A 61,606-nucleotide genomic window follows, 5' to 3' on the forward strand; every position below is an offset into this window, starting at 1 on the left:
AATTGAGTTTATGGATTCTAAGGCTATCTAATGGAGTATAAAACGGAAATCAGCATGAAAATAGAAAGTCCCGGAAATGTTTTGCATTTCCTCTATATCAGCTAATTAGCATTAACTATGATTGATATTTCAGAGGCTGCAATTAAGAGTAAACAATAATTTTATATCCTCTTTGGCTTTCATAGTTCCCACATTGTTGTTATGTGATGGCCAATTCCGATCTCTCAAAGCTTTTGCCAAGAGTTCTCATCGTTTCTCGCCGTACCATTCGCAAGAACAAGTTTGTAGATTTTGTTGGTAACACTCTCTCTTTGTCCGTCACTCACTAATCTCTCATCCACACAATTGGAGTGTTTTATTTGCTGCTATTGTTGCAATAAGTGGTTATATCAATCGTGTGTATTCTTCTTGGTACTTGTAGGAAATGCCACACACTTGTATTTTTATGCTAGCTTTTGTTTGCACGGTGTTTAACTCTTTTGTAGTGATTATTTTTGTGTGATAAACATGTAGTCCATTATTGGGTCACTCTGACAGATCGTGTTGAGCGTGTGTCTGTTTATATCAATCACCGAAGCATCTAATCATAATAAAATATTATAACATTACATGTTCAACTATATAAAAGACTTTTAGCAAATCTATGTTTACAAATACACCCAACTCCTCTCAATAAGCACGTTTTGGAATCTGTAGACTAATTATAATTTTTTTGGGGGGTACATGTCGAATTTTTAGGTGTTATTCCACATGTCAATGATGAGCTTTGCTTAAATGAAAACTGCTTTCAGTTTCAGAACAACTGTGTGTGATATTATTATTCATGAATTGTGAGCATTCAACGAGGGTACTTGACCCAGCTTTAGCAAAACTAAATACCCGATGAATGGAAAGGAATGAATGAGAATAATTCATGCATCTGCTCAATATTTTTTTTACCTTGAACTCTCTCATTTTAATACCCTATCAATGACATTATAAGATCCTTCATTTAAATTGATTTTCTACAAAAAAATTTCTTCCGCCTAATTTCCTTTTATCTTTTTGCAATATATGAAGTCTATCATCACTGAAGTCTAATCAGGAATAAAATAAAATGAACAGGTGAGTATCATCTGGATCTCATTGTAAAATATGGAGCTGTTCCAGTCATTGTCCCAAGAGTTGGTGGGGTTCACACTCTCTTAGAAAGCTTTGAGCCCATTCATGGAGTTCTTCTATGTGAAGGTGAGGATATTGATCCCTCTCATTATGATTCAGAACTGTCTGGACTTTTACCTGAAGAGCTTGACCTCATCAAGAAGCTTCATCCAAGTGATACTGCCATTGATAAAGAGAAAGACTCCATTGAGCTAAAGCTTGCAAAGCTCTGCCTTGAAAGAAATATACCTTTTCTGGGCATATGCAGGGGGTCTCAAATCCTAAATGTTTCATGTGGGGGCACACTTTACCAAGATATAGAGAAAGAGTTGTTGGGGAAATGCACAGAGATTCAACGAGTGGCTCATATTAACTATGACAATTACGATGGACATCGTCATTTGATAAAGTTAGCGTCTAACACCCCCTTACATAATTGGTTTGAGGAATCTTTGGAAGATGAGAAAATGGAGATCATGGTGAATAGTTACCACCACCAGGGTGTTAAGAGACTGGCTCAGCGATTTGTTCCATTAGCATTTGCTTCAGATGGATTGATTGAAGGATTTTATGATCCAAATACTTATAATCCTGAAGATGGCAAGTTTATTGTGGGCCTTCAATTTCATCCAGAGAGAATGAGACACCAAGACAGTGATGAATTTGATTATCCTGGATGCAGCATGGCTTATCAGGTAATAATGCTATCTTGAAGTGCATTTTTTCCCTACTTATCTTGCAATGTATGTAAGTTGCTATAAGAAAGAAACAAAAATTTGAGCCTTTCTGTTCCTGGTTGTGAAATAGGAATTTGTGAAGGCTGTAATTGCTTATGAGAAAAAACTTAGCTGCTCAACAACGTATGTGCCAAGGTCCACAAAGCTTAGTGCCGAAATGGAGCTAAAGAGAAAAGCCATCCTGAAAAGCTTCTCAGTCGCAAGAAACATTTATAAATCTGATTCTCAAATGGTTGCGGACCAAAGCTCTGAACTTGAAGCAGGAGCAGACTTTTTACAGGTTACTCAAAAGCTTAATTTAACATGACAAATCACACTTTACCCATACATAGATTAGGTGATGTGATGTGGTTTTAAAATTTTTAATGCGGTACCACCATTTACATAAACAGAGAAGTTAACTACGGCAAGGTTAAAATTCCGCCTTCCTAAAATGGTTATTTTTTGTTAATTTATGAAATAGTAACAGAAAAATATATGAAGGGGAAGCAAAATTTCCAAAACCATTGGTGTTTATTTAAGCCAAACTACAAGTCGATGCAGGTAAAGTATGGTATTCTTATACAATCCTATCCACTGTCCTACATAACTGATTAAGGTACCTAGACAAACAAACCATAATTGTTAGCTAAATGAAAAGGTGCTCTTAGTTATAAGATGCTAATTTATGTCATTATTGAATGTTCACAAAACAGGCTATATGACTCTGCCTGTTTATTTTCTCAATAAATTCCTCAATCCAATCTGTTTTATGACCATGTATTGTCTCAATTAATAGTGCTAGTGCTTGCTTGCAGGCAAATATAGCATTGAGTTGGCAGCAGGAGAATAGACTAAAGCAAGTTGGTGCAACAGTTCGAAATGGATCAGTTTATACGCACAAGCTGAAAATGAATCAGGTGAGGGAAAAGGTTGCTAGGACTATGATGGCAACTATGTCGATAGAACAGTTATCTGAATTGATGTCCTTTTACGGATCAATGCGTCAGATATGTTATGATACACTGGAGAGTAAGATGCATGAGCTATACGAAGAAGAAAGTTGATTTTCTTGACAGTAAAATGAAGAATTATTAGTATGTAGACATCTTTATAATTTTATTTTATTTTTTGTTACTTTGGCCGCCTTGTTTTTTCTCCCTTTTCTCTAGTGGTTTCATTCAAATTTCAAAGAAAGAGCATTATCCTTGGTTTTGTTGGTTAAATGCTGATTTTTATTTCTCTCTATGCCTCTCCTTGATGAAGGGGCTATTCATTTCCGTCAGTATAATGAAACTAGAAATCAACATTAAGCACATGTTTCAGGACTTCTGTTCTATGAATTAATCACTGGCACGTCCCCACAAAAGTTACACTAGTTGTAAACGGATTTGGTTACCAACTTCTATTAGTAAATTATTAACTGGACCTTTTCAATTTTTTTGTATAGGACTCGTTAATATTTTCACACCTTGCTTATGAAAGGACGATTTCGTTGATGACAAACTTTCAATCTCGGTAAATGTAGTAGTGATATTTACTCTTACAAAGAACCCTTCAATATCAGTAATGATTAAAGACATTAGTACAACAAAGCTACTATAAAAACCATTAGTGAAAATTTTTACAGCAAGTCTAAAATATTGTATTATTTGAGAGAGAGAAAGAGAGCATTTAAAGGCCAAAACAGAGTTGTCTAATCTCTGGAAATAAAACAGATGTATTAGCTTTTTCTAATCTCAAACGAGCAAGGCGACGTTTCATGTAACCTATGTCACTAACATGGGCCAAATTGAATTATTAGCTTCAACAAGATAGGGGGACCAACAGTACTCAATCCAAATAACTCGCTAAACAACTATGTAAAAATTCACTAACCTACCACAAAATCTCCGTAGATATCTCCCACGGAGGTTTAGTTGATATCGTTCAAATTAATGTTTAGTTAAAAGAATATTTTTAAAAAAGCCATTATGGCAACACCAGTATCCCTCGCGAATCAAGTTATGGCAGAACCAGCAGTTAGGAGTCAACTTTTCTAATAACAAATTATCATTACCATAATAAATATGTAAAATGATTAAAAACCATATGATTTCATCCTAAGAACAATTACTAGCCCGTTCTGCATTAAAATGATTGCAAACAGCATTAATTTTGATTAGTTAGTTTTTAAATTAGATAAAAAAAAGATCATGCAGTGAGGACAATTTTTGTGAAGAATAAAAAATGATAACCTTATCATTAAGTAGAATTATTTGTAGATAAAATTCTACACGTAATTCAAAAGTGATTTATTTTACCACCAAAACAAAACTAATTCTTCTAAACTCAATTTAAAATATCATTTTGAATACAAATCAATTTTGTTATCACTTCTTCCAACATGAATTCTGCCATTATCTAAAAAGGCAAAGGAACCCTTCATTGGTATCGTGAAACTCAACAAAAAAGAGTTCTTACAGGTAAAATGCAGCTAATAAACGAAACTATAAGATTTCAAATACAGTGTTGGGGGCAAGTCAAGCATAGGAGTACACCTAACACCAAATCCAATAAAATTCCCCAATAAATTAAAGCTAAGTCCTATATAGTGATCACCAGGACAGAAAAAATGCATCCTGTTCTCTTAAACAAAACCAAACCAAAATAAAATATAGTTGGACATGAACATGAAACAACTGACATTGGACTCACTGATGTTAGCAAACAAAACAACCTTGTAACATATATCAGCCAGCACTTGTGAAGCTGCTCGTTAATCTCTACATCCACCATGAACACATTCTGAAGTAGCCTCAACACTGCCACTTGTCCAGAGCTTCGCTGCTTTATTACCATTAGTTTTCTGATTCTTTCACTTATTACAACAGGAAACAATGCAGGAAATTACAAAGGACGAAGCTTAGCATCTTTTTCCTTTTTTTTTTTTTCCTTCTGTCAAACAGGTTATTAACTCCGACTTCATCAAGTATAACATCTAAGAAATGGACCAAAGGAGGTACTGGCAAATGCCAAGGTCTCATTCTTAAATGGGTGAAGTAAACAGTTATAGTCACCTTATCATCATCAGCGACTGAAAAACAGGAAATCTGGGTGACTGACCTGATGCAGTCTTAACCAGTTGTCTGCATGTTGCAAAAGAGAGCTGGCTAATTGGCGCTCATATCCACCATTAGGAGTCCACAGAGATCCTTTGAACTTGTATGAAGCAAGACCAAAAACAGGTAAGGACAATTTATGGACACGGTCCACCTCTGTAGGATATGATGGCATGGGGGGCTGCAATCTTTGTGAACCTGAAAAAAAAAAAGTCTCAGTGAAGCAACTGATTCAAATTAGAAAACGGACTATGGTTATCAGATGTGGCATCTCACAATAATTTCTGTTGTAAACCAATAATTGGTAACGTATCCTTAAATAGAAACATGTTCCCATGATAAAATATGCAGGTCTTCTTAGTAGTAGAAGATAATGAAGAACCCTAACTTGTCCAAAATAACAATTTCACAATTTTAAACAAATGACAGAAGGATGACAACCATTTTTTTAAAAATATCTTTCTAAGCCAATAAATTTAAAACAATAAGATGCACTGTGGTACTCACTTATTCATATCAAGAAGTAAGAACAAAATAATGGAAGAAAGATCACAATTAACAGCTGCCAAGCCGTTAGCCATATATTCAGATGATTGTGAACCAAGGAATTATCTTTCTCAAACTTTGTTATAAAGCAAAATCCACTAGACACAAACGAGGCAAAAACCGATCCTACCTCCTACAGGCATACAAAGAGAATGGTATGTCAGGAAGCAAGCATCAAGATCTTTTAATGTTGGACCAGTCGGTATCCTGTAAATTGGATACCTACAAGCAAAACAGAGAACAGGTAAGCCTCTCAGGCATGTGTAAGCTGAATTTCAAAGCACAAATGTAAAGAAGAATACCAGGCCACAGACATCCAACTTGATGCTAGTATATCACAACTTCTAAGCGTCACCAGTTCAGGGAAACAAAAAGCAAGGTCTGTTATCTATCCACCGCACAAAAATAAAATGAAATCAAAAAGCTAGACAAAGAAGGAACAGAGATAACAAATGACCAAAATTCGGTTCCAGTACAAGAGGGGAACTGGGGAAGGCAAGAATATGGCAGGGTAGTGTCAGTTCGCACACCTTATCAGCCAAAGGCTCACGGCTGTAAGGAGGGTCCCGTTCAAGATATTCAAAAATCAAGTAGCCTTGAGAATTGGCAGATTCACCATCATCACTAGAAAATCCATCTTGTGGGAGGGAAGGATGGTCTCTCAAAGATAATCTACCCATCCAATGAGGTACCTCATCTGACAGATGGGGAAGATTCCTTTGTTCCCTTGAGTATTTCAATTCTCTTTCAGCTTCACAATCACTGCTACCATCACTACTTGAGTCCCTGAAATCACTGTCGCTATCCTCCCCTAGTTGCCTATACAAGAACCAAATATAATACTGTAATACAAGTAGCTAACCCTCAGAAAACAAGGCAGTATTGACCTTGTGCACCCGCAAAAATTAAGAACAGAGAAAACCAGATAGTACCTATCTCTTAGCATAAAGCATACAACAAAGTAACAATCAATGTTATGCAAGCAGTAAAGATCATTGTCTCAAGGAAATCAAAATGGTAGAAAACTAAAACGAACATTAATTTTATCCATCAGGCTGCAACAAACTTAAATCCATAATCCCCGAATAAAATTTGCATCCTATCTAACCCAAAACTGCCCTGTTGTTTGGCTTGTATTTTGACTTGCACTCTCTCAAAAAATCACAAAAATTAGGTTTCCAAACATGGTCCAGAGAAAGCAATATACCTTGACTTTACAGAAGGCTTCATGGTCTGGGCATAAATTTGAATACCCGAAAGATAGGGAACGTAGTATTGAACAACACTATCATTGCCATTTAGTACAAGCGGAACACCAGCACCATATGCACTCCACTCCCTGAACGATTCCCACAAATCACCAAGAACAAAGTAAGGCTGAAACTCCCCATTGCACGCCTTGAGCCCTCTCATAGATCTCTGCAAGATCCAATTTACAATCAAAATACTGAGCCCCCCCAAAAAAAACATATACAACCACACTACTCCCGCGCAAAAGAGGAGGGGGTGGGGGGGGGGGAGAGAGAACACATAAAAATGTCTTCAATTTTTTCCCTTCTTTTAGATGTGAAATTTGCTTCTTTTTCTATTTTAAATATCTTCTCCATTCCTTTGTCCTTTATAAATAAATGTTAAACGTTCCCATTGAATGCATCAGTTACAAACAAAAGATACAGACTTTAAAACGAATTTCAATTAATCCACCAACCCGATTGCACACGAATACACTAAATAAAAGAAACACGGTTTAACAATTCACCACCAACCCAGTTAAAATCATTGAAAACACTCACTCTAGTAACTCAAAAGCTAACCTTAGAGAGATACTGAGCAGGCACAGAGGGCGTGATCGCCTGCAAAAACCGCTCCAAATTGCTCAACTGTTTCAGCACCGGTTCACACGAAGGCACTGCAACTACCTTTTTTGTCTCTTCCGACCCGACCCGGTTCTCGGGTTCCCTGCTGACCGAATCCACCGATTTGTCTCTCACCGACGGCGACGACCGACTCGCAGTGACGTCGCTGTGGGCCCTACGCAACTTGTCACTCTCCATCGTGTGAAAGTTCCGGCGAGCCTTCACCGGAGTATAGAATCGATCCTCTCCACGAGCACGGCCGAAGTTCAAACCAGTACCCAACATTCCTATACCGAATAAGAGAGATGAAAAATTGGAGAAAAGCACGACCCAGAAAGCAAAAACGGGACTTTATTTATGGGTATTGGATAAAACTGGAGAATGGTCAACGGTATTTCGGATAAGCTTTGTGGGGATTGGAAAAGAACGAGGAGGATGTGTTACGATTCTAGGGTTTCGGGAAATGAAGAAGATGGGTTAGTTAGAGTAGAGTGTTGTTGTTTTTTGAATCGGAAAGAGAAGAAAAAAGGGATGGGTCTTAGAGTTAAATAAAAAGGGAAACGTGGAGGGAGTCAGAAAATGGATCTGGTCTGGTTTCACAGTGGAGGTAGCAGGTGGGGACGAAGGGCACAGTGGTAATTTCGATCGAGTACCGGAGAGAGGAAATGAGGCTTGAACTTTTAAGTGTGCAAAGTGCAACGAACGAATGCCAAAGGAACCAATTCATAACGGAAATTAATTAATGGCCGAATCTGCCTCTGAATATTGACGCCCAACCAGACGCTAAACCCTTCAGTTTTTTCCTTTTTGTTGTTAAGTTTTCATTCTTTCAAATTAAATTTTTACATAGAAAAGAGTCGTTAAATTTGAATTTAATCGTTTAAAGTTAAAAAAAGATTATTCTTTTTAAATATTTAAACTTTAGTTTAGATTAAATTAAAAACTTAAAAAATATTATATATATATATATATTTAATATATAACACATTTCAAAAAAATATAATCTTAAAACAAAAAAAAACACTTAAAATAATTTTTTAAAATACACAAACACCATTTTCATTTTTTAATAAATAATCAATATATTCAATATCCCTGATAAGACACGACAGTTGATTTATAATTATTTAACAAAACGAACATTTTTAATAAATAGACTTATCTTACTATTTTATAGAATTATTTTAGACATTACTTAAAATAACATTTGAGTTTAGAATTTATAACTTATTATATATTCTTTTTATTCCCATTACTTGAATAAGAAAAACCGTAACAAAATTGTTGATTTATTACACAATACTAAATGATAGATTTTTTTTGCTTAATATTTTAAAATGTTGTGATAAAATGTAGTTTAAAATATGCTAAATATTGATTTAATTATTAGACTGGTTTTACAAATTAAACTCCTAACAATCATTAATCCAGTGTAAGAAAGCTATATTTTTCATCTGGATCGTCAAGCTTTACACGATATTGCTTGGGCTTTAATTGCTTGTAACGTCTTTTGTTTCGGCTTTACAAATATTATTAATAATTACATTTCTGTCGGTTTTGTCATCTGAATCCTAATTATGTGTATACAAAATATGTCTTTAGAGGAGAATGTTGACTGAAAGATGTTAAATTGTATATTAAATGTTGACTGAAAGATGCTTTTAATGACAAATATTATTAATTTTTAAATTAAATTTCATTATTAATTAAATTAAATTTATGATAAATTATAAAAGTTATATAAATTTTATTCTTGATTTAATAATTTATGTTTCTAATTTTATACATTTTTAGCACCCCACCACATTTTGATATGTATATATATACGAAAGACCTATGTCAATGCGAGAAGAGTGAAATTTGCAATGGGAATGAGTTTATCTGATTTAGGGTTTATAAATTATTTTCCACACGGTTTATTAAAAATGCGCATTTTAATAGAATTACATAATTAAAATTAGTTCATGTATGCTTTTTATCTCTATTTAATAATTTAAAATATTTTTATTAAAAAATAATATATGAATATAACTAAATAATAAATAAGCAGTAAAAGGATTAACGAATGATGATGTGTTCTGATATCCGAAAAATGGATGACGTACCCCATGAAACTGATCACAGCAGAGGATCTACGATTGGTAGAAACCAAGGCATTCGGATTCGTTATCAACGAGATGACACGTGTGATAGTTTGAGAGTGCGGTACACGTGGACGAGTGTGATTTGAGGCAGTACAGTGAACAGTGGAAGCTGTCTCTTTCTTATCTTATCCTACACATTGAAAAGAAAAAACCTTTAATTTATAGAGTTTAAATAATAAATAACAATGCAATTTTATTTAAAAGTATTTTTATATTTAACATTTTTGATACAATAAATAGTCTTAAAAAAAGGTACTAATTTTATTACTTAAAATCAACTGTATGAAATAAAGTTAACGAAGCGGTTCTCAAAATAAATATCCATTTTATTTATTTATCGATCATCTGAAAATATCTGACGATGAAAATAGACAGAGAAGCTGATAAACATTAAACACACGAATCCCCACATTATAATTACTTCTGTATTTTGAATTTTTAAATTGGTGAGACGCTGAGAAACGCAGCATCATAGAGCGTGGGTAAACGCGCCGAAGGGAATTCATGAAGAGTTGCTGGAACACGTTGCTTTGGTTTGTTTGACTCGGCAACTTGATAGCGATAGATTTTTTTAAAACAAAAACAAATAAAAAGGAGAGACCTTGGCTTCAAGTCATTCAGATTTATAAAATATGAAGATGAGGATGAGTTGTTTGGACGTGTTAATCACATGTTTTTTTGCGGTTTTGCGAAGAATAAAAATAATATATGATTATTCGATTTAATCATGTGATTATGTTTCCCATAAATTAAGAAAGAAATAGTAACCATGTTCACATTTTTTTTTCCTGTAAAATCTGACAGTATATGGATTGAACTTAACTTACTTTAAAAAATCAGATTGCTTTTTAAGAGGTAAAACGGCACAGTTAATCACGTGTTAATAGTCATTTCATTTGGGGTGAATTATAGCTTTCATTTCATTATTTCGAAAACTTTACAAATTGACATATACTTTATTTTTTGTGTGTGTGACCACTAAATATTTTTTTATAATATTTAAAATGAGTTTCCTGGAAAGTAAAAACCACATTCAAGAGCCTTGATCGATTTTAATTATTAATCACTGGTTAATATAAGCTGTCACGCGACCACGACATGACAATTATACATTGATATTCTATTGATACAAAAAATAATAATTTGCAAGCAAGAACAAAATTGGTACTTAAAGGAATGACCATGAATTATATGCCAGAGGAGGGGACTATGATGTTTCATTTTTTTGTAAATGTGGTTCTGTGAGGAGAAAGTGTGGTGGAAAATGGACCTGAAATGCTGATTGGGAGACCCACAAGATCGATGCTGGTGCTCTGAAAAGAACTCCACTTTTATTCTGTGTTAAGGACTAAAATGCCAACATCAACAAATCAAACTCTCATAAGGCCATATCCATCTGCCTATTCCTCATTTGGCATCTTTAAAAACAATCACTCATATTGGAGCATCAGCTTGCAACAATCAAACTTCAGATTGAAAAAACATATCCATCCCTCACTGCGAGAATAATAATGTGAGAAAATGTGTAAACATGTTTTTCTTAAAATGAAAAAAAACAAACAAACGTTCATGGATATTTTTAAAACTTATATATGAGATTATTTTATTTTTAAAATTCCCAAATCGTGTTTGGAGCAAAGCAGTCAAGAGGCTTACAAGTTGCAAGTTTTGTCTAAACTAGAGTTTCAACATTTTATATATAATTAAAACTAAACATTCTGATAATGAGTGAAACAAATAGGCGAGAGAAAACCATTACATGACAAAAACAAGGATATGTATTGAAAAAATGTATTTTATGATAGAAAATATAAATTTTTTATAAAAAAATACATATTAAAGTTATAAAAATATAATAAATATTTATCTTTTTTAATAAAATTTTATTATTATTATTATTATTAACTACCTATAGTGAAAAAGGTGTGTATCCAATAATGGTGAGGCAGAGGGACAAAGTTGGAAGAAAATAATGGTGAATACCACAGTACAGCTTTCAGAAATGGTTAATGAGAGTATAAACCATGAGAATTTAATAAACTCTTCGGCACATTAATGTTTCTTTTAAACACGGCAAGAAGGAAAGACCGGCAAATCAGAACGGGATTGGAAATATATTTTTATTATTTAACAAATACATATTTATTTGACAAGGTATCGAAACATGTGGTTGTTAGTGTATTTTTTTAATGTTATTCTAACTAGCAAATTTTAATTTTTTTTTTCATTATTTAACTCCTCTCAAGTTAAAAGGTGTGGAAAGTAAAAAATTTGAGAATTTATCTACTATTAATTTATAATTATTTATATTTATAAAATACTTAAAATATAAATCAATGATAAATCAATCATCACTTTTTTATTTAACACATATTTTTACTTTAAAGGAGTTAAATCTTTTTTTAATAATTTCTCCTTTTACCATTTCCAAAACTTTGTGCCTTAATATTTTTTAGTTCAATTTTTTAAATTTACTTTAATATTAAATCTTAATAAAATATGACAATTTGTTAATTTTTTATAATATAAAAACTTTAAAATAAAAATATAAATTAATTCAAACTATTTTATTTTATTTAACATAAATATTTTAAAATAAGTGTGTGGCTAAAATGATAGAAATTTAAGGCAGCGTTAGATGTGATTAAAGAGTCTCAAATAACTAACTGGTAGTTTGTTGAAGTAGTACATAAGTAATTTTTCTTGAATAAGGAAATAAGTTTGTTAATTTTAGAGCTTAAAATCGATTTTAAATATTTTTTAAATTTATTTTTGATAAAAAAAATACTTATTTTATTTTTCATTTTTAATATAAAATTATTTAGTTTTAATATTTTTAAACTAATTAGAATTAACTTTAAGATATTTTGGTTTCGTCCCTACGGGGCTAGGTATTTATTTTCGTCAATTTATGTGCATGTCAGCGGTTAGGCCCAGTTTACATTTTTCGGTCAAAGAGGCTATGCCCTATTTAAATGCTACACAGGATTAGGTCAGGCCCACAGTAACTCGGGCTAAATCCAATTATAATTTCCTCAACATTCGTAACATCAGTTTTTATTAAGGAGTAACGCCAAACTTTATTTTTAATAAAGTGCTGACGACAAAATATATATAATAAATTAAAAATAAAAAAATACGTTATTTTTATTTTTTAAAATGAAGCTGAATGACACCAACAAATAAAGATCGCTGATTTTCTTGCTTGTCATATGATTATTAATTACTAATCATTTTTTAAGTTAAAAAAAAAATGCAACTTAAAAAACTCGTTTTCTCTTCTTTTAACGTGCATGTGAAGTCCCAAGTCGATACAAGATCATCAAGAAAGGTACAACCACGTAAGAGTATTATCATAAGGGTGTTTTTGGGTTTTCATTCAGATTTGAGGTAAACTGAAATTTATATTGATCGTATTTAATTAAATTCGTTTAGTTTTCCCCCCAATTTAAACCAAACTATATCAATTATGATATTTTGTAAGCTTTTATTCATATACTATCTTATTTTTATATAAAGTTGAAATTTTATATCACTGCAAACTAAAACAAAATATCATTATCAATGATTTTAGACAATAAATAAATAAATTGCATACATTAATATTACTTTACATATCTCAATATTTCCATCCAAAGTAAAATAATAAAGTTAAATAGTACACACGGTCACGGGTACGTTAAGAATGTCAAAAACAATAATAAAGTATTTCCTTAATTCTCACCGTTGAAAATGCAACGTAAACTCATTATGGGTAAAAATAGTTTAAGTTCGTATAACCTAAAGTATTATTTTTTGAAAGATCATACGTGATGATACAGCTTTTTTAATTTGTGTTTAAAGATATATAACAAACATTTATTTACAGTAATTCTATATTGAAGAATATACAATATTACAAAATTTGATATATTATATTCAAAATATTTTATTATATATTTTAATGAATTTAATTTTAATTCATTTGCCAACTTATTAAAATATACCATAAGTATAGTTTTACGATAATATATGATTAAATGATGATTTAAAAATTTAAATTAAATGCATATTTTATACACGTCGGAAATAATAATCTCCCGAACTATACTCAATACTACAGCTTCTCAATATCGTTAACTTAAAAAGTCAAATTCTCAAAGTTGACGAGGGTGAGGTTATCTTATAGTTCCGATAAATCACATGTTTTGGACATAAAAGCCGACAAAATGGGCTAAAATCTTGATGTGTGACAAGAGTTAATAGTTTGATTTTTATTACTATTATTAACCAGTGATATAAGAATATTAGGTAAAAAATTTATTTATTTCTATTAAAAAATATCTTAGAACATGTGAAAAATTAGAAAAAGTTAATCGTTATTCTAAAAGTATTGATCAGTTTAGAAGTTTTTGTTTTGGGACAAAATCCTTGAATGGTTAGAAGATATGTGGATCCGTTTAACCTTTAATATTGGTATTTGGTGTGGTAGTTTGACATTCGTTTCTGTGGTCGCAACTCCTTGTACACGGTCTCTGGCCTTGAAAATCTTTTGAAATTAATTAACTTCATTTATATCTCATAATTGCCCATAGACTTTAGAGGAGAATGGAAGCAAACGAAGGAGGTCTAGAGTTTGAGACAATTGATATAGGATGAATTTGACTTTAATCGCGTGAGAGAATTTTTAAAAAGTTAACTTTTTTTATAGATTTGAATCACAAATCATACAAATTCCAGTCTCTATATACAAGAACCTCTTTGTGTATAAGAGAGTATAGAAATTGCTTGATTTAAGATGCAAATATGTGAAAAGCTTTTCAATTCTTTATAACGAAATTACAAAGTTAAACAAATGGGCTCAAATGGACTCATAAGATTTTATATAATAATAAAATAATTATTATCTTAAATTTTAGAACAAATAATCATTTAATTTTTTTAGTAAATTTACTTTATTCATTTTTATTGTTATTTTATAAAATTAATATTTTATTTATAATTTTTTCCTCAATGTTTAATTTTGATTTGGTATAAAATAATTTTTTTTAGTTTTTGTGTAAAAACTTAAACGTCAAATAAAAAAAGGATAAGTAATATTTTATTTATTTATTATTTTCTATCAAATAAATATTAATTATTAAATATACAATTATAAAAAATATCAAATTTACATTGGTTTTATAAAATGATAATTAAAAATAAAATAAAATAATTTAAGTGTAAAAAAATAAAAGGAGTAATACAACTTTTTAATGTGTATTGATATAGTAACAAATTAATAATAATATTTTTATTAAAAATATAGTATTTAATGTTATTAATATATTAAGTTTATAATCAAAATTAATTTTATATAAAATTTATTATATATCTCCATACACATTAAAAATTACATATATAATATTACATAATTATGCTAACAAATATACTTAAAAATTTACTATTATTAATTAAATATAATTATATACATATTCATTTATTTCAAATATAATCATGTCATAGTATTTAATTTATTTTTTGAAAAAAGTCGTTATCACAAATGCACTAAATTCTGCCACGCCCCACATCCAGTAGGTGAGGTGGGCAATTATTATCGCTGTATTAAGTGCTGCATGTTTGGAGTGGAGAATTTGAAGTATTAAGTGTCTCGAACTTTGGATGTGAATTGAAATTGACATGAACTCACTGAGGAGGTAATTATATGATGTGCAAGTTTTTCATTATTTTTTAATCTTGTTTAGGAGAAGGAACGAAGATGACATACGTGAACATAATACCGAACAATTAGAGCATATCTTAACTTAAAACCCATTAATCTTTCTTGCTCTTTAAGCCCCGAAAAAATGACTTCCCCTCAGCCCCCGAAGGTCCAAATCCAATTCATGGTTGAAATTTTGAATCAGAGGTCAGAAGGTGGCAATTTGACTGTGGCAAGTTGGTCAAGTTTGTCAACTTGCCTGTTGGAGGTTCCATCTTTAACCCATTAGGAGAGGGAAAGACACAAGAACAAAAACAATACACGTAAGAAGTGACATAATGTAATAAAAAATAAAAAATATTAAATATATGTTAATACTATTTAAATAATTATGAATTGCATTTTATTTATAAATTTGGTCTTCGTTTGTAGAGATGATTTATTCAAAGATATGAGGCTGATGCGATGGACAACTAAGACAAGTAGACATCTCTTTTCTACTCAAAGATGTCAGAACCATGTACTCCACTTTCAGGTCAAACCCTTAGGCCATATCTTCACATAATATTCTGTATATTCCTCTTCTCCATCTTCAATGTTTTCCATTTAGAAATTGACAAGCCCCTAAAAAATGAACCATATCAGCCTCTTGTTGATCATCTATTATCCCTTCATTCATTTCTACATCATCCCTTTCTATCTCTTCACAATTACAATCACTTCCTACGCTGCAGATCCAAAATTCGATGCATGTCAACCCAAAATCTGTGGCAATAACCAAACTATAAGCTACCCGTTTTACATCGAAGGAGTACAGGAATCCTTCTGTGGGTACCCTGGTTTTGGCATCTCCTGTGATCCAAATGGCTTCCCAATTCTCAGTTTCTCTAATACCCAATACACCATCCACCAAATATTCTACGAAAATCAGTCACTGTTAGTGTCCAATCCCGTGTTTTCAACCTTAAGATCAAACATCAGTCAAGGTTGTCTTCAACGTACTCAGAACCTCACTCTTCCCAATAACACGTTCCATCTTGCTCCGCACCAAAAGGACGTGATATTGTTCTACGGGTGTGACTTACCGTCGCTGCCCAGAGAGCTGCAAGAGCACCGAATTGGGTGTTATGCAGAAAACAGGACGAGTTCGGTTCTGGCAATGTATAAGGAGGATAAAAATATAAGCTTGGTATCAAATAATTGCACGGGTGGGGTGGCGGATGTGACGGTGGAAGATGGAATAGGAGGGATTGAAGAGGCGCTGAGAAAAGGGTTCTTCTTACAATGGACGGCTGGTAATTGCAGCGTGTGCAGAAGTACTGGAGGGAGGTGCGGATTCGATGCTGATATGTACAGTTTCAGGTGCTTTTGTACTGATAGAGTTCATTCTGCCAAATGTGATGAAGGTTAGTCTGTCTTCTCTTTCATGGCTCTGTTTATAAGTTTGTAGTAAATAGTAATTTATAGTGAACGCAAATAAGGGTAGCCATTTTTGCTGATTTGACTCATTGCCACCAATGCTCATGTTTACTTGATTTAGAACCCTTTTAGTCTTTACCCTTTATCCATAAGGACAATATTAAGTGCGTGTTATTGATGCTTTAATCTGTTATTTAGTTTAAATTAGAGTTTTATATTAGTAGTCTATTTAATAAAAATCAATGTTAAAGTTTCATATATTATCAAAGTGAAACTTGAATTTTAATTGAAAATATAAAATACCTTTAATCTTACACTTATATTTTGTTCTAAGACACGTCTCTTGTCACACTTCCACTTCTGTTAAAAATGACAATAGATTCCTTTCTTAACTATTTTGATTACAACCATGCAAAGTGATTAAAGTGGTTTCAGTTAGTTGTGCTTATTAAACTTCATAATTGCAACCGCTGTGTTAGAAGCGTTAATTTGAAATTATTAAAGATACTAGAATAATTTAAAACTAGTGTTTCGCTAATATGCTTGATGAGTTTTCTTTGTCGGCTCTTTAGCTGTTTCTAGCAAATGAAAATGCAGAATTGAGACTTTACAATATTTCTATATCACAGTTGCTCAGCAATAAACTCAATGGCACGATTCTGATGTTACATTAATCATAATCATGTTTATTTGTATGTTTTAAATATCAATGACACAATTTGTGTGTGTCGGTTTTTTAGTTTTAACTCGAATGTATCCCCAAGCCTTTTCTATTTATGAAGGTAAAATAAAGGAACACTTTGCACACACAGCATGATTGGTTCCTCTTAAATATTTTTGAAATAATTTTCAAAAATATTCTTGAAGAAAAAAAAATATTTTTTTAAAACTTTATCCTATTATCTGTAATTTTAACTAAAAAAAACATCATTTTCTGTATCTTCTTTTGTTGATCCAAACAAATCATTAGGCTATAATATAAACTAAGATTGTAAGCTCTCCCTTGAGAAGATATTTTGAACTTCCCTTCTTATTTTTCTATGGATTCACGTTATTGGTGCATGCTTGTTTAAACATCATTTGAGAACCAAATATTTAAAGGTAAATGGCCAAAAATAAGATTTCCATTTGTTTTATTAGTTCGGATTTTCATTATCATTTTAGGTGCAATCAGAAATGAGAATGGTTTGATGCGTTGTTGAGGACCTTTAGTGGTGAGGGAAAGTTTCACATGCTGTATAGGAAAATTAGATGTGAGTTGTGGGAGTGTATTCCAAAATCCAAGCACATTTTCAACAGCTAGTCCAGTACTAATTCCAAAAAATGTTTGAGCACAGAAGGCCTCAAGGCTATTTTGTTCAGGGCCTGTCACTTAATAGTTTAGACCCATTTAATAAATAAGTTAAATTATTATTTTTAAATTATTAGTTAAAAATGTCACTTTTTAAGCTATTTAAAAAACTTTATGGGTATAACAAGACGTGTTATTGAAAAAAATATAAAATTTTTCATTGTATTAATTTTTAATCATGACCTGAAAACGTATATTTGTTTAGGTAAGTCTACTGAAGGTTTAATTAAAATAAAAATTTATAGACTTTTAAGTTATGATAGTAAAAAAATTAGTTTGGACTTAAAAAATAATAATGTCAAGTAAACAGATTATATTTAAGTCTAATATTTTTCACTTGGTATAACAAGAAAATTATTAACAATTAAAGGTAGTATTTTTTATTAGAAAACATTAATCATATAAAAAGTGTAAAGTGTAAGACTAATACAATATCTAGAACTAATTTAAGCGTTTCTTCATTTGACAACACCATTTGTTCACGTGATTATTCTATGGTGTCTAGGAAATATCACAGTCAACAACTCCGTGATCAATCACATTAATTTTCAGAAAAGAACCCTGCTTGAAAAATAGGTTTAAAGTTGAATCATTTAATAGCACCATCCCTAAATTTTTCCCCAAGTCTCGTGGGGTATATTTGGAATTGGACGTAGATTGTAAAAGATTGAAAGTAACTTGTTGCATATTTCTTTAGAGCGATTAATTCTAGAAAATCTCTCTCTAACTAACGTGTTTTGAAACAAGTTATTTTTATCTCTTTTGTGTTATATTAGATGTTATTTAAGTATTTATTATTTAAAAGCACTAACAAGGTATTAATTACCAATACTCTTGTTCATTAAGAGTAATTCTTTTTAATTAACTATTCTAATAACTTTACTATTTTTAATAAGAATATTTTAGTAAAATTAATTAATTTTTAAAATGAGTATATTAATACTAAATAACATCTAAAGTAATAACAAATTGGTAATTTTTGAACCAGTATCTTATAGAGGTGGTTTTAAAAGAGCCCAACACATACAACGAAGTAATGACCTCTGCTTAGTTGTAAGTTTGAAATTTGCCCCTGAACTTTGATTATGATTTTCCAAGTTTTCCCCTCAAAGACTATACATAGACAGTGTTCCTCTACTTAGATACTAATGTTTAAAGTTTCTAACAAATTTCGTACGTTTTGAATCTTTTTAACAATTTTCTATCATAATTTTCTAATTATTTGAGAAAAAAATAAAAAAACTTAAGAATTTAGAGTAAATAAAAATTGATTGATGTTTTTATAATAATTAAAAAATTGAGGTATCAAATTTCAATAAAAAATTGTTAAAGAAGTAAAATTAGGTCCAGACGGAGAGGAACTAAAGAAGTAATTAATCCTTGAAAGAATCATGAATGATGATTGATTTTCACATATTTTTTTGTTATATAATATTTTAAATGCATGTTGGAAAATTTATAATAAAAAAGAATAGTGTATAATAATAAAAAAAGGTCCTTTTTAACTAGAAGTATATTTTCACGAGTTCACATAGGGAGAGGATTAGAAATTGTGGAAGAGACAGAGGAGACAGAGAGAGGTGCCCAGAAATTTGAAGCCCCTGATTGTGACACGGGCAGGTAAATGAAGATGAAGCACTCTTTTGAACGCGTTTTTCTCTCTGCCCTCATTGACTAGTCTGAGTGTGAACTCAACCGCTTAAAACGACCTCACCATTCTTTAAACTTGTCTTATTCGTAGACTCCTTCAACTCTCTTTTTTTCCTTTTCACTATTTCAACCGCAATGCCCCACTTCACTTCCAAACCATGATCAGGACTCTGGACGTTTCCCTTGCCATTTTTTTAATCTTCATTACCATGCACTCAGGTTTTCCAGTGTTTCTTTCTGATTTGCCTCTCATACACGGTTTAACAGGCCTACAAAACCAAAGCAAAATTCAGATGGAGAAGGGCAGTTCTGAATCAATTTAGAGACTATAAAGACTCGAGAAGTTAAGTCTTTGTGATTGTTTCAAAAGCATGAAATTGGTCTCAACTCCCCAAGTGTCAGATATGCATGTCTCACATAGTTTCCCACCCCAATAGGTCCTTTTTCATGGAGTATTTCATAGTTATTTCTAATTCAACACACGTATCAAGCGCTTCGAGTTGGTCTTATTTTGGGAAGAGTGTAAAAACAAGTAAGACACACTTCAGCCTACTTTAGAGAATTAAGTCCAAGTTTAATAATTGTATTCGATTCAGGAAGAATGAGTCCAGTTTATGAATTTGTATTATTGCTTTGGTTTTCTCACCTTATGCCACTTCTCTTGGCTTCAGGGCACCAAGGAGAGTGCCCCACTTCGTTCAATTGTGGATATCTCGGCAATATCGGTTTCCCTTTTACTATAACACAACGCCCTCACTGTGGCTTATTTCCCATTCCAAATTGTGATGATCGTGATCTACATAAGCCCAAATTTATCCAACTAGACAATCAACGAAAACCGTTTTTGCTTTTTCAAGTTCTTCCGCCTATTTCTGATACTACTACAACTTTGCATTTAAGAGACAACACTCTCTATGAACTTCTTCAAAACAGAAGTTGTGAAGCTTTCACAAACAATTATACTCTTCCTGGCGCCTCTCAATTTGCTGCTTTTAGTCTACAATACAGTGCAACCCTGTTCAGGTGCAAACGTACCCGCCATGTCAAACCTGCAACAAAAATGAAAAATTATAAGTGTGATGACCGTGACTACGATCTCTACTACGGGCCTGAATTGACCGCCGATGATCCGTCTTTGAGTTCTTCTACTGCATGTACAAAGGTGCTCCTTCCAATTAAAGATGTGCCAGATGCTAAAGACCCATTTACTTTCGTGGCTGCTGATTTGTTCATGGAAGTAAAATTAACTATTGAATGTGTAAATTGTCACTATCAACGAGGGGGGCAGTGTCAACTTGACAGCAAACAGAACTTTTGTTGTGCCAATGGTATACTGCAACAATATCCCTGTTAGCACAAACACACATGAATGCACTGCACTAACACTTTGTTACTTTGATCTGATTTTCACATTATTTGTGAAGCATTGTCTACTTTTCTGTAAAACGCCCCAAACCCTGTTCCTGTCCTATATCATAATCAGAAATCAAACAGCTCACGACAAGTGGAATTGATGTGCCTAATTGAAATTTTCTCGTTTTAATATTTCAAATTTAGTGTTTACTACACTTCCTAGCTGATTTTCTATTCTATATTAGTCCAGCACTCAGAATCAGTACACCATATTTTTCCCTGCTCAACCTTACCATCTTACTTCAAATCTGTATTGTTAGCTCTAAATTAAACTGTTTCTTTTACTTGCAGCTAGGGAGTTGAGTTCGAAGCTCAAGTTGGCTATAGGTAATTTCTTGTTTTTCTGCACACGACTTAAAAATCGTTGATCCTGAGTGTGTTGAACTCAGAGGTTCTGCGGACTTTTCTTTTAACATCCTCATTTTTTCTTTTAATATTTCAAAGGGGTGAAAACTTTTTTTAAAAATTTTGATAGTTTTATTAAAACTATTAGAAAAGTAGCAGAGTCATGCGCTCTGGTATGTTCTATAGTCTCTTCAATTGACATTTTGCCCGTTTCCACAGGTTTAGGAATTGGAATCCCAGGCATTTTGATAATTGTGTTACTGTTTCTCTTTCTACTCTACAAACGGAAACATGTTACCTCAGGTGGACACTTGGAATCAAGAGATGCTTATTCTGATTCCTCCTTAAATTCTCATCGAGAAAGTAGTAGTGTGTACTTTGGAGTCCCACTCTTCACGTATGGGGAACTTAAAGAAGCAACCCACAATTTTGACCATACTAAAGAACTTGGAGATGGAGGCTTTGGCACTGTCTACTATGGTAGGCTACTCAAACACTGCACTATTAATTGACATAGAAAATTATTCTTCCATTTTGTTCTTGTTGTATACTTAGTTAGACCTTTAATAAAACACAGGGAAACTCCCAGATGGACGTGAAGTTGCTATCAAGCGCTTATATGAGCACGACTACAGGCGAGTAGAACGGTTCATGAATGAAGTTGAGATCCTCACACGTTTGCGTCACAAAAATCTTGTGTCCCTCTATGGTTGCACTTCACGGCGCAGCCGTGAACTACTGCTTGTGTATGAATATGTTTCAAATGGCACCGTTGCTTGTCATCTCCATGGTGGATTATCAAAGCCTGGCTTACTACCGTGGTCTATACGAATCAAAATTGCCATTGAGACTGCTAGTGCATTGGCTTATCTCCATGCTTCTGACATCATTCACCGTGACGTGAAAAGTAGCAACATTCTCGTTGACAACAATTTTGGTGTAAAAGTAGCAGATTTTGGGCTTTCAAGACTATTTCCCAATGATGCCACTCATGTCTCCACAGCTCCACAAGGGTCTCCAGGTTACCTTGACCCGGAATACTACCAATGCTACCAACTTACTAGTAAGAGTGATGTATATAGTTTTGGGGTTGTGCTGATTGAGTTGATAACATCCAAGCCTGCAGTTGATATGAACAGGAGTAAGGATGATATTAACTTGTCAAATCTAGCCATAAAGAAGATTCAAGAGAGTGCAATTGGTGAGCTGGTTGATCCAAGTCTTGGTTTTGATTCAGACAGCGAGGTTATGAGGATGATAGTTTCAGTGGCAGGATTGGCTTTTCAGTGTTTGCAAAGGGACAAGGAATTGAGACCTTCCATGGATGAAGTGTTGCTTGAACTGAGGAGAATTGAGGGTAGGAAAGATGAGGTAGAGTTCGTAGAGGAGGCAGATGTTGGTGGTGTTGGAGTTTCACACAGTAATGTGCATTCACCACCACCACCAACACCAACCTCACCCGAGTGGGATGAAGTTGGATTATTGAAGAATATGAGGCTTCCTACTTCCCCAAATACCGTCACAGATAATTGGGAAAGTAAATGTACTACGCCTAATGTCAGTGGTTAATCACATTGGTCTACTATTATTAGTTCTTCATAATCCTTTTTACCATATCAACTTTCACCACTCGTTGCCAATTCAGTCTAAGTATCATTATCGTCCCATTCCCTTGTATACTTGTGAATACTATCAGTAAATTATCTTATACGCCACATTGTAGTTGAGAAATGACTTTTCCTGAGGGTACGTCAGTATATGTCAATACTAGGAAAGCTTAGAAAGTTGTTGAGTTGACACAAAATGTTAATACATTTTTCAATACAATTTTTTTAATAGTTAAAATATTTATCCCATAAAATGATCTCTTTTTAAAAATTCATATAACTTTTTCAAAATTTTATCATCTCAAGAAATATTCTAAAAATATACAAAACTTACCAACTACAAAATTTCTTGCTCTTTTCCCCCCCTCTGTCTTTTCTAAGACCACTACAGTATAAGAATAGGATAATTTAAAACAAGAAAGTCCAAGTTCGGAGTTTTCCTATTTTTGTTTTGTAGAGCTGTAAATCTCTCTCGTACTATGGTAATGTTCTTTTCGTCTACCACGTGTCAGCACAATAATGTATCATTCATATAATATACAATATTATTTTTAAAATATTCTTTTAATAGTATCACCAGTCAATGATGCTCAGTGATTACATGATAAAAATTATTTAAGATAAGTAAACTATTTTTATATATTTTTTGGTAAAAAATTTTAAAATGCATTTTTTTAATCAAAAAGTCCAGTGTTTATTATTATATTTTTTAATCTAAATTACTGAAGACAATTCTGTTCAAATTTTAAAAAATATATATTATGAATAACAAAATTCTCTTTATAAATATTTAGCATAGTTATGCTTATTAAAATTCAAACTCAAAATCACATCTTAACCTAAATTAACCCTTTATGTACGCTGTTCTACAAAATAAAATAAAAAAATAAATACAAACACGCTCACACTCGATTCAATTGGTTCAACCACCAATGGTCCAGTGATATATCTTGATTGAGTTGATAATTGAAACCAATTTAATTTGTGGACAAAGAAAAAATCAATTTAATAATACCGATGAAAATTAAGAGTATGATAGTTTGACCAACCTTATTATAAAATGGTTTAGATTATGACAATAATCAAAAGATCACAATAAAAGTATATTTTAAGTTTATTTTATTATATAGAAATGTTACTGGTTGATTACATCAATTATAATGCTTCAAACTTATACGAACAATTGACTTAAGTGGGTCAATTTATATAATAATATAATGTTATTATTAATAATTTCTAATCATGTTTAAGTTTAAAAATAATCATTATATATTTATTTAGAATTTCATTTATATAAACTAAAAAAATATTTGTTATACTAAAATCATTTCAGTAGTCAAACTATTTAGTGATTTAGCACCACATGCCCATCATATGAACCGCCCCTCGTATTGCAGCCTAACAATCAAAACTCAGATGAGCAAAGCTAAAATTTATGCGATGCTACGAAATTTTCTCTTCGTTTCCTTCCTTTTGTCATCATAGAATAAAAGTTATGTGTTTGAAACTAATCGGAAATTCCTTATGGAAAGAAATACGAAGTCATGAAATATACTTATGATTGTATTAAATTCAAGACGCGTTTTCCATAATATGTATGCATACTTTTAGCCTTGACTTTGACCTTTATTATTCATTTTTATTATTTAAATAATTACAAATTATATGTATAATATTGTATATAATCATTTTAATTTAAAACTTGTTTTAATTTTTGTGAATACGCATATATTAAATGTACACAAAAAACCAAAAAACAATTAAAAGTTATCTCCAATAAATTATACCCGGCATTTTCCTTAATTATCAGAGCATACCAATAATACCATCAAAGTTGCAACGTTTCTTATTTCTCTCTTTATAAAATATAATACAAAAAATTAAGAATAGTACAATCTTCTTTCTTTTTCTATTAAATATAGTAAACAATTAAAAGTAACTAAATTTTCAAAGTTTTTTTTTCTTTATATGAGAAACGGTTTTCCTAATTGAACTTGCTTTTCACGCAAATCAATCTAAGTAATTGGGCAAAACCTTTCGCTAAAGATGGCCTTAGTCACTATCCATTTCCTCTTATGACAAAACTTAGAAGCAAGGGTGTTCGACAATTCATCCAAATAACTGTAAGCCATTAATTCAAATTTAAAAAATAAAAACTAAAAAACCAAAAATCAAGCAAGCTATTCTACGTTTCCATCTGCCTCTATATTTCGTTAAGTCTCCAAACCTCAATTTTCAAGTCAACTTGCCAATCAAAGACGTTCTTTTATGTGACATGTATATATATTGTGAACACTTACCGTAACTTTACCTATACTACGTTAACAAAGAATCGAGCTGTTCCTAAAAAAATAGGGAATTTGGGATGGGTCTAATTGATTTGTTTTGCTTGGTCTTGTTTTCTTACCTTGTACTTCTACTCTCCGCGGGCTATGTAAATGGGCACCAACCTAGCTGTCCACACTCATTTACTTGTGGGAATCTTGGGACTTTCCATTACCCTTTCACCAAGGCAGAACAACCACACTGTGGCTTGCTACCGATACAAGATTGTGATAATCTTCACTCACCCAAAAAGAAGATCCAGCTGGAGAAAAATGGAATAAGCCTAGTGGTCACAGGCGTTGCTCAGCCGAATTCCATTGCCATTTTTGACGAAGATTTTCACAAGCGTTTACAAAAAGACACTTGTGACACTTTGAAAAATAATTATACTCTTCCTTCCCCTTCACCTTTGTTTTCTATTCACATAAAATTTAATGTAACCCTTTTCCAGTGCAAACGTAGCTTCAATGTTAAGCTCCCACCACATTATTTTTAATTCCACCGGTGTCCGGACTTTGATATCTATTATGACAGTTTTCCCTCTCCTAATAACACGGAGGCTCATGGTCTTTTCTCATCATGCTCAGTTCTTCAGTTAAGCAAAAAAGACTGGACTGATACCTTCGATATTCTATCCTTCGTATCTGCTGAGATGGTTCTTCAAGTCCTATTATCTAATGATTGTGATCAGTGCTATAATCACAAAGGAGGCCAATGTCGGCTTGACACCAACAAAAACTTCTACTGTGAAAAGGGTACCCTTTTAATTTTCAAACCCATTTTCTTTCATATCTATTATTTTTTATCCCTCTTTTCTTTATTTTTTTTTCTATCACATGGTTTATTACATTTTTCACTTTTTTCTTTCTTTCTATCTCTCTCTTTCTTCACCAAATTCATAAAGAAAAAAGGGCCTGAGAGAGTATCATTTTCCTACCTTCGATTGTACCTTGTTCTTATAGCATTACCGTACCAAAACCCCTTCCATTTAGCACTTCAGTGGCAAAAGTCAAGCTCACTGCTGAGCGCTAACTTGACTCCCTTACGTTACCCGCGTCATGGCAATTAGAATTAGTTCTACTATTATAATTTTCTTTAGACTAATTTGACCTTAACACTGCATTACTTCATTGTTTACTTAAAAAATTTCTTCAATTAACTTCATTTGCAGGGCCAACGAATAAGAGTAAAATTTTGAAGCTGCTAGTTGGACTTGTAACAGGTAATATATATATAGTAAATATTCGAGTATTAATTATGAGTCAATAGATCATTTTATATCAAGTATTAAAATTAAAATTAAACATTTATTTATTTAATAACTTTTTATAGAATATAAAATTGATTAATCAAACTTTTAAATTATCTTATGTTATTTTCTTTATTATAAATATTAAATTTTATGTATTTAATATTTGTAAGTATATTATTTAAATTTTCAAAAATATATCATCCATTTAAATAAAATAATGAGATGAAAATTTAATAATTTTATTTTTTTTATAAGTCAAACTACTTGATATATACCTTTAAATAAGGTCAGTAAATTGTTAAACATTTAGTGTGAATGAATACTGATTCTTTTATTATATCTTTAAAATTTTGTCCGCTTAAATTGCAGGTTTAAGTATTATAATCTTAGCCATTGTGATAATTGGGTGCCAATTTAGACGAAAACATACTCCTTTAGACCTCCAAAACCAATCAAGAAACCCACATACTGATGTAATTGATCACAACTCAAATCCAGACCCAGAAAATGGAAGGGTCTACTTTGGAATCCCTCTTTTCTCTTACACGGAGCTTAAAAAAGCAACATATAATTTCCACCACGCCAGACAACTTGGAAGTGGAGGCTTTGGCACAGTTTACTATGGTAAACCAATATTTCTCCAAACCTCTCTCGATAGAAAGTTGGAACATAGACTGATCGATGGCACTTATATTTTATGTTCATCGCCATATATCATTTTGAATAATTAAGGTATTTGATTTTGAACGACCAGGAAAACTGCGAGATGGACGCGAAGTTGCTGTGAAGCGCCTATATGAGCACAACTACAGGCGAGTAGAACAGTTCATGAATGAAGTTGACATCCTTGCCCTCATGCGCCACAGGAATCTTGTGTCCCTCTATGGTTGCACTTCACGTCACAGTCATGAACTACTCCTTGTGTACGAGTATGTTCCAAATGGCACTGTTGCATGCCATCTGCATGGTCCTTTAGCAAGGCCTGGCACACTTCCGTGGCATATAAGAATGAAAATTGCCATAGAAACCGCCTCTTCGTTAGCTTATTTGCATGCTTCTGACATCATCCACCGTGATGTGAAAACCAAAAACATTCTCCTTACCGACAATTTCAGTGTTAAAGTAGGAGATTTTGGACTTTCAAGATTATTCCCCAACGATGTCACACATGTTTCAACAGCTCCACAAGGGACGCCAGGTTATGTTGACCCAGACTATCATCAATGCTACCAGCTTACTAGCAAGAGTGATGTGTATAGTTTTGGGGTAGTGCTGATTGAGCTAATATCATCTATGCCAGCTATTGATATGAACAGGCATAAGAATGAGATAAACTTGTCAAATCTAGCCATAAAGAAGATTCAAGAAGGTGCATTTGGGGAGCTGGTAGATCCTTCTCTTGGTTTTGAGTCAGACAATGAGGTAAAGAGGATGATGGTTTCGGTTGGAGAATTGGCTTTTCAGTGTTTGCAACGAGACAAGGATTTGAGACCGTCGATGGATGAGGTTTTGAAGGTGCTGATGAAAATTGAAAGTGGGAAGGGAACAGATGAGCATATAGAGGAAGAATATGTTAGTCCATCTTCTCTACCCTCACCAGATTGGGATGATGAGCTTGAATTCTCGAAACAAATGAAGCTACCACCTTCGCCTAAATCCGTCACTGATAGATGGCATAGTGAATCTACAACACCTAATGCCAGTGGTTAATGCTGCTTACGCGATTGATCTTACACTGTAAACTCCCAGGAAAAATAAAAGGATGAGGCAGGCTTTTTCTTGTTCTAGTTCTTCGTTCTACAAGTGATTGCGTTTTTAAGCGCTTGTCATTTGGATTTACGAAAAGAGATGGGATGAAACATGTTGAAATTTTTATTATTTGAAACACAATTAAATAAATTAAAGATATATTTTATTCATCATTTATTTACTTCTACAAACAAACTACTATTACATAGATATATTTTTGTTGTTATTGTATGTGCAATTATTTTGAATTTTTTAAAATCTTTCTAAGAAAAGTAAGGTTATTTTTATATGAGAATAAAATAATAAATTTTAATTTTTTTAGGTAAAATATATATTATTAGAGAGATATCAAGGAAACTCAAAATTTACATACATAAAAAAAAAAAATTAATACTTACTCAAAAAAAAAAGTAAAAATATATTTATACAAAGTTAAGAAGGATATAATTTTGTGGTTAAAAAAATAACTTCTTCTTTATTAATAAGTGATAGACTTCAAAATAATAAAATTTAAGACTTTTTTCTCATACAAAACACATTGAAAAATAATAAATTTTAATTTTTAAATATTGTATAAATAATTGGGATTAAAATATACGAATTGCATAAAATTTAAATAAATCTATCTTGAAATATACAAATTTAAGTAGTGTATAAATTATTATTTTTAACTTGAAATATTCAATCTTTGTGTGACACATATAATGAGATGACTATTTGCATTATGAATCCCCAGAATTGTGCATGCCCGATGTACACGCTTTATTTTTAAAATATGCTTTATATCTTCTTACAAAATGTGACTTATGTGATGTTTTGAAAATAACTTCGGTCATACATTGTAAGTATAGCTTTGTAAACATTTTATTAATTTTCGGCCTTGGTTTTCTAAAACGATCCACGTATACACACGTGTATATAAAAAGAAAAAAAAGATTATTTCAGTGTAAATAAAAAAGACCATATTTGAGTTATTGAATTTCTTTTATTTTTATTTATAAAAAAATAATAAAATAATTAGTATTTTAAATTTCGTAAATATTATTGTTTAGTTTTTTATTATAGTCTCTTTTATCTATTGTATAAATTAATATCACATTTATTTATTAATTTTACGTAATAAATATTAATTATCAAGGATAAAATTGTAAACTGGCTTATTCATTCTAGTTTTTAAACACTTATGTTTGGTACTCACTTTAAAAAACGGAGAGAAATCAATCCCATCCCACGCGTTTTGACGCAGTCACACGGTGTGCTCGAGCATATCGTGAATTACAAAAAAATAATTATTTTATTTTAATATTTATATAAAAATAGTCTGTACTCTTATTTTCTTTCACCTATTCAAAGCCATAAGGTGAGTGTGGAGCATGGTAATACTGCACACCACTTGTCGTATTAGCTCCACTTTGAGCCGTCTCGGACAAGTTTAATAAATCCAAGACTTTCAACGGTGACTTTGAAAACTTCTGAGTAAGGAATCAAAGTCTTCCCTTTAAATTTGTCCCTTTCGTAACCTGTCTCAAGTAGACGACCCGTTATATCAATGTTTTTGCTTAATTTTTACCTTTCTGAAATTTTATTTTGTAGTACTAGCTTGGAATTACTTTTTAGATAATTACAAATTATTAACTTTTCATAAATTTTAATTACTCTAAATTTGAAAAATCGAAATCTACCAACTTTTTAAAATAATTTACATTTACATCTTCCAAAAACAATTGTTTGCATTAAAAACATTCTTATACATATATTATGTAAAATGCTACCTAGTTGAATAACTAGTAGGCATCACATGTGTCAAAATATTGATAATCTAAAAGAGAAAAATAATAAAAATACAAGAGAGTTAAACAGAAATAATTAGATTATAAATTTTTTAAATAAATACAGAATAATTAAAAAATGCATACTCAATTTGAAATAATTTAAATTTAAAATATAAACAAGATTTAAGAGTAATATCATTTTTTTTTCATATGTATCAAACATTAATTTATTTTTAAAAACAGAAAATTATTTTTAAAATAGTAATCAATTATCGTCAATGACTTACACTTTTGACACGACGGCTATTGTTTCACTGACTTATCCCTTTTAATTTATAAAAAATGGCTTAAATATTTTTATAATCTTTACAATAAAATTATTTTAGTTTTAGAAATTTTATATTTTTCAAAATCACCTTTGTTATTACTTTATAATAACAAAACATGCATTTAAATATGCAGTCTTAACAAATATTCTGAGGTAATAAATAATGCACCATATATAAACGTATATCAAGTTATTAATAAATAATAATAATAATTTTAAATTTTGTCAAAAGCATAAATAAAAAATTATTAAAAATATATTTAGTAATATTTATTAAAAATAAAAATATATTTTTGTATTCACGCTGCTCAAAGTGCATACACACTTTGAAAGAAAGAAAAGGCTAAAATAATTTAACAGTTGGAATGTGAAATAGACTTACATGTATTTTAAAATTTTATAAATACAACTTTATATAATTTTTTGTACATTTAATGATTTCATGGCAATGATTATTTTAAGATAAAAAAGAATGTGACAACACTTAATAGGGACATTTTTTTATATATAATTTTTTTAAATTTAAAAAATGAGATTTTTTACCAAATTACAAAAATATATATTTTTTAAATATCATTATTAGCAACTTTTAGGCAAAAAACTGTCAACGACAGCTTTTAATATATTTTTTAAATATTTAATTATTTTTTAAAAAATTGCCATTAATAACTTTTAATTTTTTAATATTTAAAAAAAAAATCATTATTGATAAGTTTTAAAACTTTATTATTATTATTATTATTATTATTATTTTATCTTTAAATTTTTATATTGCACCAAAAATTGCTAATAATTTTTTAACTTTATATTCTTATAATTTTACAAAAAATCTCATATTTTTTGAATTTTAAAAAATTATATAAAAAAAGTAGCCGTAATATATGCCGTACCATTAATAACCAAAAGAAATGTATAAATTAAAAACATTTTATCTTTAAAAAAATAGGAGTCATTTTCGAAGTCAACTGGCTTACCAAGCCCTTCAAAATGACGCGTACATTTATCTTTAAATATATTTTTATGATAAAATTATTGAAAATTAAAAAAATATAAAAATATTTATTAATTTAAAAATGAAAAAAAAGGTGAAAGACATTCTATTTCTATAGTTTTCAGTCAATGTTAGTCAACAGTGAAAGAATGTGAAATAGAGTGTATCAGAGATGCTGTTGCCCTCGTTGCTCTTACTCATAAAGGGGTTGCTTTCTGTTCTATGCTGCATAGAATGCATTTATTGTTTTCTAAAAATATCTCCATACTTTTTATCTTTCCTTCACAACTCTTGAGATTCGTAATGGTTCCCCTTTCCATGTTCAAATCAGTTATTATCTTCGCCAGTATTCTGCTTCTCGCCTCAGCTGAGGATGGAAAGTGCCCCCCATCTTTCGACTGTGGTTTTCTTGGACTCATCAAATTCCCTTTCACAAGCACACTGCGACCACACTGCGGCGTATTGCCTATACGTGGCTGTGAAGATTATAATGCTTACGCTCCCAAAACCATCCAACTCATTAAAAGCTCAACATCAACATCCTACCCTGTTCTACAGGTTGAACCTCGTACCATAGTGATCAGAGATGATTATCAATATAAAAATATCCGAAACAGAAGTTGCAAAGCCTTCAGCAACAACATTACTCTTCCACACACCTCTCCTTTGGCTTCTTTCTACATCAAATATAATATCACTATCTTCAGATGCAATCACTCCCTCAATATCCCCGTTCCCAAAATTTTTAATAAATATTCGACCTGTTCTGAATACAATATCTACTATGGCCCTGCCAATACTGAAATGCCTCGGGGCTACCAGCGGCCCAGCTCTCTAGCACCATGTTCCACAATTCAGCATGCCGTAGTAGATAAGTGTAGTGACGACCCCTTTCAATGTCTGTCGGGTGATACAGCTATCGAAGTACAATTATCTGAAGATTGTGAAGAGTGTCTTGCTCACAGAAGAGGCCAATGTCAACTTGACAGTGAAGGAAAATTCTACTGCGCCAAAGGTATGCACAAATACCTTACATTTTGCAGACATACACATCCAGTATGTAGTATAAAATTAGCATGGTACTAGGAATTAGCCACAGCTAAGCGATCTCCGAAAGTCGGGTAAAATCAGAAAACAAATGAAGCAGTTGCTCTATTGCAAGTGCAGGGGAGGAGAGGGTGTTTCAAGTTGTGGGCATGCACAAGCTTCAACCAAATTGACCGTTTTATATCTTTATTGATTGCTCTAACTTTATTTTTTACATTTAATTTCTGTTGCAGAGGATAGAAATTTGGCGTGGAAATTAGGATTAGGTAATGCTCCTTCTTTTCTTAATTGTCGATCAGAGCACCATACATTCCCTGTCTGTGTGATTTTCCCCCTCTCTTGTATGCAGCTTATGATGACTTCGTAGTATTTGTCTCTTTTTACCTTCGTGTTATTGCTACACAGAGACATGCAATCCCAATTATAGTTAGTTTCAAATTTCACTTCAAATTAATATGATTTCTCCCTTTTCGTTGGGTTTTAGGTATTGGACTTCCTGGAATTATTATAATTGGACTACTGATTATATGTTACTACAAACTAAGATGTGCGTCTGATGTCTACTCAAATCCACACCTAGAGAGTGCCAGTATCTACTTCGGAGTTCCTGTATTCACCTATAAGGATCTTAAAATAGCAACAAAAAGTTTTGATCGTTCTCGAGAACTAGGAGAAGGAGGATTTGGGATTGTTTACTACGGTATGTCATACGAACTCCACCTGCTATTCACATATATAATAATTCAATTGGTCTTCACATTTCCATGTACTTGAATGAATCATGCTTTCATCTCTGTTCTAATAACTAGGAAAACTCCACGATGGACGTGAAGTTGCTGTGAAGCGCTTATATGAACACAACTATAGGCGAGTAGAACAATTCATGAATGAAATCAAGATCCTCACTCGCTTGCGCCACAAAAATCTAGTGTCTTTATATGGCTGCACATCACGTCACAGCCATGAACTATTGCTTGTCTATGAATACATTTCAAATGGGACTGTTGCTAGCCACCTCCGTCACGAATCAACAAATCCTGGGTTTTTGGGATGGCCCATCCGACTGAAAGTGGCCATAGAGACTGCCACTGCATTGGCTTATCTCCATGCCTCTGACATTATTCATCGTGATGTGAAAACAAACAACATTCTCCTTGACAACACTTTTTGTGTTAAAGTTGCTGATTTTGGATTGTCAAGATTGTTCCCTAATGATGTCACCCACGTTTCCACAGCTCCACAGGGAACTCCTGGTTATGTGGATCCTGAATATCACCGATGCTATCAGCTCACAAGCAAGAGTGATGTTTATAGCTTTGGGGTTGTCCTTATTGAGCTTATATCATCTATGCCTGCTGTTGATATGACTCGACATAAGGATGAGATTAACTTGGCAGATTTAGCTGTTAGGAAGATTCAAAAAAGTGCAATTCATGAGTTGGTGAATCCTTCCCTCGGTTTTGAGTCAAATAGTGATGTTAAAAGGAAAATAACTTCAGTAGCAGAATTGGCATTTCAGTGCTTGCAACGAGACAAAGAGTTGAGACCCTCTATGGATGAGGTTTTGGAGGTGCTAAAGAGAATTGAAAGTGAGAAGGATGAGTCTGGTCATCTAGAGAAAATAATAGTTCGTGGTGAAGGGATTTCACACAGTGATGTACTTCCATTACCACCACCTTCACCGGATCATGATGAGGTGAAACTCTTGAGGAATATGAAGTTGGCACCTTCGCCAAAGGCTGTGACAGAGAAATGGGACAGTCAATCCACTAGTCCTAATGTCAGCGCTGAATCGTCAAGCCAAATCTAATATGTCACTTATGATTTAAAGATAGATTTTTTACTTTATGAGAGTTTTTTTGGTAATAAATGTAATTCATAATAATTTGTTAGTACCTGATCTTGATCTTGGAGGAGGATCTTAAACATTTGTTTGTACGTCTAATCTTGATTGTACATAAGGGGTGCTTTAAGAATAATATTTAGAAATATCCAACTAGACATGTTTTTATATTTTAAAATTGTGACAACTGTAACCCTGAATAATATATTATATATAAATGGTTAATATCTATCCATAATTGTTAAAATTAGATCTTGTTGACTAGCTAAATTGACATCCAGTTCGATTGACTCAAAAAATCGATTGAGCAAAAAATGGTTAATAATCCATCTAATGGGTTAAAAATGGAATAAGAATTGATGTAAAAAATTATTTTAAATTAGTCACTTCCTAATTTTTTATTCTAAAATATTTTTAAAGTAAATAAAGACCCATATATGATACATATAAATTATTTTATTTAACTATTTATTATATTTGTTTATCTGGTAAAGCATGTAATATGATATTTTAGGTTAATTTAAAGTTTAACTTACTATTTATATTAGTTTATTATTAAATATATTTTACAATATTAAAAATATCTATTTAATATTACTAGTATACCTCTATTAAACCATGCTTAAATTAATGAATCCTTTCATCAAACTAATATTCAGATCAATTTTAAATACATTAGTTTTAGCACAAATTACAAATAGTAATATTAGGTTATTTCTATAATATTGACTGAGTAACTTACCAATAACATAAAATGACGAGTAGACTTTTATTTTAGTTTTTAAATAAATAAAAATGTATATAATAATTTTTTTACAATATTAAAAACTAAAATAATTAACACTTGCAACTTGAAAAATAAAATGAGAATTTACTCGTAAACGAAAAGATTATAAATTTTTTAAATAAGTTTAATTTTTTTTCTTTTTCTCTGTGACGATTCATAATTAGATTTACCTCAATGAACTACTTTTCTTCTCCTTTGTTGACTTCTTTGAGAGCTTTTGATCTTTTTTTTTTAATTTTTTCCTAATCTTAAATTTATTCCTATCTTTTCCTCATGCTTTGTAAATTTATTTCTATTTTATTATAGTCCAATTTAACTTGTAAAAATGTTAAAAAGAATAATATTCCAAGCAAAATCCTAAGCAAATATATATTAATTTAGCTCATTTTGCATCATTAACAAACAAAATTAACGTTAACAAACTAAATAAAATCATTTATCATAGTTAAAAAAAGGTTCTGAATATAAAAATTATGTTCCTACCACATACACATACTTTGAAAAGTTATGCTATTATTTAAAGTAAAATTAAGTATTCATTTTTTTGAAAGTATCATTTTCAAACATAAATGAAAAATTTAAAGTCAATCTTAAGTAATTCTGCTATATTACTGTTTATGTTTCTATTTATCAGTCTAGAAAAGGAAAAAAAAATTACATAAACAAAAGAGTTTAAAAATTTTGTTAAAGATATTAATGAATTTCTAATTTATTCTTTATTGATGGATTTTGTTTGTCTTTAAACTACTTAACAAGTATAAATACTTTATTAATTATACTTATTTTTTCCACAAACAATGAGGTATTAGTAGAATGTGTTAAGAAATATATTTAAAATAATGTGACACGCAGAGTTTTTATGTGATTAATATATGTCGAGTAATTATCTTTCTAAAATAATTCACAGCACAAATAACATGAAAGTATTTATTGAACTCAATTGCCATAAACAATCAACAGTGTCTCAAATCATATCCTAATTACATATTCACTAAAAATATGGAGTAAATGAAGCCTAAGTTGGTCTCAGATCTTTGTTGGATTGATAAGTTGGAATTCTTCGGTCAACGATTTGAATTTCTAACACGACAACCCTCTCAATTTCGTTTCACAGAGAAAATTACTGGCTGGTACTAATTGATTATTGACGAAAGCTCAAGAAAACTAAACTACTCAGCATTTTTCCAAAATGTAACCAATGACATACTATCACCTTAGTAACTTCTTAACGTGCCGTGCCGTGTGAGAATTCTTACATTTCTTTGATAATACTGTAAAGCAGTTGTTTCTTTCAAGTCAATTGGCGTATTAAGCGGTTCAAAATGATAATGGTATATTTGGGAGTGGAAAGTTTAACGGTACATCAGTAACAACACACTTTCATTCGACAATTCTCCATATTCATTATGATCTCCTTCTCCAAGTTGAAATCATTGATTTTATTTTTCTCGCAGCTTCTGCTTGTTGTTTTAGCTCGTGATGGAAAGTGTCCAGCTTTCTTCAATTGTGGATTTCTTGGCCAGATCAAATTTCCTTTCACGGACACGCACAACCTACACTGCGGCGTATTGGCTATACGTGGCTGCGATGAACACAATCCATATGCTATCAAAACCATTCAACTAAATAACTCAACATCAACATTGTTCAATGTTTTACAGGTTGCACCTCGTACCATAACGATCAGAGATGAGCAGCAACAAAATTATTTGCAAAACAAAAGTTGCCAAGCCTTCACCAACAAAATTACCGGGATATTGCCTCACACCTCTCCTTTGGCTTCTTTCTACATCAAATATAATATCACTATCTTCAGATGCAATCACTTCCATAGTGTCACCCCTCCCAAATTTTATAAATATTCAAACTGTTCTCAGTACGATATCTATTATGGTCCTCCAAATATTGGAAATCTTCTGGATTTCAAATGGCCCAAATCTTTAGCACCTTGTTCAAAGAATCAGCTTCCAATAATGGACAACCCTGCTGCTGCCGACCCCTTTAAATTTCTGACTCATATTATATCTATTGAAATAAAATTATCTGAAGATTGTGAAAAGTGTCTTGGTCACAGAAGAGGCCAATGTCAACTTGACAGTAAAGGAAAATTCTACTGCGCCAAAGGTATACACAAATCTACTCACAATTCATCAGTTTTTTTTTTTTTTTTGGTTTAATAACTGTTTAGGAGAGAAGAGATTGTCTCAAGTTCAGACCATAACATAAGCCTCAAACAAAGGTTACAACGAATAACCTTTAAAAGAACAGTTCTGCAAATCCAAAAATAATAAATATTTTTTAATTAAAAATTTATAATTTTTAGATGCTTTAACTCTCCCTTTTAAGTTAACATTACCATTAAAAATTGGAATTTTTAATATGACGCATAATACCACATTGGTAGTATAGATCTAGCAGGCCAGCAAATAGCACGGTACTTAGAACTAGCCTAATTAAAATGTTGAAACTTACAAATCGAAAATTTTATTCCTATTTTAGCATGACATCTGCAAAACACTTATTTAATGCAGTCAAACTTTCTGTTAATATTTAGTTAGTTTGTTTGTTTGTTTTTAAATCAATTTTTTAAAAAGTAAAATTTATTTGTTAACATAAGTTTTATTTTTATTTTTATTTTCTTTTTAAAAATAGTTTTTAAATACAATTTTTAAAAATTAAAAACTAAAACAGAAAGAAACAAACAAGTCCATCGTTTCTAAACCCTCAAATTTATAAATGTATCATAGAAAACACCATTCTATCCTGACACTTATCTTTGTTTTAAGATCGAGAAATTAATGGTTCTTTTGATTTATTCTGCAGAGTATGAAAGTTTGGCGTGGAAGTTAGGGCTCGGTAATGTTTCTTTTGTTCTACTTTGTCAATCCGAGCACTATGCATTCCATGTCATATGTATCTTATACCCTGATGTACTTTTTCCCCCTGCCTTCTGTACTTCTTATGATGACTTCTTAGTATTGGCTTCATTTTAACCTTATATAAACATTTGCTAGCGAATAGAGTCCTTCAATCCCATTAAGTCAAACAGTTACAAATATCCATTTTGCGTGTGCATCGGCATAATCTAATAGCATTTCTCTCGCTATTGGTTTCTAGGTATTGGTATTGGACTCCCTGGCATTATTATAACTGCGCTGCTGATTATTTGGCGCTACAAACGAAAATGTGTTCATTTCTATTCAAATCCAAACGCAGAGAGTGCAGCCAGTGTCTACCTTGGGGTCCCGATCTTCACGGATAATGATCTTGAAGTTGCAACTAAAAATTTTGATCAATCAAGAGAAGTAGGAAAAGGAGGATTTGGGGTTGTTTACTATGGTATGTAACTGTATCATTCAAACTCCACTTCTATGCAAATATATAATAATTCAATTGGTCTTTACATATCCATGTACTTCAGTCAATCATGGTTTCATCTCTGTTCTAATAACTAGGAAAACTCCACGATGGACGTGAAGTTGCTGTGAAGCGCCTACATGAACACAACTATAGGCGCGTAGAACAATTCATGAATGAAATCAAGATCCTCACTCGCTTGCGCCACAAAAATCTAGTGTCATTATATGGCTGCACATCACGTCACAGCCGTGAACTATTGCTTGTCTATGAATACATTTCAAATGGGACTGTTGCTAGCCACCTCCGTCACGAATCAACAAATCCTGGGTTTTTGGGATGGCCCATCCGAATGAAAGTGGCCATAGAGACTGCCACTGCATTGGCTTATCTCCATGCCTCTGACATTATTCATCGTGACGTGAAAACAAACAACATTCTCCTTGACAACACTTTTTGTGTTAAAGTTGCTGATTTTGGATTGTCAAGAGTGTTCCCTAGTGATGTCACCCACGTTTCCACAGCTCCACAGGGAACTCCTGGTTATGTGGATCCTGAATATCACCGATGCTATCAGCTCACAAGCAAGAGTGATGTTTATAGCTTTGGGGTTGTCCTTATTGAGCTTATATCATCTATGCCTGCTGTTGATATGACTCGACATAAGGATGAGATTAACTTGGCAGATTTAGCTATTAGGAAGATTCAAAAAAGTGCAATTGGTGAGTTGGTGGACCCTTCCCTTGGTTTTGAGTCAAATAGTGATGTTAAAAGGAAAATAACTTCAGTAGCCGAATTAGCTTTTCTTTGCTTGCAACGAGACAAAGAGTTGAGACCCTCCATGGATGAGGTTTTGGATGTGCTGAAGAGAATTGAAAGTGGGAAGGATGAGGTTGGTCATCTAGAGAACATTTCACCACCTTCACCGGATCATGATGAGGTGAAATTGTTGAGGAATGTGAAGTTGGCACCTTCGCCAAAGGCTGTAACAGATAAATGGGATAGCAAATCAACTGGTTCTAATGTAAGTGGTCAATCGTCAAGCCAAATCTAATATACCGCTTGTAATTGTATTTTTCTCTTATTAATCCTTAAAAAAAGTGAATTTTGATTAATATTTATGAAAAGATAAATAAATATAAAAAAAATTAACATAACTTGTTTGGATGAAATGATCTATCCCCCCCACCCACTCATAATTTTCATTAATACTTAATATTGGGCTGTAATAATTGTAAATACAAGAATCAATTTATCTTATCTTCTCATGCACTTTGAATTTTTTTGTTTAATGTCAATAAGTGGTTAAGCTATTTGGGGTGCCATATATAGTCTGGTGCAAGGTTGAGCTTTTGAGGCAACGTAAAAATGTAAATACAACATGAGCATATAAATTTTAAATTTCATAATATGTACTCACCGATGCAAGTGATTGAATTCTGAGTGTTTTATTGGCGGCTCGGTAACAACTACGATAATAATAATAAAGTATAATTAAACAAAAAATGACTTTGTAAAATTACTTTCAAATTCACGGGGCAGTTGCTGTTTCATTGTATTTATACGAGTATTAAGAAGATTAGTTTTTGGCACTTTCTCTTCTTTTACGTTACTACTATTTTTTATAACGTTTTCTTTCAAAATTGTTTTATTTAGTTTTAATAGATTATGTATGAATAATGTTATGCCGAAAATGATATAAGAGTATTAAAGAATTTTTTTGTCGATTATAATGGATAATTTAAAAAATTATAAAAAATAAAAATAACGTAAAAAATAATTTTAAAAAATGGTAAAAAAAGCAATCCCGGAATACTAATAGGAGGTGTGGGGACTCGGCCATTGTTGATGTAGTAGGGTTTATATATGAAGAAGGGGTTATTACCGTCCTTTTCTTTAACCGTCCCATCCTTTTCATTACTTTTAGAAATTAAATTTTATAAAACGATTTCAAAAAATTAATTTTAAATATAATTTATGAATTGTTTTTAAAAAATTAACAATAATTCGGGGTGGGCTAACTCCTCCCTACTTGGATTGTATTACCATTGTTGTAAAACTTACATTAATTTTTTTTATATGGTTGTTATTGGATTTTTAAATCAAAATATCACATACAATATCTTGAGTTCAGTAATATAGTTTGATAAAAAATTCACGTAAATAATTAAGGACAAAATATAAACAATTAGGGCTGGTTTGCTCCATTCCAATTACTTCACTATGGGTTGAATTTTGTTTTTGGTGTAGAAAGGTTTTTGTTTTCTCGGCCTGGACTTTGGTTGAATTGTGTTAGAAGAGTTACTAAGATGTGGGCCGACAACAAGTTTGTTTATTCAACACTCTGTGGATTACAGGATAAGCAAATTGGCTCATATTGCCTTGTATGTATATAATATTTAATTCTCTTTTTCTTATTATATTCCATCATTGTCATATTCCCACACTATTATATTATATAACAATATTTAATATACTAATATAACTCGATAAATTCCATTACAAATGTTTTGAATTTTTAAGCTTTTTATTTATTTATTAACATGAATATATAATTCAGTACAAAAGGTTTTTAGTAAAGGAAAAAAAAGAAGCTAAATACATGTGAAAATATTAGTTGTGGAACAGTGACTGTTCAGAAAGAAGAATATAAGATATAAGCAAAAGTTTGTTTAAATTAGAAATTATTTGTTAACTGTGCTAAATGCTTTTGTTTTTGAAGAAAGGAATGAGGAAGAAGAAAAAAGACTAAGATATTTTGAATGACCAATAATAAAAAAGAGTTTAAGCAATTAAGTTGCAAGAAATCAAAAGTTCAAATCTATACTTCTTAATAACGAAGAAGAAATGTACTCCAAAAATGATATTCAAAGTGTTTCTTCTTTCATCGTTGCTGTCGAGTGATGCATGATTTAGTTATTATTTTGCTGAAAAGGTTGACTCTGGAAATGAATCTTGCTGCAAAGTTGAATATTTGAAAAGGTTGAAAATCTTGCCGTCGAGTATACGAACATGCATGACCAATTATGAATACACCCATCAATTGACCAACACGAACAAAACATTCTCTGAAAGTGAAAGACATGAAAGGTCAACCAAACCGTGTTTTGTGCTTCACGTCATTGACTAGGCCCAGCTCCAGGGCCTACTTTGTTTATATCTTCCAAAGTCAACTACCGTATCAACGGTCTACCCCTAGTTTTAATTTAAAGAAAATATTTAAAACTGAGTTTAGTTAACCTTAATTTTTAAAGATAAATTTAAATATTTATAAATAAAAAATTTATAAAAAAATATATAATTATTATATTAAAATTATAAAATATAATAAATACTTCTCTTTCTAATAAAATTTTATTATTATTAGTAGAGTTGAGGTTAACAAAGTTTTTTAAAATTTATATTATTATAATATATTATAATTCAAAGTAATATTATTTTTAATTAAAATTAAAATTTTAAGATTTATACCAACTGTTAATATTAATATATTAATTTTTACTATACAAATTATTAAAAAAACTGAAATATAAATTTTTTAAAAGTTACCTATAGTTATGATACTAAAAACCGTGTCTGAGATAATCTGGAACGACCCGTGTCTTCGTGAGTTGTGACACAGGTTGCGACAAACAATCCGTTTTAAAAGAATATTTTAAAGTTTTTTTATTTATCTATTATATTATTTTAATAAATTTTAAAATAATTTATTATTTAGAATATATATATTTATTTTATAATTAAATTTTCAATTATTCTTATAAAAATAATTATATCGTATTTATAAAAATTAAAAACTTTTTAAAATATATTAATAATTAATTTTTTATTTTTATTATATAAAATTTATGTTAATAAAACAGCTATGTATTATTTATATAAATAAATATATTCATTATTTATTTAATAGATAAATTATTAGTTTAACTACTTACTTTACGAATATTTTAAAATATAATAATATATATTGACTTTAATTAATATTAAGATTAAAATATTATGTTAATGACTTGATATGCTATAAAAAAATAAAAATAAAAATAAAAAAACTTCCAACTGATTGTATAAAAAAATCTGAATTTCAGTTAATGTAATTGCGACATATGTTACCATCCTCAATTTGATGGGATTGTTTAACATTAAAAGAGACTTTTTATAATTTTACATGGAAGACTTATTTCTTAATTTTGTTTGATCATCAATAATTTGATTATTTTAATAAGAGTGGTAAAAATTATTTTCAAAAAATATAAATTTATAAAAACAATTAACAAAATTTTAAATGAAACTAAATATAATCATATTTGTAATAACCAAGAGCACGTTTTATCCTTTATAAATTGTTGGTTTTTGGACGAGCTTTGTTCACGAGTTGAGGATTGGTTTCCAAGATGTTTCAAGTTGACATGCTTTGGATGACGCTTGTCATTCTGTGGGCTGGAATTGGAAATGGGGACCATGAAGATTGTCCACCCTATTTTGATTGTGGAAGCCATGGGAGGTTTGGCTACCCTTTCACCAAGGTAGAACGCCCAGATTGTGGTATATGGTCAATCCATGGTTGCGATGATCATAATCCAAATTCAGGGCAAAATGTCATATTAAGTTTTGGAACAACCTCGATTAAGGTTAGAAAATTTGAGTTGGATTTTGTCACTACTACAGTTTACTTTATTGATGAAGATCTCAACAAACTTTTGCTATCAGAAAGTTGTGAAACCTTCAGCCATAATGTTACACTTCCACCCAGTTCTCCCTTGGGTTATTATACCTTACTTAATAATATAACACTGTTCAAATGCAACCGCATCCTCAAAGTCAACCCTCCAAAAACTTTCCTCAAAAATACAAGCTGTGGCTATGATATCTTCATAGGCCCTCCACACTCTGATGACGTGTCTCAGCGCTCTCTAGCAGTTTGTTCAATGGTTCAGCTTCCCATTAATGGCTTTGCAATCTCTGCAAACCCATTTGCATTCTTAACTGCTGAGATTCCCATGCAGTTCCTTCCCTCAGATGAGTGTTTGCTGTGTCTTCATCATAGAGGCCAATGTCGACTTGCCAGCCAAGGAAAAGTTTATTGCGCCCAAAGGTATTATATATCTCTCTAAATTAATATATATGTTCGGTCATCACATGGTACAATGCTAGATCCTTGTGTTCGTATCCACATTTTATTTTGGATAATTCATAATTTGGTTATGAGCTACAAAATATTTTCTTTGGTCCCTTTTATAAGATAGTGTTAGAAATTTTTTATGATTTTGTTCATAAGATAACTTACAAAATTTTATAAATATTTAATTCTTTTTTTTTTTTATATTTGGGATTGCTCACTATTAATGATCGATATTAAAGCGACACAGTTAATTTTTTCAATATATATGATTTGGTAAAAATTATCATATAAATAACATAGAAAAGAAAGAGTAACAAGTAAGAGTCGACGTAATATTTCTCTAAATTATTTCAGATTTGATTACTACATTCTGCAATTGAGTGATCATTTTGTTGTTCTAAACTGGCACTACTTTACTAGGCTATCCATAATTTTATTTTTTATTATTTACTCCAAACAAGTTTTTTTTTCAAATTATTTGCAGGAAGGATAAAAGAAATTCGGATTGGAAGCCAGGATGGGTATTAGGTAACGTAATATATTCAATTTTGGTAGCTTATGCTTCCCAAATTTTTGCATGTTCATAAAACAATTCCAACTTTGTTTATGTACGTTACTAACGAATTTTGTGAGATTTTTTTTAATTATATAAGAACGGGTTCACAGTTCCCATAGAAACAAACTCTTTAATATAGACTAATTCATGTGAAATTTGCACACTTTATCGGTGAATCTATTTTTTTTTCTACTATTTTCCTCTTTCTCAAATTTTATAAATAAGAAAAATAATTTACTATATTCTTGTTAAATTTACAATATGATCAAAATAAACCTGGATTATTTTTATATTAAAATAGATACTTTTTTCACACATTGTACGTGTCATCACGGTTATTTGTTTAATATATTTTTACTCATATTACAACCCAAATATTTATTGTTTTTAATATAATTTCACTACATGGTATTGCTACAAATTGAAAACATATCAGTTAAAAAAATTATTAATGTTATTATCAGAATGTGTATATTTTTCTTTTCCCTTTCTTTAGAGAATATCTAAATAAAATTTAATCTTGAATTATTTTCTTGCACGTAGAATAGTATACTCTAAAGTAGTGATATATCCTTGAGCGACACGCTGTACCTCTCATTCCACATTAAACATCATCATTTTTTTTTTCTCCATACCAACAGTTGATTTATCTATTCCTTACGAACATTCACACGATAATATTGTTAGCTTTAAATTTATTATTATAATATTTTAAAAGATATTTAAATGGTTGACTCCTTTCTCTTATTATTTTTCTTTTAACCTATCAATAGGTGACTATATTAAATGGTACTCTGCAATTCATTTTAAGTAAGATCATGAATTTAAGTTGTGCGTGAAAAAAATCTACAAAAAAAAAAATAGTCATATCATACTCTAAATATTCTTACATCACACAATTATTTTTTGTTAAAGATATATGTAATTTAAAAAGAATTATAATTAACTTGTTTGCCCAATCTAAAGCACGGATTAATGTAACTCAACCTGTACGTGACTATGGGTGGAGTTATAATTGTTATTAAAACAAATAAAATGAATAGCTTTAATAATTTTATAAAATGTAACTCAAAATGTAGGTGGCTATGGGCGGAGTTATAATTATTATTAAAACAAATAAAATGTACGTGACTATCCATGGCAGGTATAGGTGTTATTGCTCCATGGATAATAATAATGTTTGGGTTATTCTTCGCATTACGGCACTGTAAACGGAAATATGGTTCCGCACAAGGTCCATTCCAATCAAGAAACACTCCAGTTGATCCCTACGAAAATCCAGACACAGAGACGGAGAGGATCTTCTTTGGTGTACCCGTCTTCTCCTATAAGGAGCTTCAAGAAGCAACCAGCAATTTTGACCTCACTAGAAAGCTTGGAGATGGAGGCTTCGGCAGCGTTTACTATGGTCAGTACGAATAATAAATCACACATTTCCATTTTTACATAAATGAATTGAATAACTGTATTATCTTATTTGTTTTAATAATGCTTAATAGCTAGCCGCGAATAATTGTTACTTAAAAAGCAGGAAAACTCCAAGATGGAAGGGAAGTTGCAGTGAAATACTTGTTCGAGAACAATTACAGGAGAGTGCAACAGTTTATGAATGAAATTGAGATTCTCACTCGTCTGCGCCACAGAAATCTCGTGTCCCTCTATGGCTGCACCTCACGCCACAGCCGCGAGCTACTTCTTGTCTACGAATATGTCCCTAATGGCACACTTGCCTACCATCTACATGGCGATTTTGGAAGAGCTAGTTCGCTGACATGGCCAATTCGAATGCGAATTGCGATTGAGACGGCAACAGCATTGGCTTATCTCCATGCTTCCGACATCATTCACCGTGATGTCAAAACCAACAACATTCTACTTGACATTAGTTTTTCAGTTAAAGTAGCAGATTTTGGGCTTTCAAGGTTGCTCCCCAATGACGTAAGCCACGTTTCCACAGCCCCACAAGGGACACCGGGATATCTTGATCCTGAATATTTCCAATGCTACCAGCTCACAGATAAGAGTGATGTGTATAGCTTTGGGGTTGTGCTCATTGAGTTAATATCATCTATGCCAGCTGTTGATGCAGGGAGGGAAAGGGATGAAATTAACTTGGCAAATCTAGCCATAAAGAAAATTCAGAAAGGTGAACTTGGTGAGTTGGTGGGTCCATCCCTTGGTTTTGAGTCAGACCGTGAAGTTAAAAGGATGCTAACTTCAGTGGCAGAATTGGCTTTTCAGTGTGTGCAAGGAGACAAGTTATTAAGACCTTCCATGGAACAAGTTCTTAAAACACTCGTGAGAATTGAAGGTGGGAATTATGAATATGAGGATCTAGTACAAGGAAATGATGATGGTGATGGGACCTCGCACAGTGAAGAAGTAATGTTTTTCACTACCCGCGGGACTGAGGTTAGGGTAGATTTGTTATGACTAAGAATGAAGCTACTATGTTGTACGCCCAAGGTCAGAGGATACTCAATTTTGTTAATTTTTTCTGAGGGTATATGTTACCGTATAGACTTTGCTGAAAATCAGATTTCTCCAGCGGTTTATAATTTTGTGAGTCAATCTTCTTATGACTTGAGTCTGCAATGACCATTTATGCGGTGAATTGTTAAATTCGTACTCTAAAAAATAGTATGATATCATATTATTGTCCCCCCAAAGTAGTATCAGTCAACTCATTACATTGGAACACTCGTTTAGGCATTCTTTGTTTTCCTTTTCTATACTACTACAAGCAGTTGGAATTACTGCGTTACAACTTGCATAATAAAAGAAAAAAAAAGTAAAAGAGATATCCGACATAAATAAAGTAAACAAATTATATGATTTGAACGAATAAAAATAAAAATATTAAAAATCTTTATGTTTTATTTAGATGAAATTTTTTTTTAAAAAAAGTATACAAAGATTTGAATTTTTATATATGTATAAGGAAGAAGAAAGAACAAACTAGTGAATAATAAAAACAGAAAAAGTTGTGAACCCTCTGTAAAAAAAACACGAGAGAAAATCCTCAACACAATGAGATTAATTTTTTGTTGTTGGAATTTTACATGAAAAATTATTCTCTTTTTTTTTATAAATATGTTGTGTCAAACAAGAAAAGATTATGTTTCTTTTTCTATTTGTTTACGTTATTTCTAAAATAACAAATGCAATGTACGCGTTTGTTCAGACAAAATTTTGTATTTAAAAAATATGATGATTAGCCGCCAAAAAAAGAATATATCAGAAGACAACTTGAGAATATTTTTTTGGCTCGTTTTCTAAAAATTGTTGGCACAATTTTCCTGCTCTTATGTCACAATGGATGTTGTAGTGAAAATTGTTAAATTTTTTAATATTAATATTAATTTGTATATTAATATTATTAAATTATTATAATTATATTATTAATTATAATATAAAATAAATATATATAATTATTAATAATTATATAGATTTTTTATGATTGTGCTTTTAATATAAATGACTTGTGATGGGTTAAGTCATTTTATGTACCTAATGAAAAATTTCTGCTCTTATTAGAGTTATATAACCATTATCTCATTTATTAGGATTATATAACTATTGTTCCATTAGATAGTTACTCTATAAGATAATAGCAATTAAATAAGAAAAATAGTATAAGTTACTTAAAAACAATAATTATTTATGATTTGTGAGTTCTCAAGTACATATTTAATATAATTATTTAATTACGTATAGTTATAATTATATTAAGATGTTATAGCGTGTATTATATATAATTGTGGTATCTTTAATTTTATATATAAAATTATGGAATACTTTAATTTAATATATACAACTTCTGCAAAAATGACTAGAATTTAACTTCAATTAAAAGTGTTTCGAGAAGTTATATTTTGCTATTGTGTAAATGGAGTCTAAAATAACTAAGCTCATACGTGTTGCTAAAGTAAAGATCAACAAATCAGTATTATCTTTAATCCGTGGAAAAAATATTTTATTCGGTTTTTTATTTTATTACATAAGGATGTATTTGGGTAATTGTTTAATGAAGCGTTTGTTTATCATTTTTTGTTATACGATAAATTTATACCATAAAATTAAATTACAAAATTTATTTATTTAAATTAAAATAGATCATTTTAATAAACTATACAAAAATATTATTAAAATAAGTTTTTAAAATTATAAAGTATTTTAATAAACTCTTTCAAACTATTCTTAAAACTCTTATTTTGCCCTAATATAACACATTTATTGAACACTAGAAGTTTTAGCCATGAAGTATTAATATATTATTTAACTCACATGGCACTTAATAGTTAACAAATCAGATCATATATTTGTATAGTATAAAATACCATCAGAGGGATTTCTCTAGCTTGGTTCCTTGTTGAGTCTTGAATGATTAGTTTTTAATAATAATGACATTAATGATAACACGGTGACGACTATGAAAGTATAAAGAGCAATATATATTGTGGGGTGAAAATGTGAAATTAGAAATTATAATTTAATGGGTATAGTTATGAATTGAAAAATATTTGTTTCAATCGCGTTAAAGTTCTATGAAATTTAACTTCAAAACTGTAGTTTCAATTAAAAAAGACACCTTAAGATGATTTAACTATAATTTAGGTCCAATCTGAATTTTAAACATCAATTTCTGTGTTTAATTTCGTGTACCAAACAGACTATTTATTTAGTAATTGTACTTTTCATTTTATTTTGAATCACAAACTTTCTAACCTAAAAATAAAACATTTTTTTTCTTGATATTATTTGAAGCTGGAATCTGAATCACGTTTAGTAGTCAACCAACAAGATTTTAGTCTTCCTCAACTTTGCTACAGATATGTAATCACTAATGACTTGCAACTTCAATCTTCGTTTTACTTTTTGAAGAGCGTTTGTTGAGATCAACAATTTGAAAATGCTGACTGTCTTAACCAATGATTTTATTCGATAAATGTTAATAAATGCAAATGTGTCTATAGTTAAAGAATAAAAATAGTGATTAATAAAATAAAAGTGAAGTATAGGAGTACTTAAGTATTAGCATACAGTTATTACATAAAAATATAAAAAAGATTAATACTTGTACTTTTAGTAAATAAAAATATTCAATACAATTTAATCTTTGAGTAATTATGGGCATCATCAATAATCTTATTCATTAATCAATCACGATCATGATAATTTCCTTTCATACTAGATGATTTCCGTTTGCTGTGTTGTGGGTTGAACACGGAACGAGAAAGTATATTGTTTCACACTGACCTTTATTTTGTCTGAAGATAAATATTTTCTGTATCATTTTAAGAGAAATTTTAATTTTTTTATAGTTAAAAAATATTTTTAAGATACATGTATATAACAAATAAATAAAAACAATTGTATAATATTATATATAATATAAAATTAAATTTAGCTGTTAGAATAACAGAAGTTGAAAGTGATTTTGTTTTATATACTTCTAGTCAATATTCACAACGAACAGCTAGAAAATTAGGTCTCAAATTTATGGTAATTAATTATAAATCCAGTTCGGTCGGGATCAACAAATTTATTACCTACTTATTTATTTATTTATTTAATTAAAGATAAAAATTATATTTATTTGTGTAAAATGTTAAAATATTATTAATTATTTTTATTATATCATAAATTTGATGAAAAATTTTATTAAAATAAACTGTAAAGAATTGATTTTATAAAATACAAAAAAAAATTATAAATATAAGCTAAAAAGAGTTTATAGGAATTATAAATAATTTTCATGAGTTTTTTTCCCCATATCTTATATGTAATTTGAGATGCATTTAGACTGTTTGAAATATTAGTTAAATTATTTTCAATAAAAGATGGTAATTTTCATTTAAATTCTAGAATTATTTTTTCTATAACTAGTTCTCTAATTAATTAACCATATTTATCTTTATATGTGAAATATAAGACACACGTCTACTAATTTTTCATTATAAATATTTTGACAAATATATTTTTTATTTATATTATTTAAAAGTTATATAAGATATTCGTTTGTTTAATTTTCAAAATTGATGGGGACCGACATTTTACAATGCACAGGACAAGGCTTATTGAAAAGACTTGTGAAATAATTTTCCTAGTCAATTGGCGTATCAATTGGTTCCAAATATTTTTATATGCTGTGAAGAAGTGGGAGTTACAACTTGCGAAGAAAATAATGGGAGGTTTTGATGACGTGAGAGTGAGGGGTTTGAGGGTGTCTGAGGTTTATGTTTTGTTTTGTGGTCTAACAGTGCTTCGTCTCCCAGCCACTGGGAGCCATGAAGCTTGTCCACACTTATTTGATTGTGGAAATCTTGGGACGATTGGATTCCCTTTTACCACAATAGAACGCAAGGAGTGTGGTGCTTTAGCAATCTATGGTTGTGATGATAGTAACCAAACAGCAGAGAAGCATGTGCGGTTGAACAATGGAGGAAAACGGTTCCAAGTTACAAAAGTTGAGCAGAGGTGGAGGTGGTGGTATAGTATTTCTATTATTGACCATGATTTCAGGGAGGTTTTGCAAAATGCTAGTTGTAATTGTAAGGCCTTCAGCTATAATATTACTCTCCCTCCCCACTCTTCTTTTGGTTCATTTTATATAGAAAAAAATATAACCGCATTCCAATGCAACAAAAGTAAAACCCTTAAAATGATCCCTTCAAATTTCTTCAAAAATAAAACCTGTTCTGAATTTGATATTTACTTCGGCCCTTCAAACTCTGACGATGCCTCCCTGCATTCTTTAGTGTCCACATGTTCAACGCATTACTTTCCGGTTGGTGAAGGTTTTGTGTTATCAGGAAACCCATGGCCATATTTTACTCCTAAATTTACCATTCAATTCTCCCCTTCAGATTATTGTAACCGGTGCCACCACAGTGCTGGCCATTGCCAACTTGACAACAAGAGTAAAGTTTATTGTGCCACAAGGTAATACTTCAACAAATTTTTTAAATGTTATTACATTTAATGTTATATTTATATAATAAAAAGTTAATAAATATTTTTTTAAAACTATAATATTTAATTTTATTAATGCATTAAATTATGTAATATTTTGTGATTATTAATAAAAATTTATTTTCCATAAATCCATAAAGTTTTATTGTAATGTTATGATATTTAATATCCTTTAGTACACATTAAATTTTTTCTATTTAATAAAAAATTTATTTATATAATTAATATATACCATAATTTGTAAAAATAAAATAAATAAAAAAGAGAAAAATATAAAAAATTAATGGATAATATAATGAAAAGAGATTAAAGCATTATAAAAATTGTTATATAAATTTATTACTACTTTTAAATTATGCAGGAGGAGGAGTGGAACTTGGAAACTAGGATTGGGGCTAGGTGACGTACAGATTTTTAATATTTTTTTATAATATTAGTTTTTTATTTTTATTATATTAATTGTCTTATCTTATAATTTTCTTTTATTGTAAATTTTTTTTGTGCAAAGAAATTATTTAAGTATATTTCTCTTCAGTTTAGTAGTTTGTGCTTCCAAATTTAATTGATTTTGTGCATTACGTATAAAACATGTGCATCAAATTTTGACATTAAACCCCTTCTTTTCCCAACTTTGTTTGAGAGGTTCTAACAGGTCCTTTTTTTTTTTTTAAGCGGAATATAATTTGAAACAAAATGGAATATACTTATTTGGAAATTCACTACCATGATACTTTATATACTCTTCAAAAACAAAATAAAATAACTTTTGTTTTGTCAAAACAATTCCGCTATATATTTGTCTCTTGTGTGCAAATCAGAAATAGAAGAGAACCCTTTTGGATAATTAACAAGCAACCAGGTAATAAATACTCAGATTAATATTTTACTAAATTTGAAGAAAAAAAAAAGAGGCGTATAAAGTGATACTCTAAATTTTTTAATAAATACTGTACTCAAATAATTTAGATTAATAAAAAAAATACATGTCTAAGTTAAAAAAAATATTATGTATAATATATTTCAAGTTATATTATTTGCTATATATTATTATTATTATTATTATTATTATTATATATTGTGTATATTTAATTTTTTTTATTTTATTTTATGATAAATGTTTAATTTCAAATAAAATATATTTTATATTAAATTTATTTAATAATAAATTATTATATTTATTATATTTAAACAAGTTAAGGAATGGTTAGATTTTTGAATAAAAATAAAATATTATTAAAATTAAACAAACTAAATTTTTTTAAAAATATAATAATATTATATTAATATATTTTCATATTTTTAATTTTATTATTATTAATATTTAATTATTATATTAATATATTATGTTATAATTATTTTTTATTTATAATAAATAAAAATTGCTTAAATATAAATTATATTTTATTTAAAAAATAAAAAAAATTAATAAAAAAAATTTATAAAAAAGTAATAAAAATAAAATAAGAAATTATATATATATATATAATAAAATTATATAACAAATAATATAAATAATATAATTTTAAATAAATTATATATAATATTTTTTAATTTGATATATATATTTTTTATTGATCTAATTTTCTTTTAGTACGGTGCACATAAATTTTTTTTAGGATAATACAGAATTTACTCAAAAAAATTGCTGGTAGCTGTTGACACACACTTTACAGGGCTCGGAATTGGAGCATCGATGGTATTTGGATTGATCCTCTTATGGCGTTGCAAACGAAAACATGGTCGTGGTCGTGCACAAGGCCAATTACATTCCACAAACGCTTATGCTGATCCCCACTCAGAGACGGAGAGGATCTTCTTTGGGGTACCCGTCTTCTCTTATAAGGACCTTCAAGAAGCAACCAACAATTTTGACCTCACTAGAAAGCTTGGAGATGGAGGCTTTGGCACTGTTTACTATGGTCAGCATCAGCATTATATATATATATATAGCTCATTTCCACTTTTACTTTTATGCATGATAGATTCACTAAGCAATAGCATTGATCTCAGGGAAACTCGGAGATGGAAGGGAAGTTGCAATCAAACACCTATTTGAGCACAATTACAGGAGAGTGGAACAATTTATGAATGAAATTGAGATCCTCACTCGCTTGCGCCATAAAAATCTCGTGTCCCTCTATGGCTGCACTTCACGTCACAGCCATGAGCTATTGCTTGTATATGAATACATTCCAAATGGCACAGTTGCTAGCCATCTCCACGGTAATTTATCAAGGGTTGGTGTGTTGACATGGCCTATTCGAATGCAAATTGCCATTGACACTGCTACTGCATTGGCCTATCTCCATGCTTCTAACATCATTCACCGTGATGTCAAAACCAACAACATTCTGCTTGACATCAATTTTTCAGTTAAAGTAGCAGACTTTGGGCTTTCAAGATTGCTCCCCAACGATGCCACCCATGTCTCCACAGCTCCACAAGGGTCTCCGGGGTATCTTGACCCTGAATATTTCCAATGCTACCAGCTCACAGACAAGAGTGACGTGTATAGCTTTGGGGTTGTTCTTATTGAGCTTATATCATCTATGCCTGCAGTTGATGCAGCCAGGGAAAGGGATGAAGTTAAATTGGCAAATCTAGCTTCAAAGAAGATTCAAAAAGGGAAACTTTGTGAGCTGGTAGACCCATCCCTTGGTTTTGAGTTGGACCATCAAGTTACAAGGATGCTAACTTCAGTGGCAGAACTGGCTATTCAGTGTGTGCAAGGGGACAGGGAATTGAGGCCTTCTATGGATGAAGTTGTGGAGGCACTTCAGAAATTTGGAAGTGGGAAATATGAGCGTGAGGATCTAGTGCTAAGAGATGAAAGTGCTGGGATCTCTTCTGGTGAAGAAGTGCATCTACCATCATCAGCCTCACAGGACTCAGGTCAAGTTGGATATTTCATGAACCAAAAGCTACCAGCTTCACCCAAGTCCTTGACTGAGAAATGGGAATGTGAATCTACTACGCCTAGTTCAAGGGGTTAATCACTTTTTCTAATGACAGTAGTTTTTCATGTTTTGTTGACAGACAATATGTTTGCTCAGAAAAATAGTTTGTAGACGCATCATTGGATGAATGCTCAGAAAAAACAAAGGGTAATGTAATGCAATTAATAATTTAAAATATATTAAATAAATATTAATTATGTTAAAATATTTGTAAATTTAAATTGTTACGGAAATGATAATTTCAGAGTCTTAAGGACACTAGAAAAAGTACGAGAACCTTCACCCAAGAAAGAAAAGTTAAAGGTAAAGAAAATATTTGTGTAAGATTACTTCTTTCTTATCAGTACATTGTAACTACCAATTGCCTAATTAGTAAGTGGTAACGCATGAATGCATGGGTGACTAAAATGTTTAGTGGTATGTATCACAAAAATATGTACATTTTGTTTTTGCAGCTTCTATTAAACTACTAAAAATTAATATTATATATACAATTAGATATTATATATTTATATACATTTTTTAAAAATATACTTAAAATATGAAAAACACCTCTTAAATATTCCTTTCCAATAGTTCAAGAAACAATTCTTTGTTCTTGTAAATCGCAAGATTATTCCACCGACTCACCAACATCTTTTTATGGGTGCATTTATTTTATGGAAAATAGTTGAGTCCTACTCGTAATTCCATGGGCATCACATCGGTCATAGTCTCTTTTTCCCTTTGAAATCTGAAAGAAAGATGCATAAAATTAAAGGAAAGTAATGAATATGTTGGGAAGAAAAGAAGCAACCATTCCCAAAACAGATGCCATGCTTGTTAGAAGCAATGAACCACCTTTGTCCCCTCACAATCATCAATATTCAAATTCAAACTCACTTTAACTCTCTTTTAATAGAGACGAGAATAGAGAGCAGAAATAACTCAGTAGGAGATGGCCGCATTGCAGAAAATCAAGCTATTCGCGACGCCGTGTGGCGTGGCGCAGAGCCGAACCCAAAGCCCCAGGATGAGCCCTCTGGTCCAGTTCCGCCGGCCCAAAACCACGCTGCGCACTTTGCTTAGCCTGAGCCGATCAACTCGCCGACAAGAACACGTGTTGGAGAAGGATCCCCTGCGGAGACACTCACTGAAGGACCTCTTTGTGTCTTCGCCGCCTAGAGAAGACGACGTGCATGATGCCACCACTCCAATGTTGGGTTCCGTAGCCGTTGCCCATTCTTGGAGTGACGGACCCGGTTCAACTAACCCGGCTTGGACCGGTTTTCGTTGCAGGTCCTTATTGAAAAGAAAATATTGGCGCCCTCTGCTCCTCACTATTCCCGAATAATCCATTCAACCAATTTCATCGCATCTTCTACATATTTTGTTCCATATCAAATTTTTGCTTCTCTATTTAAGTCGCCATAAATAGAGTTATAATTGCATTTTAGTTTTCGGCTTCCTCTTGCTCTATATGTATTATTTCATCTGATCATGGTATTTCACTATTTCGTGATATGAGAATACAAGCACATTTTCACTTGCTTAAATTTAAATTATTTGATTTTCTTAACGTCAGTTTTTTAGGCTGATTTAAATACACAGAATAGTAAAATCTTTATTAGATTAAAGATTAAAAAAATAGAATAAATATATTTTTATAACCATTAGTTCCTTAAATTCGGCTTCAAACAAAATCGTAAATGATTTTGTGTGAAAGTTAGATTGGGTAATCTTAAATTATGAAGTGGAGTTGCGGTCCTTCTTTGTTTCTTATTGTTCTTTTTAGGAAGGAAAAGTTAAATTGAAATTGGGTAAAGAGAGGCGTGAGACACGTTATGAGTTGGGAGAGAAGAATGCTTTCTTAAAGCATGGACAATCAATGTCGAAAAATGGCAAAAGATAAAGACAGGCATGCTTGTCAGCTTGTGTCAACATCCACAAACAATACCTTTGGTCTTGATTGGCATTGAGAAAAGGATTAGAGAAAAGCTTGGTGGTTTAATTTTGAAACTAAATCTATTCTTCCAGAATGTGAGTGTATAAATCAAGGCGGGAATTAGAAAGTAGTTCTTGATCAGCAAGATTTAGTTATATTATCATTTATACTTTTTTTTTTACATTTTAATTTGTCTCTAACTTTTTATTAGGTAAAAAAAAAAAATGCACAAATTCAAGAAGATCATGTTTTTGTACTTGCGTATAAAAGCACGAGTGGAAGATTTCACATTGCGGTTTACCAAATATTTGGTAGTGGGTTATGAGGGGGTAAAAAGCTTAGATGACACTGCATGATGGTTTGTTTTAGCAATAAAATATTAGTTCAGGTTAAAGATGTTCAGAACAAGTTTAACAGCAGCATCGATCTTACGCATAGTTTACACTAACTTTTTGGAAAGAAGGTTGCTTAAAGATGGCCTAATTGAACGTGATTGTTATCCTGCCACAATATTTCTATGTAATCACCGATCATAGGTGTTAAGATTCAAAGGAAACGAGATAATGACAAGTACTAATGAAATTGTATGTTTATGAATATGATCTATCGATTAAACCTCTGTTTTTCTGGGTCCGACATCTTGTCAGTTGTCGTGAATATACAAATTGAACATATGGTCTAAAGCCTTTATTGGACCGTGATCCAATTCTTTTGTTAGTTTACTGAGGACATTGAACAACAAAAGCCATAAAGGATAGACAAAAAAGCACAGAAAAAAAAAAGAAGAAAATCCTCCCAACCTTCCCCAATTGTCTCTCACATTTTATTATGCTCATTATTTTCCTAATAAATCTCACAATTCTATTTAAACAGATCATTTGCACACTATAACAAAAATTTTCAGTATCCAAAGCAATTATTTTTTAAGTTAATAATGCAATGACGACATTTCTGAAAATTAGCATGTCAACAGTACTTGTGTTATTTGAAATATTTTAAACTTTCATTTGACCAGCAGAAACTACGTATATCTGAAATCAGAGAAAATTATATTTATTTCAAGTACTACTGAATAAATAAACCATTTACTGTTATGATATGTATAATGTCCCTTTTTATGGCATATATAATTTTATCTTTTCACATGCTCAAAATTGAATTGTAGCATAACTTCTGCTAGCCAATGAAGACACAAGCCACTGCTTCACGGGAACAAAAACACTATCATGATTCTTGAATTCGTAGCTCAATATACAAGAGACACATTTTTCATAAAAACAAAAAAATGAGAGAGACGGATTTTGGTCACACGAACATAAGTTCAGTCTTTTATTATGTCTTAATTGATTACGTGCAAGCTGTTTACTTTGTTCTCTGCTTCGTTTGATATCTCTGTTGGATTGTCTTTTCCTTCATGATTAATCTTTTACTTAGTTAATATATTGCTCAAATTAATTCAGTCTTACAAGATACAATTCTCTTCCTGTTAGATGATATGATAGATCTTGGTTATGCAAGTGATTGACCGAAATAGTCTTTATTTTTATTTTCAGAAAATATATACTGCACCGTATACGTATTCATGTTAACTCTCACCAAAAAAAAAAAAAACACAAAATAGTTAGGTCATCTTAGAAAAAGAGAGAGAGAGAGAGAGAATTTTCTTAATTATTCTCCACGAAACATAAGATAAAGAATATTTCATCTCTTCTATAATCTATAATCTATACTGACATTTATTTTCCTCACTTATGCACAATTTACTGGTTAACATTCACTTGTTGTCATTTCTAGTATCCTTAAGAATTAATAATTTTCAAGAATATTTTTGTGAATTTAATACTAAATATTAAAATGTCACATTCTCGAATAACAAACCTCGCCTTCTCAAAAATAACTTTGATAAACCTTGAGTGAATACAACCTTAGTCTGTATTAAACATAATCTAAGATAATGTGATTACTAGTCGCGGACTCTGGTGGGGATATGACAGCAGAGATTTGGTTGCAGTTAACACTAAATAGTAGTTCAGTATCATGCACGGAACGCTTTTAGTGGGTTTGGTTTACTAATTCCCCTTGTTGGTCGAATGTGCCATTTAAATTTGGTAGGACCAAGTTGCAATGCAGTGGTTGTTTGCCCCCTCTACGTGGAGTAAAGTGGCCTCTCATGCAGGGCCCATAATAGGCCCATCCTCCCAAACGCTTACCAAAATAATTTTGCTTTTGTTCAAAAGACATAAAAAAGCATTACCAGTTATCCTAGACACCTCCTTGGCCTTGGAATTCCCAGAAATATCTCTGGTTGGGGAAAGGGTTGTCAAGGGTTAATAGCATTACCATTTGTACAGCACTTTCTTTCCTAACAATTATTGGAACATGCTCTTGTCTCACTTGATCACTTTTTAGTTATGCTTTAAATTCACTAGGTAACTCCATCTACTGTGACATTTTAGATACGTTCTGTACTTACCAGTTACCTTAGACATTTTAATTGTCTATTGCTAGTACCAGTTTAAGAGACCTTTTCTCTGTTATTTACCAAGGCCTTAATTTAGTTGGTATATTTCTCTGTCATTGTATGCTGAGAAAACATAATTTGACTTCAATTGTGTATATGTGAAGAAAAATAAAAGGTTCTTGGAAAGCATTGTTCATGGAAAGAAAAATAAAGTGGAGTTTTGCATCGGCCAAATGCATAATGGAAGCACGCATGTTTGCGATAAACAAACTACAGGAAAAAAAATTAAATTGCTTAAACTAAGAATACTGTTGCATGATGATAGAACACAAAGCGATGAGTTTGCCAACTTGGGTATTTGTTGTTTTAGGATAACCATAGAATGTCAAAGTCACTTTCAAAAGTTGCATAGAACTCCCGAATGGTACAGCTTTTCCTCCCAACTACTACTTTTAATCCGAATTCTTGGATATGTTATCCATCGGCAGGGAAAGGCATATTAGATGGGTGTTTCATTGTCATCCCCAACTGGTTGCATCGTAGAGGCCACATAAACGTATGCCCCACTAAGCTCCACATTGCTACGTACATAGATAAGACTACTCCCACCCAACTCAAGCATATCCCCCGCTGGTTTCATACACCGGCTAAGCTAACTATCATTGCCAAAGAAACGTTACTAACATATTTTTTAAAACATTTTTTAATATAGTTTTTATAATTAATCTATTTTTTTAAAAAGTGTGCTGCTCGAGTCTCATATTATTGCAAATAGAATGCTTAACATTTTTATTCCCGATATCTTCTTAAACAACACTGTCCTGCGACTCGTAATTTTAAAAAATAATTGTCCCACAAAATAGGCAAAAATTGTAAAAGTTACCGGTTTTCATAGAAAAATCGAAGTCGGTAATTCTATGATGTGATGTCTTAATTTTTTTTTTAAAATCAAATATGTTTTTGGTATATGAAAAAATATATTAAATTTTAATTCCTATAAAATGTTCTTGTTTTTAGTCTTTTGAGATTTATTTTTTTTATCATTGGAAAATGGGGAGAGAGATGTAAGAATTTTCAAGTAAAAATTCAAATTTTAATTATTTTGTATATGCTGTTAACTCTTGCCACTTAAGCTATATTGCAATTGGTTGTGGAGAGACTTCCTTTTGAAGTGCTGCAAAAGTCCTTGTGCAAGTCATTGCTGGTGGATGCTTATCTTGATCGATCATATTAATTTTATTTAGAAGGTGTGTGGCAGCTCTGTCTATGAAACAAAAAAAAGTGAAAAGTACAATTGACCTACCACGTAAGTTAATGGGTCACCCTTGTAACCAAAAGCTTTTATTTACTCTTTTTATCGAAAAATATGTGAGAAATCGACAGAAAGATCTATTAGTATTTGAAAGTTTTATGGATTTGAATTTGCTCTAGGAGACGCAAGAATTGTATGTTTAGTTTTATTTTTATTTAATTAAAAATTAATTTTTTTTTACAAAAGTTGTAAAAGAAAAAAAATTATTTAAGTAAATCTAAATTTATTTGAGAAAAATAAAATTGAACCATTTAATTTTTACGTGAACTAGAGTGAATTTATATTTAAGTTTTACTCAAAAAGTAAAAAGACAAAATACTTGAACAATTGTAATCAATATTTTTATTTTTCCATTAATATTGAAGTAGAAATATTTTAAAATTTTATTTTTCAAGTTTTTATTTAAATAATCTAAATTTACTTGAGAAAAAAAATAAAATTGAACTGTTAAATTTTCGCGTGAATATATGTAAATTTTACTTAAAAAGTAAATGGATAAAATAATCAAAGAATTGCAATCAATATTCTATTTTTTTTCTAATATTAAAAATCCTTGAAGTGGGAATATTTTAAAATTTTATTCTTCAAATCTTTCCCTATTTTGCAATAAGAAAGAAAGAAGCAAAACCATTTTCTGTGTACTTAGGAGGGAAAGGGGCGGAATTGGTACATGTGCATGTTCTTCACTAAATGTTATCTGTTTGTTGATTGACAACCAAACGAATATTAAATATTTTAGTAATATGTTATAGGAATAATTAATTAGTTCATTTTTATCAACTGTTGTATCTTCTTGGTTCTGCTCCTACATAAGTTTTAGAACTACAACTGAAGGAGTAATGATTAATATCTCATCTCGAGCCAAGGGTAAATTTACTTATGAAAATTGTTGAAACTTTTGACTACCTCACATCGGATACCTATGTAACTGAAACATTAGTTTAATGAAATCGAATAGGCTGTACAGGGATACCTACGTGATATAATTGGAGGGAGCAATGATATACTCATGCAGCCACGTGCTTCCTGGTTTTTATCTTTGGCCTGAGCTGCATGACATTGTTCTCAAAATCGTAAAATATATGCTAAGGATTTGTATCCCTAAAGGAAGTGCCATGATTTATAATTATTAATGTTAGCCATCTCTTGCCATGGTTTTAGGCTTCATGCAGCTGCATCATCTGAGAGTCCCGCAGACATAAGATAGCTAGCTGGATACGAGGCAGATAAACATGGATCCCAGAAATTTATCTCTTCTTGTCCCCACATACATCTATTCAAGAGCATAGCTACCGGTCGTTGTCGTGGTTGGTTTCTTCAAAATATTTTACCATGAATAAAATCAATTGTGTTTTCCATAACTTTTGAGAGGTTATAATATAACCTTGGGATAGAATATAGAAACAGGAAAGAAAGAAAGAAAAATGATAAATGAGACAATTAAAAGAAAGAGAGGTAAATAGAAAGAACTATTAATATTAAATCTTATAATTAGTTTTAAATAATTAAAATGAGCTTTAAAAATTACTCTTAATTAAATTGTAAAAATTATGTTAGAGCAAATTATAAAGTGTGGTAATAGTACATTAATAATGTTTTATTTTAATAAAAAAAACTTAATAAGAATACTACCTACTATATATTTGTTAAAAAGAAAAAAGGTTAAATAAAAATAAAAATATAAAAAAATTAGATTGAAATAAAATAGATTATGGGGGTGATCTCATCCCTAGATTTTGTTACAGTCATTGTATGTAACAAGAAGTGGAGTAATCTTCCAGTTATTGCTTGGGGTTTACAGGTGAGACCAGTTATTGTTGAAGCTGAATATTACATTCTGCAGATAGATCTTATAAAAAAGGCTAGTAGTCCTGTTGAGCTCA

At 31.0% G+C, this 61,606-nt stretch overlaps 7 protein-coding genes and 1 pseudogene across 9 annotated transcripts; 7 read left to right on the forward strand and 1 right to left on the reverse strand.

Annotated features, from left to right (window-relative positions):
* Positions 1–206: 206 nt before the first annotated feature.
* LOC113871891 (putative glutamine amidotransferase GAT1_2.1) lies at positions 207–2,923 on the forward strand. The gene is made up of 4 exons (XM_027508982.1): positions 207–297; positions 1,105–1,835; positions 1,948–2,157; positions 2,675–2,923. Exons 1-4 carry the CDS (start codon positions 207–209, stop codon positions 2,921–2,923), a joined length of 1,281 nt encoding a protein of 426 aa, XP_027364783.1.
* Positions 2,924–4,074: 1,151 nt separating this feature from the next.
* LOC113870962 lies at positions 4,075–8,152 on the reverse strand. Its single transcript, XM_027507573.1, has 6 exons — positions 7,318–8,152; positions 6,711–6,922; positions 6,034–6,322; positions 5,806–5,891; positions 5,634–5,725; positions 4,075–5,155 (listed from the first exon to the last, which is right to left on the reverse strand). The coding sequence occupies exons 1-6, from the start codon at positions 7,642–7,644 to the stop codon at positions 4,926–4,928; spliced, it is 1,236 nt and encodes a 411-aa protein (XP_027363374.1). The 5' UTR covers positions 7,645–8,152; the 3' UTR covers positions 4,075–4,925.
* Positions 8,153–15,619: 7,467 nt separating this feature from the next.
* On the forward strand, positions 15,620–23,195 carry LOC113872417 (LEAF RUST 10 DISEASE-RESISTANCE LOCUS RECEPTOR-LIKE PROTEIN KINASE-like 1.2). Of its 3 annotated transcripts, none has more exons than XM_027509957.1 (5): positions 15,620–15,718; positions 15,918–16,589; positions 21,308–21,343; positions 21,581–21,841; positions 21,939–23,195. In XM_027509957.1, exons 1-5 carry the CDS (start codon positions 15,691–15,693, stop codon positions 22,928–22,930), a joined length of 1,989 nt encoding a protein of 662 aa, XP_027365758.1. In that variant the 5' UTR covers positions 15,620–15,690; the 3' UTR covers positions 22,931–23,195. The 3 variants fall into 3 exon arrangements, with proteins under 3 accessions (XP_027365758.1, XP_027365756.1, XP_027365757.1); XM_027509956.1 differs by lacking the exons at positions 15,620–15,718; positions 15,918–16,589 and adding exons at positions 19,518–20,135; positions 20,275–20,931; XM_027509955.1 differs by having other exon boundaries at positions 15,687–16,589.
* A 2,138-nt stretch (positions 23,196–25,333) lies between these two features.
* On the forward strand, positions 25,334–28,255 carry LOC113873543 (annotated as a pseudogene).
* Positions 28,256–31,688: 3,433 nt separating this feature from the next.
* LOC113871892 (LEAF RUST 10 DISEASE-RESISTANCE LOCUS RECEPTOR-LIKE PROTEIN KINASE-like 1.1) lies at positions 31,689–34,426 on the forward strand. The gene is made up of 4 exons (XM_027508983.1): positions 31,689–32,400; positions 32,666–32,698; positions 32,917–33,132; positions 33,242–34,426. Exons 1-4 carry the CDS (start codon positions 31,689–31,691, stop codon positions 34,240–34,242), a joined length of 1,962 nt encoding a protein of 653 aa, XP_027364784.1. The 3' UTR covers positions 34,243–34,426.
* A 1,644-nt stretch (positions 34,427–36,070) lies between these two features.
* Positions 36,071–39,473, forward strand: LOC113871893 (LEAF RUST 10 DISEASE-RESISTANCE LOCUS RECEPTOR-LIKE PROTEIN KINASE-like 1.1). Its single transcript, XM_027508984.1, has 5 exons — positions 36,071–36,192; positions 36,345–36,420; positions 36,517–37,186; positions 38,180–38,401; positions 38,518–39,473. The coding sequence occupies exons 1-5, from the start codon at positions 36,071–36,073 to the stop codon at positions 39,471–39,473; spliced, it is 2,046 nt and encodes a 681-aa protein (XP_027364785.1).
* Positions 39,474–42,810: 3,337 nt separating this feature from the next.
* LOC113871894 (LEAF RUST 10 DISEASE-RESISTANCE LOCUS RECEPTOR-LIKE PROTEIN KINASE-like 1.1) lies at positions 42,811–46,527 on the forward strand. Its single transcript, XM_027508985.1, has 4 exons — positions 42,811–43,511; positions 44,023–44,084; positions 45,230–45,502; positions 45,626–46,527. The coding sequence occupies exons 1-4, from the start codon at positions 42,811–42,813 to the stop codon at positions 46,525–46,527; spliced, it is 1,938 nt and encodes a 645-aa protein (XP_027364786.1).
* Positions 46,528–50,155: 3,628 nt separating this feature from the next.
* LOC113871895 (LEAF RUST 10 DISEASE-RESISTANCE LOCUS RECEPTOR-LIKE PROTEIN KINASE-like 1.1) lies at positions 50,156–54,062 on the forward strand. Its single transcript, XM_027508986.1, has 4 exons — positions 50,156–51,039; positions 51,431–51,479; positions 52,730–52,988; positions 53,080–54,062. The coding sequence occupies exons 1-4, from the start codon at positions 50,156–50,158 to the stop codon at positions 54,060–54,062; spliced, it is 2,175 nt and encodes a 724-aa protein (XP_027364787.1).
* Positions 54,063–61,606: the final 7,544 nt, after the last annotated feature.

The sequence above is a fragment of the Abrus precatorius genome, unplaced genomic scaffold (assembly GCF_003935025.1).
Source record: "Abrus precatorius isolate BTA unplaced genomic scaffold, Abrus_2018 Scaffold7, whole genome shotgun sequence".
Classification (NCBI taxonomy): Eukaryota; Viridiplantae; Streptophyta; class Magnoliopsida; order Fabales; family Fabaceae; genus Abrus; species Abrus precatorius.

What these genes read in the sequence shown, in the direction of transcription:
- LOC113870962 (XM_027507573.1), bottom strand. Translation starts at nt 7,644, where the DNA reads ATGTTGGGTACTGGTTTGAACTTCGGCCGTGCTCGTGGAGAGGATCGA. An exon ending in GTGAGCCTTTGGCTGATAAG is followed by an intron (nt 5,892 to 6,033) that starts GTGTGCGAACTG and finishes TGCGGTGGATAG; the next exon opens with ATAACAGACCTTGCTTTTTG. An exon ending in AGTTGGATGTCTGTGGCCTG is followed by an intron (nt 5,726 to 5,805) that starts GTATTCTTCTTT and finishes TTTTGCTTGTAG; the next exon opens with GTATCCAATTTACAGGATAC.
- LOC113871892 (XM_027508983.1), top strand. Translation starts at nt 31,689, where the DNA reads ATGGTTCCCCTTTCCATGTTCAAATCAGTTATTATCTTCGCCAGTATT. An exon ending in GGCGTGGAAATTAGGATTAG is followed by an intron (nt 32,699 to 32,916) that starts GTAATGCTCCTT and finishes GTTGGGTTTTAG; the next exon opens with GTATTGGACTTCCTGGAATT. An exon ending in ATTTGGGATTGTTTACTACG is followed by an intron (nt 33,133 to 33,241) that starts GTATGTCATACG and finishes TCTAATAACTAG; the next exon opens with GAAAACTCCACGATGGACGT.
- LOC113871895 (XM_027508986.1), top strand. Translation starts at nt 50,156, where the DNA reads ATGCACAGGACAAGGCTTATTGAAAAGACTTGTGAAATAATTTTCCTA. An exon ending in AAAGTTTATTGTGCCACAAG is followed by an intron (nt 51,040 to 51,430) that starts GTAATACTTCAA and finishes TAAATTATGCAG; the next exon opens with GAGGAGGAGTGGAACTTGGA. An exon ending in TGGGGCTAGGTGACGTACAG is followed by an intron (nt 51,480 to 52,729) that starts ATTTTTAATATT and finishes GTAGCTGTTGAC; the next exon opens with ACACACTTTACAGGGCTCGG.
- LOC113871894 (XM_027508985.1), top strand. Translation starts at nt 42,811, where the DNA reads ATGTTTCAAGTTGACATGCTTTGGATGACGCTTGTCATTCTGTGGGCT. An exon ending in AAAGTTTATTGCGCCCAAAG is followed by an intron (nt 43,512 to 44,022) that starts GTATTATATATC and finishes AATTATTTGCAG; the next exon opens with GAAGGATAAAAGAAATTCGG. An exon ending in CTTCGGCAGCGTTTACTATG is followed by an intron (nt 45,503 to 45,625) that starts GTCAGTACGAAT and finishes CTTAAAAAGCAG; the next exon opens with GAAAACTCCAAGATGGAAGG.
- LOC113872417 (XM_027509956.1), top strand. Translation starts at nt 20,012, where the DNA reads ATGTCTCACATAGTTTCCCACCCCAATAGGTCCTTTTTCATGGAGTAT. An exon ending in TGGGAAGAGTGTAAAAACAA is followed by an intron (nt 20,136 to 20,274) that starts GTAAGACACACT and finishes TCTTGGCTTCAG; the next exon opens with GGCACCAAGGAGAGTGCCCC. An exon ending in GAAGCTCAAGTTGGCTATAG is followed by an intron (nt 21,344 to 21,580) that starts GTAATTTCTTGT and finishes CCGTTTCCACAG; the next exon opens with GTTTAGGAATTGGAATCCCA.
- LOC113871891 (XM_027508982.1), top strand. Translation starts at nt 207, where the DNA reads ATGGCCAATTCCGATCTCTCAAAGCTTTTGCCAAGAGTTCTCATCGTT. An exon ending in CAAGTTTGTAGATTTTGTTG is followed by an intron (nt 298 to 1,104) that starts GTAACACTCTCT and finishes TAAAATGAACAG; the next exon opens with GTGAGTATCATCTGGATCTC. An exon ending in CAGGAGCAGACTTTTTACAG is followed by an intron (nt 2,158 to 2,674) that starts GTTACTCAAAAG and finishes GCTTGCTTGCAG; the next exon opens with GCAAATATAGCATTGAGTTG.
- LOC113871893 (XM_027508984.1), top strand. Translation starts at nt 36,071, where the DNA reads ATGAAGCCTAAGTTGGTCTCAGATCTTTGTTGGATTGATAAGTTGGAA. An exon ending in AAAATTCTACTGCGCCAAAG is followed by an intron (nt 37,187 to 38,179) that starts GTATACACAAAT and finishes ATTGGTTTCTAG; the next exon opens with GTATTGGTATTGGACTCCCT. An exon ending in ATTTGGGGTTGTTTACTATG is followed by an intron (nt 38,402 to 38,517) that starts GTATGTAACTGT and finishes TCTAATAACTAG; the next exon opens with GAAAACTCCACGATGGACGT.